Source organism: Gossypium arboreum, chromosome 12 (assembly GCF_025698485.1).
Source record: "Gossypium arboreum isolate Shixiya-1 chromosome 12, ASM2569848v2, whole genome shotgun sequence".
NCBI classification, from domain to species: Eukaryota; Viridiplantae; Streptophyta; class Magnoliopsida; order Malvales; family Malvaceae; genus Gossypium; species Gossypium arboreum.
The window spans coordinates 4024000-4096088 of record NC_069081.1 but is presented as its reverse complement, the minus strand read 5'-3'; the positions used below and the strand labels follow the sequence as shown (position 1 = coordinate 4096088).

General features: G+C 32.6%; 5 protein-coding genes, 1 long non-coding RNA gene and 1 other non-coding gene across 7 annotated transcripts; 5 read left to right on the top strand and 2 right to left on the bottom strand.

Annotated features, from left to right (window-relative positions):
• Positions 1-1276: 1276 nt before the first annotated feature.
• LOC108476895 (probable receptor-like serine/threonine-protein kinase At4g34500) lies at positions 1277-4617 on the top strand. The gene is made up of 7 exons (XM_017779261.2): positions 1277-2149; positions 2612-2716; positions 2807-2929; positions 3271-3441; positions 3540-3669; positions 3742-3951; positions 4286-4617. Exons 1-7 carry the CDS (start codon positions 1614-1616, stop codon positions 4391-4393), a joined length of 1383 nt encoding a protein of 460 aa, XP_017634750.1. The 5' UTR covers positions 1277-1613; the 3' UTR covers positions 4394-4617.
• An 8082-nt stretch (positions 4618-12699) lies between these two features.
• LOC108479490 (coatomer subunit gamma-like) lies at positions 12700-18620 on the bottom strand. The gene is made up of 18 exons (XM_017782128.2): positions 18379-18620; positions 17794-17891; positions 17651-17701; positions 17367-17480; positions 17063-17263; positions 16860-16961; positions 16324-16431; positions 16009-16242; positions 15463-15713; positions 15195-15366; positions 14926-15081; positions 14795-14845; positions 14454-14594; positions 14175-14372; positions 13953-14084; positions 13691-13864; positions 13199-13438; positions 12700-13065 (listed from the first exon to the last, which is right to left on the bottom strand). The coding sequence occupies exons 1-18, from the start codon at positions 18422-18424 to the stop codon at positions 12871-12873; spliced, it is 2664 nt and encodes an 887-aa protein (XP_017637617.1). The 5' UTR covers positions 18425-18620; the 3' UTR covers positions 12700-12870.
• A 5901-nt stretch (positions 18621-24521) lies between these two features.
• LOC128285274 (uncharacterized) lies at positions 24522-25499 on the top strand. Its single transcript, XR_008275740.1, has 2 exons — positions 24522-24653; positions 25292-25499. It is a non-coding gene; the product is annotated as an uncharacterized LOC128285274 (long non-coding RNA).
• A 4071-nt stretch (positions 25500-29570) lies between these two features.
• LOC108476904 (ras-related protein Rab7) lies at positions 29571-32446 on the top strand. The gene is made up of 7 exons (XM_017779272.2): positions 29571-29800; positions 29943-29969; positions 30084-30183; positions 31113-31259; positions 31359-31439; positions 31541-31686; positions 32118-32446. The coding sequence occupies exons 1-7, from the start codon at positions 29748-29750 to the stop codon at positions 32182-32184; spliced, it is 621 nt and encodes a 206-aa protein (XP_017634761.1). The 5' UTR covers positions 29571-29747; the 3' UTR covers positions 32185-32446.
• A 24015-nt stretch (positions 32447-56461) lies between these two features.
• On the top strand, positions 56462-59702 carry LOC108478447 (pentatricopeptide repeat-containing protein At3g62890-like). Its single transcript, XM_017780906.2, has one exon. The coding sequence runs from the start codon at positions 57352-57354 to the stop codon at positions 59371-59373; it is 2022 nt and encodes a 673-aa protein (XP_017636395.1). The 5' UTR covers positions 56462-57351; the 3' UTR covers positions 59374-59702.
• A 152-nt stretch (positions 59703-59854) lies between these two features.
• TRNAM-CAU (transfer RNA methionine (anticodon CAU)) lies at positions 59855-59939 on the bottom strand. The gene is given in 2 exon segments: positions 59855-59890; positions 59902-59939. It is a non-coding gene; the product is annotated as a tRNA-Met (tRNA).
• A 2638-nt stretch (positions 59940-62577) lies between these two features.
• Positions 62578-65105, top strand: LOC108479028 (probable receptor-like protein kinase At1g11050). Its single transcript, XM_017781460.2, has one exon. The coding sequence runs from the start codon at positions 62823-62825 to the stop codon at positions 64773-64775; it is 1953 nt and encodes a 650-aa protein (XP_017636949.2). The 5' UTR covers positions 62578-62822; the 3' UTR covers positions 64776-65105.
• Positions 65106-72089: the final 6984 nt, after the last annotated feature.

The following is a 72089-nucleotide window of genomic DNA, read 5'->3' as shown; positions in this document are numbered from 1 at the left end:
ATATATATTTGTTATGTATTTGTTTATTTGTGTATTGTAATGATTAACTCTAATTAATTTAGATTAAATTACATCTATGCAAATATATTATACATTTATCCAACTACTTTCATATTAAATAAATATAACATAATGATTAATGTTAGTCGCAGTTATATGGAGTGTTTATTATAATTATGATTTCATGTGTGGATTGTAATTATACAAACATATTATAAGTATATCCAACTATTTTTATGCTAAATAAATATGTAATAAGTAGACATATCTAAATGATGCTGCATAGGTAATCTATTAGGTAGCAAGTTTACGTTAAGACATTCACTTTCAATCTGGTCAAGTGTTTTAAAGAAATGGTTATTGTTCAAATCTCCAAAGAATTTTGGTCGGCTTATTTGTGATTTACGTAAAACCCTAATTGGCCATTGCCCCAGGAAATCAAATCTTCTTGTTTTCTTTGATTTCTGTTTCCAAATTAATCACAAACACACCTTTGTATTTATTTCTCATTTTAACATCCTTGGATTTTAACTATAAGAATAAAATATTAGTTTTATGAGTGAAAAAATTTATATAAAAATTATATATTAAAATCAAGTGAGAAATTTGATAAAATGATTTAAGTTAAAAATTTAAGAAAATAAGTGTAATAAGTTGAAATCCTATTATCATTAAAAAAATTTGAATTTTATGATAGTTTTGTTTTGCTTAAATTATGTATTTTTGAATTTTTGATTAAAATAGTAGCAATTAAATCCTTTTGATTAAACTTAATTATTGGTCTTGTACTATGTATATAGTTATAGATTTAATCTACATTCTCTAATTAGATTATTTTAGACTCTATACTTTTAAAAATTTGAAATTTCAGTTTTAATGCAAATGATGACGTTAATCTATTAATTGAATTTTTAGTGAGTATACATATGATAATATGTTTACCATATCAGATTTTGAAAATAACAAAACATAACTTAATAAATTTAATAATTATCTTTGCTAAAGACTTAAATTTTAAAATTTAAAAATACAAAGACTAAAAATAACTAAATTAAAAGAACACGGACTAAATTCATGACTTTTGGTAAAGTAGAGAGACTAATCGAAAATTTTAACCTATTATTTTACTAAGAAAATATGAAAAACAAAAATACACTTGTATTAATGTTTACTTATTTATAAAAATAAAATTATAATTTTTAAAAGAATTGAAGAGATTAATATAATTATAGATATAGATAAATTGAGAAAATGTTGATTCCAAATTCTGGAACTTTAGGCGTTCGATGCCATTTCCAGTCAAGTAGAAGTAAATAGATAGAAAGTCTACAGTGGCATTACCGTAATAAACCCGCATAAGCAAACCCAATTTGGTTACATCTCAACATCTCTCATGTCTACTTCACTCTTTTCCTTTTTCTTTTGTTTTTCTTTTTATCCGTTGAAGCTTGAAAACTCCTCTCTCTGTGTTTGGTTTTTTTTTTTTTTCCTTTCATTTCTCTTTAAAGCACAAAAACCCCTTAGTTCCCTAACTTTTCCCTTCTCTCTGATCTCTATTTCTGCTAACATTTCCTTCAACTTTCCCTAGAGAATTCCATCCCTCGCCGGAACCAATGCCAGTCACCGGCGAAACCGATGATGGCAACAATAACAACTCTATATCTCACATTCTTTCATACAAAACGCCCCTGTTCAACCTTAAGCTCTACTTAGTAATCTCAATCTTCCTGGTCTTTTTTCTTCTTCTATTCTCTTTTACGATCTTCCTCTGTTGCCGTTTAAACAGAAATGCCCGGAAACGGAAAGTGAAGCATAGCTCAGGTCTGATTCCGTTGGTCTCCAAAGAGATTGTGGAGATCAAGGCGTTGGATCAACATGCCGATTGCTTTAGAGACGAGGGCAAGATCGGAATCCTGGTTCCCAATAAGAGTAACGAAGGTGTCAGCGACGATGCCTCCGGAGCTAGTGACGTGTCGGCGGATGCTCAGAATATCGGGTGGGGTCGATGGTATAGCATGAGGGAGCTGGAGATGGCGACTCGTGGATTCGCCGAAGAGAATGTGATCGGTGAAGGTGGTTACGGTATCGTTTTCAAAGGCATTTTGCAAGATGGTTCGGTCGTTGCTGTAAAAAATCTGCTTAATAACAAGTACGTAAAAAGAGCTTCCTTAAGTTATTCTTCTCTCTGTTTGTTTCTGGGGAAAAGACAAAAGCAGTTTCCTGGTAAACTCATTATTTGTTTATTCTTTTTTTTTTTTTTTTATACCTTCTAGATCCAAGACAGACTGTTAAAAGATCATGCTTTTGATTTTTTAAATTGCTGTTTTGACTTTAATCTACCTCTTTCAATCTACTTTTTAAAATTGTTAAGTAAAATTAACTACATCTCTTTGTTGCGTGGCGCAGTATTAGGAAAAGTAAAAAAAGAAATGGCTACTTTGTTCTTTATTGCTTTAAAATAAAATAATCAAACTGTTTTTCGTTTTCTTTGCTTTTACTTTGCCTCTCATTTCTTTTAATGTTGACTAGGAAACGGTAAGTAATATAAGATTTGTTTATTAATTTTATTTTAGTTATTGTTTAAGCGAAATCGCTGTTGCATTGTTAACAGGGGCCAAGCAGAAAAGGAGTTCACCGTAGAAGTTGAAGCCATTGGCAAAGTGAGGCATAAGAACTTGGTAGGATTAGTTGGGTACTGCGCTGAAGGTGCTCGAAGGTAAATTTTTTATATGCAACTTGACATAGACAAACCTTTGTATGTTTAAGTGAAAATGAACTGTAAAATACTAAATTACTATTTCTTCAGGATGCTTGTGTATGAATACGTCGACAATGGGAACTTGGAGCAGTGGTTACATGGCGATGTAGGTCCTGTTAGTCCACTTACCTGGGATATAAGAATGAAGATTGCGATAGGAACGGCAAAAGGGTTCGGAGTTCCCTCCTTTTTTTACCTTGCCCAGGACATTATTTCTATTGCATCTGCCTGGAAAAATAAAAACTTTTACATGTGCAGTTGGATATCATCTTATGTGGGCATTACTTGCGTCCTTTGTGTCTGCTTAGTATCATATTGATTGAGAAGAAAAAGAAGCTAAAAGCTAAAAGCAGGAGAGGTTTCATCAAAACCTCCTATGCCCTGATTTTGTATCTTCATATTGTAAACTTTCATTAGTCTCTAATCTCAAAGTGGCATCTAGTTTTTGTCGTACTTGCATCCTTTTTCAGGTTTACCCTCCACTAATTATTATGTTATTGGTTACTTTGCAGGTTAGCCTATCTACATGAAGGGCTGGAACCTAAAGTTGTGCATCGGGATGTAAAATCAAGTAATATTCTTCTTGACAAAAAGTGGAACCCAAAAGTATCAGATTTTGGACTAGCCAAGCTCTTAGGATCTGAAGCTAGCTATGTGACGACTCGTGTTATGGGAACATTTGGGTTTGTTCTCTTTTTGTCTATATTTTTGCCAGATGGGAACATAATCATACCCTACTCCATTAGTTCTTATTGTGTTGTATATTGGGTTTTCTTTGCAGTTATGTATCTCCGGAATATGCAAGCACAGGTATGCTTAACGAGGGAAGTGATGTCTATAGTTTTGGAGTTCTACTCATGGAGATAATTACAGGGAGAAGCCCAATTGATTATTCTAGGCCACCTGGAGAGGTAAGAGTGTTTCTCCTGCAATAATACCACTAAAACACCACAATAACACCATCTTTGTCTGATGTATTTCAGATGAACTTAGTTGATTGGTTCAAAGGTATGGTAGCGAGTCGTCATGGAGAAGAGATTGTGGACCCATTGATTGAAGTTCAACCCTCACCTAGAGCTTTGAAACGAGCATTGCTTGTTTGTCTCCGCTGTATAGATATGGATGCCAATAAGCGCCCAAAAATGGGGCAGATTGTTCATATGCTTGAGGCAGATGATTTTCCCTTCCGCACTGTAAGTCCCATCGCATGCTTTCTTCACAACCTTGTATAATTCATCCCTGAGTACTGAAATTCTGAAAACATACTGAGTCCTTAATATATGATACCTTTTGATTACACTGAGTGAATGATTTCATGCTGAATTTTATGCACACCGAGCATTTAGGGACATCAGGTGTGCCAGAGGCCAACAGTTGCTGATGGCTGACATGTTTATAAAAACCTTTAAACAGGCTGATGAAGTAATCTAATTGTCTATTACCTTTGGACATGAGATCCCGGTTCCGTTTTCCCCTGATTTCAGCTGTTTTCAGTTAGTTACCTGTTTCCTTTTATTTTGTCTGCAGGAGCACCGACAGGCACGGGAGAGAGATACTGTTCCACCCTCTGTGCCGAAAGTTGGTCATCCGAAGCGTTTCGAGAATGTTGACATAGAGAAATCAAGATGGAGATAAAGTTATTGTTTGTTAAAAGGCATTATGATTGATGGTTCCTGAGGTCAGCTTATGTTGTAGAATAAGTTTTATATGAAAAGATCTTACACACCTGGGATGTGCATACGCATATACATATATATTATTTTTCTTACTGCAGCATTTTAGAATTCAAGGAGCCTTGTAAATATGTAGTTGCCATTTTTAATATTTGACATTATAGATTATACCAGTCTGTTTAAGTACATCGATCCTCTCCATTCCTACATGGATGAAAAGCATGATATTGTGTCTGTCAAAAACATGTTACATAAAAAAAAAATAAAAAATAAAAACAAAAAAAGCCTGATATCTTAGGTTAAGGGGGTGTTCAAAAATGGTAGCAGAAGTTAGAACATTATATTATATAAAATTGAATTTTATGTTGATTTGATTAAAAAAAAAAGTTAGATTTAAGATAGTTAATCTGATATGAGTCAGAGTCAGTTTTGAAGAAATTTAAAATATAGCCATGTGGAAATGAGGTTGAGATGGTTGGGTCGTGTTACATCATTTTTGGATAAACAGTCATTGTTGAGTGTCATGTAAAGGAACCGAAAACATGTTGAATCAAAGACAGAAGCGAATGCTTATTGCCAAAGGCCTGCCAGCCGTCTGATTTTCTTTATTTATTTATTAAAATTATATATAACTTCAAAATGAGGATTTTGAAATTTTAATTTATACAATGCACTTTAGGTATGATCTCATCACCCGTTTAAAATCTAAAATACAATAATAAATTTGAAATTCTCGACTTACGAAATTGGCTCATATAATTAATCTCGTCGTTCATTCAATGTTAAAAAGATCTTTCTATTTATTTTTCAATCGTCCAACTACCTGAATTAAATTGATGAACCAAGCTTGCCGCTTATAGGTAAATGACAAGGGTGAATGTAAAGGGGCATGCAGAGGACTACCCCAAATTATAAATTTATATATGGTAAAATTGCTTCTTGACCCTCAAAATGAGAAAAAAAATTATTTAATTCTTTTCGAAAATGATGAAATCATAAACTAATATATGATAAAATTATATTTTGACCTTTAGAATAGTCTTCAGACTTCCTAATTAATCCAATTTGAATTCTGATTAATCTAAACTTTTTACCAAATACTTTTCTTCACTATTCTTAAACTCAGATATTTGGGAAGTGGACTCCAAACTAAAACTATGAACACAAGGTAACTAATAGATCTAAAAACTAGGTTTTTCAATTTTGCTTCTCTTCTAGTTGGCCACCACCTCAAAATTATAGATCTCATATTATAATTGCTTTGATTAGCAACAAGTATAATCACTACTTAAATATAGAATTTAAAACTTAGAAAATTTTAAATTATTTTAAGTACAAAAAAATTGCACAAAATAGATCTTTCTATAAAAGAGTTTCTCCCTTATGCATCTGGAATGGCCAGCCAACCTCTATATTTATGAAGAAAACATATTGAAGAGTTTAATATTAATTCGAAATTTAAAAATAATGAAAACACAAGAATCCTTGTACAAGTAGTACACTAATCAGCTACTGAGGGGCTAAGAAACCCCTTAGCCGACTTTGCCTTGGTCAAATAGGGCTGTATTGTAATGAATCTTGATCCTGATCGAGCTGTAGCAAGCTTCTGACTATGAGAATTTGCGATATAATTTCACTTAGATATGCCTAAATTATTGAGTTGATCAGGTACGTATCATGTACTCGTATTTGAATTTCGATTTGGATTGAATTAAGAGTATAAGTGATGCAATTTTGAAAGAGTGTTATGACTATAAATGTGATTTTGTATATGGCTATGGGGCTGGAAGTTGAATGGTCGATAAGTATGTTGTGTTGTATTCAAGTAATGTAAATGATATACTAATGTGTATTGCTATATGTGTATATGTACATGAGAATTGAGAGTGATGTATCAGGGCTAAGTTAGAAGAGCATTCGTGCTAGTGATGTATCCATTTGAGTTAGAAGAGCATTCGTGCTAGTGATGTATCCATTTGAGTTTGAAGAGCATTCGTGCTAGTGATGTATCCGGGCTAAGTTCCGAAGAGCATTCGTGCTAGTGATGTATCCGGGCTAAGTTCCGAAGAGCATTCTTGCTAGTGATGTATCCGAGCTAAGTTCCGAAAAGCATTCGTGCTAGGGATGTATCCGGGCTAGGTCCCGAAGAGCAATCATGCTGGTGACGTGTATTCGGGCCTTCTTGCCTAGTAGGCTTCGTGCCGGTAATTTGAGCAAAGTTTAAGTGTTCATTACTATACGAATTCAAACTTGAATGAGATGATATGTTTAAAAGTGTACATACATGATGTTTATAGACTTGGTTAAGTCATTTCGATGTGTAATAACAAATGAATAAGAGCACTATGTGTGTGAATGACTAGAGGCACTGTGTGTGTGCGAATTCCTTTAACCGAGCACTATGAGTGCGAGATCGGTCAGTAGGCACTAAGTGTGTGAAGTGGAATTCATGTAAGACCTCGTCTGGGACGAAGGCATTGATTTAAGATAGTGTGTAAGACCATGTCTGAGACATGACATCGGCTCGATATGTGAGAATATGTAAGACCATATCTAGGATATGGCATTGTAAGAGCTATATGTGCTTAATGAGTATCCGTAGTGATTTCGAATGATTCAACGGGTATATTTAAGATGATAAATAAAGTAAGATCAGAATAAGCGATACGGGCATGAACGGAAGGTATGTGAAAATCAAATGAAAGTAAAAATTTGTGAGTTCATATTATATTATGTTATGTATACTAAGTAAGTGAATACGTAAAAAGATGGTGGATATGTTGTTAAGAAATGAATTCATGTTATAAATGTGTTACGGATGTAGTCTATGGGATGTTTGAGTATATATGTACTTTCGGTCAGGTTACAACTTATACATGGATGAAAATGTGGGTTACAAATATGTGGGTTGATGATGTGAATTATACATGTTAATATGTGCTTGATATGTGTTTGAAATGCAACTGTGAATTAAATTAAGTGATTATTACTTATGAAATCAAGGAAATGAGACATATGTGCATACTTGTAGAAATGTTTATGTATTTGTTTTAAGATAAGAAAATGATTTTATAGATCAATGTGAAATCAATAATGAATTACAATTGCTATCGATGAGCTAATGTTTATATGAATATAATTCAATGAAAGGACGTTATCCTAAACTATGCATCGGTAGAAATTTTTCGGGGACGAAAATTTCTTAAGTGGGGGAGAGTTGTGACAGCCCTAAAGTGACCCTAGTCGGAAAGCGGTTTCGGGACCGCTAAACCGAGTCACCGAAGTATTTGAATATGATATTTATTGTCTAAAGTATGTGAATAAGAATGTGTGAAAGTTTTAGGCGTCGATTTAGTCGATTGCATGTGAATTTAGTTAATAGGACTTATGTGTGACACTTTTGAAAGGTGACAGGTTAATCTATAAGGACCTATTAAAGCATGTAGTGAAAACAATGGTTTTGCATGTCAAATACTCCTTTTTATACATGGTGGCCGGCCATGATGGAGCATATATTAGAAAATGTGGTGAATCTCCATGAAATGGCCATTATTTTATGCAAAAAAAAAGGAAATAAAATAAAAGAAATACTAAGTATAATAAAAGAAAAAGAAGAATGAAAGTGGGATGAAAAAAAAAAAAGAGGAAATCGGTTCTCCTTGGCCGAATGGAAAAGAGGAAGAAGGAGATGAAGCAATTTGTCATCTTAGGTCAAAATTAAGGTAAGAAAGTTTATGCTAGTTCTTGAAATTTTAGTGGATATTGAGTGAGATATCAAGTTATTTATTGGTAACCCATGTTGAAATTTTGATTTTGGATTGAGTAAGGTTTTCGGCTATGGAGATTAATAAGGGTGATGGTTATGTTTCATGCTAAATCTAGATGAACAATAGTAGTTGCTTACACCTTGATATTTATGAGTTCCTTTCTTGGTTCCACCTTAGATCCATGGAGTATATTTTTTTTATTTTGTGTTGATGGAGGTTTCGGCAATGGGTAGAAAAAAAAAACTATAGATTTTGAGATTTATGTTAGAAGCTAATGAGTGAGAGTTGGATGAATATTATGAGGTTAAAATTCATGGGATTATAAGCTTGTAAGCTTGAGGATGAAATTTATGCTTTGTGAGGGTAAATGGTTTAAAAGGAGCATCCAGCCATGATGTAAGAATATGATGAAGTGATGTTAAATGCTTTGAATATTGAGTATGTATCGTTATAAATTGAATTTAAGGTTTGATAAGTTGTCCTTGTTATTGCCGAATGTGTGTATAGATAAAGAAAACTTGTTAAAGTGCTTAGTTAAGTGATATTAGGTTAATGATAGGTGTGTCCGGTCACAAAGGTGTACATGAGGAAATGTTAGATTAATTGTGTTAAATTGCTCAATGTGATTAAAAATGCGTATGACCATTTTGTATTTGAGCTAAAGGTGGCCATATGACCTATCAAACTCCTTGTCATATTCGGCCATAAGCTAGCATAATGAGACTTTAATAAGTTAAATTTGTTTGAATTTAGCTCAAGAGCTTAGAGGACCAAAGTTGGATAAGGGAAGGGAAAAAGTGATCGAATAGCCGCCGAAATCGTTCGACCACATCCGAGGTAAGTTTTAAGCGATTAATCGTTGAGTAAATTCAATCATAATAGGACATAATGAGTTGATTTAATAAGATATGATGTGGCCATGATATGTCTTAAACCCAAATGGTAAGTCATAAGTGTTTGGACTTGGAAATTTAAGAGCAAATTGTGATAATTTGCTTGGACAGCAGCAGTAATGTGATTTTAGAAAATCACAATAAATTGTTGGCGTGGAATTATAGGCTGAATAGAATATGTAATCAAAGCTTAGTTGGTCTAGTTTCTTATAAAAGAGACCGTGGAAGCAAAGAAATTTCCTATAAAGAGATATTTAAAGTTGTGTGGGACAGTGTCAGAATGACTCCGAAATCCCCTGTTCTATTTTTGGAAAATCATTATAATTTGTACAAAAATGGTTATAAGATAAGATTTATATTCTTAGACTCCTTAATGAGTCTAGTTTTAAATGAAATTAAATAGAACACATTTCGAATTCTGTACAATGAGAAATTTGATTTGTAGTGAAGAGTGGTCAGATTAGTCAAACAGTGAAACAGGGGAAACTTTAAGAAAAATATGGTATTGATTGGCCACACCTAAAATTCTGAAAATTTTATGGATGAAAGATACGTGAGTCTACATTCGGGGAAAATTAACGGCAATTGATTTTGAGTTTTGTAGCTCCAGTTATAAACAATTTAGTGACTGTTGCTCAGGAAAACTGCATGTAGTGAATATGTGATTTTGTTGTAAACTTTGATGAAACTATTTGAGTTGCTTATAAGCTATTGCTGAAATTGATGTACAAGAAAAATATGAAATATGTATGAGATATATATATGTGATAAGGCCTAATGGCCGATGTGATGAATGTGAAAGTGTGTATATATGTAATAAGGCCTAATGGCCGATGTGATGAATGTGAAAGTGTGTATATGTGTGATAAGGCCTAATGGCCGATGTGATGAATGTGAAAGTGTGTATATGTGTGATAAGGCCTAATGGCCGATGTGATGAATGTGAAAGGGTGTATATATGTGATAGTGTGTATATGTGTGATAAGGCCTAATGGCCGATGTGATGAATGTGAAAGTGTGTATATATGTGATGAGGCCTAATGGCCGATGTGATGAATGTGAAAGTGTATATATATGTGATAAGGCCTAATGGCCGATGTGATGAATGTGAAAATGTATATATATATGTGATAAGGCCTAATGGCCGACGTGATGAATGTGAAAGTGTATATATATATGTGGCAAAGCCGAATGGCTAATGTGAATGTTGTAACATGTGATTAAGTGTACATGAAACTTGAAATATGTTCGGGTGAGACCCGATGACTACGTGTGGAGATTATGTCCGGTGCGACCCGATGACTACGTGTGGAGATTATGTCCGGGTAAGACTTGCAATAAGAATTGCTTATAAATATACATAATGCGAAAGGTTAAACAGTATGTACTCCAAGTTTATATGTGAGCTTGATTTGAACTAAATCATAAGGTAGTTATGTGATGCATACGAGAGCAATCCATGAGACTATTCCTATGAGTATGTGACATCGGATCGGTGTGAGAGGTTATGTGAAATCATACAATATATCTATGTCCCATGAGCTCACTTTTATGTGAAAGTTTATCGCCTATTGTATATGATGAGATGTGCATATTCGGTAAAGGGATGGTATGCAGAAGGAAGAGTGAGATAAAAATACGAACAACTATGTTATAATTTGATTGTTATCTGTTGACACTTGCTTAAAACTTACTAAGCATTGAAATGCTTACTCCGTTTACTTTGTTTTCTCTGTTTTATAGATCTCATTTGGAAGCTACAGGGCTCGGGGATCGTCGACAACTAGTCACACTATCACTATCCTTTGTTTGGTCTTGTTATGTTTTGGAATATCTTATGGCATGTATAGAATAGACTAGTAGTGAGAGGATATTTGGTCATGTACCTATGGATTTTGTGTAAATTTGGATAGCCATGCGAAAATGGCTATATATCGTTTTAGCATAGTACTATAATCGTGTTGTATGTTGATCATTAAGAGGTATGGAAGTGTTTGGAAGCGATTAGCCATTGGAATGGTTAATCATGATCATGCTTTGTCTTGTGTATGCAAAAGGACTAATGGAATCATGGAATTATGAAATAGGTAAAGTCTACCTCAAAGGCGATCTTTGTCATTTGCAGTGGCGTGGATATGAAAACTCACTAAAAATAGTAGGAATGGAATTAAGCAGTGAATAAATTATGTAGCGAACCTTAATGAGTCTATTTTCATAGGAGAGTGTAAACGATCATATGAACAGTATGTTAAGAGATATTTAAGTTTTAGTGAGACAGGGCGAAGCGGTTTCGGAGTCCCTGTTCGACTTTGAAACTCATTGTAAATTAACCGAGATAATTAGGTGTCATGCCATATATGTATAGATTCCTCTTTGAGTCTAGTTTCTATAGAAACAAATGGCTTCAATATTGGCGACAAGCTATTGGTTATGAGCCTTGGACCTTAACTATTTGACATTGTAAAACTTCATCAATTCAGCTCCTTAGTTAACGAAAGCCATTGTGGAACTTGCTTATTTGTTAGATTTTTAAAAGATTAAAAATTAGTAAAAGTGAATGGATTTCAAACTAAAAAAGAAAATTAATGAAACTAAAAAAAAAAAAACAAAAGCACAACGAACCCAAAATAAAAAGATTCTGAAGTATCATCCAATCCAATTATTCACAATGATTTTTAGATTTCTTTTCGTACAATTTATTTTTAAAGTTAAAGTTGGTGAAAATAATTATGTAGTAAATTTAGAAAAGATAAACATAAAAGCCAAATATGGTTGTGCTTTAAATGATAAAATTAGAGTCAGCTTAATAATTTAAGTTTTAATTTCATTATATGAATGTACTTTCTGAATTTTATATAAGATAAAATACCATAAAAATATTTATTACTTTATCAAAATAATAATTTAATAATTTAATAATTAAGGTGAAACCCAATTCAGAGGTGACACTTAGTCAAAATCTTTATACATAGATATATTTTAGAATACAAATAAATGTTATAATTTGAATAGCACAATATATAAAAATAAAAAACTATATTAGTTAATAAAATTTAAATTAATTTATTATGAATTAACTGAAAGTTATAAATAATTTATAAACAACCCCTTTTAGTTTGTGATAATATCTAACACGTATAACAGCTATCGCCTAGAAACCACAACTCTTGCAAAATCCTTTTCAAGAACCATTTTCACCCCCATATAATTTCCTGTATTCACTTATCATCCCAAGGAATCGATTAGAACCAGATTTTTAACAGGCCACAACTAGCATTAGAAAAAAAGTCGGTTCTTCTATAAACTATTCTTTAAAAAAAAAAAAAAAAAAGAAAGCCGACTTTTTTTGAAATCACATTTTCCAATGAATACTCCCGGGTGATTTCAAAATTACCAAACGTTCCTTAAAACAAGACCAAAAGAAAAAAAGCCGCACTTCAAAATTCATGACATTGAATTATGATGTATCCTATTCTTAATCCCATATAAGAAAATCTATATCTAAAAAATAGAACAGTAAAATCCTTCCCATGAGCGTCACTGGCATCATAGAGTACTAATGCAAGATTAACATATAGCGACCTGGTAAATGCAAGTGAAAACCAAGATTAAGAAGCAATCAATCCTTCCTACTAGCTTATATTTTTCATTTTTAACGTGTTGTGTAGCCATAAGCCTCCCGTGTCTCATATAAAGCCACAAATAGTATAAAAGCCGGACTATATGCAAAAAAAAATTAATTAAAAAAAGTACAAACAAACAAAAAATGGACAACCTACCTAGCCGCTAGCTACAATCTCATGAATGACATCACTAACAGCTTCGTCCTCGGATCTAACAGCAAGTTTCATAGCTACATCCTTTGGACCGTCAATTCCAAATTGCAAACGCACTAGCACCTTCACATTCCCTATGTATACTCCTGATAGTAGACATGTGTGTGACCTTGAATTGCTTGGTACAACCTCCGTCCCCTAGACTCCCCACACCAAAAAGAAAATCATAAAATTAGAGTGGAAACTTGACAGTGCAATGTAAGGTAATCAAGGTAAAACACACTGCATATCCTTCACAACAGCATATAGCAGAAAAACACTGTGCAGTTACCTCACAGGGTTGCATGCCAAGAAGATTTATGACAGCATTAACAGCTTCAGCCAGGTTTTCCCTTGGGCCAAGGCCGTATTCATCTACACGCTCACAGTCTGGACCCATGCTTTCCCATGCATTCCTGAAATTTGAGACACCCACTTTCAACATGTAATCAGCGGCAACAACTTCAAGCTCCTCTAGTTGGTACTCATCCTCTACTCCATCATCCTCAGCCTCACCAGTACTTGGATCAACCTAGAAGAATATCAGTGCAAGCATGACACATGGAAAACAAACTCCTTCAATTCATGCCAAAAGGCTATATAGATAGATATATGCACAGAAGGTTTCTTCACAAACGTGTGATCATTCAGAACCAATTTAAATGTGTAGGCTTCACAAAATGGGTTGTCATTCAGAACAAATTCAAAGCTGATGCATGGCCATGAAACAATCCAAATAAAGGAACACTATTGAAGGCCATAAATTCTGCCAAAGCCGTCATACCTCTTTTACAATGAACCTCAGCATATTTGAGAATTTTCCAACAGCAGGGACCCCCTCTGGCTTCTCAAATGCCACAAAAGTCTGTCCAGGTGAATCATATGGAAGTGATCTTAAAGGCTTTGAAGCTACTTCAGCAAATTCCTCAGCCTCTGAAGCATCCACAATAACAGTGACCTGGAAACGAGCAGATTAAGATCTCAACATAGAGTCTATCATAGGTTTTGAGTAATTTATAGATGCTTTGTGTAATTTGATCATTTACATTCTCCAATAATTGCTCTGGAATAGTATTGGTGCAGTTGTACTGAAACACAACATGGCCATCAAGAATATGTTTGACGACATTAACTGCATATTCTGTTTCTGCTTCTGTCAGCTCCACGGGTGCAGAGGACTGGCCAATAAGAATTAGAAAAGATGTAAGCTTAAAATAATGCCTAAAACACTATACACATGGAACACAAGTCAAAGTCAAATGAAGTACTTTGAAAAGTTTGCCAAAGTTTGCGAACTCGGGAATTGACGAAAGAAGCTTCTCATAAGCATCAATAGTTGAGGGGGGGCCGGGAGGAGGACCACCAAGACCAGTTGGCTTTTTGCCAGGAGCTTTCTTCTCAGCAAGTGGCTGAATCTTGACCTCCTTTGGTACAGAATTAATGTCAAAAGACTCTTCAGATGGCTCCTACACCCAAACAACCAAATTAAAAACACGTGAGATGATCAGAAAAGAAGGAATAAGTGTAACAGAAATTTAGAAACTTACATAATTTTTTAGACTTCTCTCGAGGTTCACTAGAGGGATATCTAGGGAGCCAAAGAGAAACTCCTTCACATCTTCACCAGTTTCAACAACTGCACCATCGGCGCCAAGTGTATTAAGATAAAGCGTAGCCCTGTCACGAACCTACAGAAAAATTTTAAAATGCTCAGATTGTTTGAATATGAAGGAAAAGGCATCAAATTTGACTTCCTAAAGCTGGGGTTAAGCATGCATCAATAACAAAGGAAAGGACAATAATGCATGCATCCACATATACTAAAACTGTCCAAACACAAACAAAAACTACAAGTGCAAACAGTAAAAAAGGGGATTATTTGACTCACCTCATCATCAGTGTCAAAGAGACATCGTCTTAAGAGAACAAATATGCGAGGCTGCAAAAGAATGCATGGCCAATAAGTCACAGGTTAAGTTTACTACAGAAATGCAAAAGAGAAAATTTAAGATTTCACACCTTCAATGAATCAACCATAGCACCAAATTTTGCAAGGGTGCTGACTGCACCTGCCCGGACAGTAGCATTCTCAAGATGTACACGGTTATAAATGTATCGTATATATTTACTTGGATCTGAGGTTTTCGGGCCTTCAATCCCCAGAAAATGAAGTATCTATAATACAGTGTTGAGAAAATTTTAATATAAGTCAAAAATGGGAGAAAATGGGAACAAAATGCATAAAGAGCATGACAGAGATGATGAAAAGTAATAGATGAAAATGCTACCTGTGTGGAAAGATATGTGAATTCACAATCTTCGATGAACTCACACAAATGGAGCAATCCACTCTCCTTTGCTTCAGGTATATCTCTAATGAGAATCACAATTGAATCTACAATGGCCTTTTTATACTCAAACCCACCTTCTTCCCTAAGAATATTGCTTAAGAAGTTCATCCTGAAGACAAAAGAGGATAAAGAGAACTCAAGGCACTAGAAAAGAAATATCTAGTAAAGCCTACTGACCAATAATACAGAGCCAAGTATCCCTTACAAAGATCTGTGCTTCAATGGGAACTTTAAGCATAATGATCTTATGGCTTCAATGACAACAATTTTGAACTCATCAGCAATATCCGACATAAAGGTAGTTATCTGCTTCATTAGGCGATCCACACTAGACTCATTTCCAGTCTTGAGAAGGGTAGTGATTGCAAGTGTGGCAATGCTTCTATTTTGGTCAGAAATTAAACTCTCCATGTCAATATTGCAGTTAGTGACAGCAATGGGATGAGTCATTGCAACCTGAAGAAATTTAGTCACATAGTCAGAAATCAGAATGCACACAAAATGCATGCACTCAACCTAGAAAGAAACAACAATCATTTATGATCGAAACGTGTGTATATGCTTTATAGACAATATAGCAACAAATTTCCAACAGGCTCCATAAGTGCGTTTGAACTTCTGAAATTTGCAGAAGAAACCATCTCAGCCCCTTCACTAGAGTGTTCAGTTTGCATTTTCGTAGAACCAACAAAATAGATGTCTGTATAATAGCATAACATACTACTTACTGAGAAAAGGAAAATAAATCAACCTTGTTCAAAGTACGAACTGCAGCAAATCTCAGCACTGGCTTAGTAGAGCTCAAAAAGAGCTGAAGAACTGTAATTGCTGGTGTCAGTTCTCGGCTTGTCACACCATTGAGCTCTGTGATTGCTCTAGCAGCCTCAAAAATTACCATCTCAGCCTTATGGCGCAGGCAACCCTCAAGGAAGTCATAGAAAGGACGATCCCCTGTTTGAGTATTACTAGCTGACTCACGAATAACCTGCAGTTTCACAAATTACTCCATAATGTTTATGAACAAAAACCTTGGAACAATGACAGATATATTAGAGAAGGTGAGTACCTGACTAGTATAACGTATCAACAGGCATTGAGCTAAAGGTGAGCGAACACTTCCCTTAGTCAAACTACTAACCAGCTTATTAACAGCTAGTCGATCGTTTTGTCGTATCTGCAAGTATGAAATCACATACATTCATCACAGATGCGAATCGATTTCACAGAGTGAAAGTTCAATTTAATGATCACTATCCCCCAAATCCAACCATGCATATAAACATACAAGCAAGGATGCAAAAGTACCTTGGTTCTACTGCATCAGAATACTTTTATTACATACAGTTTTTCTACCACTTGCAGCAGAAACCTATAAATACTGTTCTAACTTGGATAATGATCCAAGCATGCAATGTCTTAAAATCCCATAAAAACAAAATCAACAAGGCTGCTAAAATCAATCAGAAGATATGAGAAACTATGACCGCAAATTATTTTCAAGGAAGACTCTTATCTTCATAGACATGAGGCAATCAGTTGGACCTGAATCTACCAAAATGATTTCCACAAGCAAATAATTTCCAACCAAGACATGTAACATACCTGGTGGAGCAATGCCAGAGCATGAAACTGTACAAGGGCTGCCCTTGATTGAACAGCTTCTTGAACCTCATTACTCCATCGTTTCACAATCTCAGGATTTGTCTGGAAGAATATTTATGGTATGTTAACAAGTCATCAGAGATTTGATGACTAATCTAAAAACTATATGAAAACAATACAAAATCCTAAGAAAAGAGTAACACCTGAAGCAAGTGTATACCACTGACTAAGGCTGCACTTGCAACAACAGGATTTTTGTCAACGATTGCTTGTTTCAAGTATCGCTCAATCTGGGTTAGAAGAGTCCCATCTGTTATCCAGCAAAGCACACGAATAGCATTTGCTCGATACATATCAGTCTTGCTAGTCATGTCCTTCATAAGAGAGCTTGTGACAATAATAACCTATACTCAATGGGAACAATAATTAATTAGTATGTAAATTTGCACGAATGCGTGCACAATCAAAACTTTATTCAAGAAACATGGAAGTTCAAAAGATATATACCTCATCTGCTGATGGAGATAGCTCCTTTATTATCACGTAGACCATTCTCCTCAAACCTAAATCTCTCGATTGGAAGAGCTTTGTCACAGCAAAGAAAACTTCTGTAGCTTCTACCTGCTCAAATAACAGGAGAAAATAGTCATTACTCATTCACAATGGAAAATTTCATGACAATGCAGCAGTTCCTTCAACATAGAAACTTACTACAGTAGAAATCCATACAACATGGTCAAATGTTTGTAAACTAACATTTTAGTCTTTCTGGCACAATTAAAAAGACAGACCTTAGTAAATGTTTCTCCTTGGTTCAACAGATAGAGAAGCTTTGTGATAACCTACATAGAAACATCTAGAAAGATTCAGTCACTACAAAATGCAAAAGCAAACACACCAAATAGAATAAGAAGATTGATTAAAATGCAGTAACCTGAGAGCATCTTCGAGGGTCAAGCTGAGGATCATTGAAAACCCTAGCTTCTTGAAGAACCGCACCCTTCTCAATCCCCAAAAACGGAGAGTAGTCCGCTGCTCATAAAACAAAATTACAAAATTAACAATAAAATACTTATCAGATCACCTAAAATGCCATGAGAACTCAAGAACGATACAAACAGAACTCTAAATAATAGATAAAAACCGTGAGATCCACATCAAATCAACAAACGTTAACGCATCAATTGAAATTAACAAGCTAAAATGCCCTTTTTGGAATTCAAATCTAGTGGAGCAAGAGTATAGATCAGATCAACTAGAAGCTAACCAAATTCAGCTAAAACTATAGCGTAACTCCTGGAAATTAGATAAATTAGGCAATGCATCTTTAAATCAATCGAAATGAATCAAAACCGTACAGATCTAGAAGCTAAAAACTGCCAAATCTAGTACTTGCATTAATTAAACACGAAGCGGACAATCATTTCCAAATTAGCAGAGAGAGAAAATAAATGAATGAATGGAAAAAAAAAAACCAAAGGAGTGAAGAGGAATCGAAGAAGAAGAAGTTTGAACTTACCTTCATCGTCGTGATCGTCGTCTTTCTTCAGAAAAGGCTGCGCCATAGTTAATTGAAAATTTGAATCTTTGAGATCTACAGCGAGTGATATAGTTTCTCCTCTTATATATCTGCAGGGGTGAATATTTCCCTCCTCTCGCTCACTTCTGTGCTGTGGTTTTTTTAACGCATTGGTACTTTTCAAGAGAACTTAAGAAATGTTAGAAAAGGGGTGGAGATCTGGTGGATCTGGTCATATTTACACAATTACTGTTGATTTCTTTTACTAATAGAACTATGCCACGTCAATGAAAGTAATTTAATTACGAAGTGACTTTTTTTAAATAAAAACAATATTACTTAGGTGCCATCCGTACTAGTAATTAGATTAAAGTGTAATTATTTATAATTATGTAAATACAAAAAGTCTTTTTGCACTATTTAAGAGAATAGAATCGCAGACACAAATGCACAATAATCGTATACTTTTTAATTTGAGATATTTAAAGTTTCAAATAGTAGTTGAAAGGATATTTATTGTTTTAAAAAGAAATTTTCTCATATAAACAATATAACATTAGTATAATATAAAAAATGGTTGAATTGTATTAATATGTTGCATATTTCATAATTTTATTTGTTGGTGGAATTATTCATATTTTAAAAAGTATATAGGAGAAAGAGATCTTAATAATATTAGTGATAAATATTAGGATGATAATGATAAGGATAATATGTTAAGCGTTAAAGAGAATAACTCAACAAATACGAAATGCTAGAACAATTAGATAAAAATGCATATGATGTTTATTTTTCTTGTTATTTTATTAGTAATCGTATTATCAACTATTTTTTGGACTAATATATTACATATGGTTATTTGATTTTAATTTTTGTTACTCGTTTAGAAATTTTGTATCGTATTGATAATTTCTATAGTAATTAATATTTATTATGTAAGCTGGAAATTATAGTTTGTACTACCAAACATGACATAGGGAATTATTATATAATTACACTTTATCAACCAAACATATCTAATTACTCTATGATGTCCAAACTGACCTTAAAATATTAGTACTTTAAAATATATTATTTCAGAATGTTAGTGTATCATGTGTTTGTGTTTTCGATTTAGAGACCACTCTCCAAGCATTTGTGAGTTTGAGAATAACAAAAAAATATTTAGTGAAAAGCTTGGATTAGTCAGAGATTAAAATTAGATTGATCGAAAAGCTCAGAGACATCTCAAGAGGATCAATACGACATAACTTATCTCCCTTAGCATTGGACATATTTGTACATAAATGCTTTGATTAACTTTTGTTATTGTAATAGATATAACGAGAAATTCCTATTTATTAAAATTTTTAGAATTCTATTGCACAAATATTTTATATATTTTGAAAATCAAATCTAACCCTAACATGTTGAGCAATAAGTTGTACAATCAATTTATCAAACTAACCATGAATATTCTTTACAACCATATCATTGTCACCTAAATGCCATTTATATCCTTCCCGTCCTTAAAGAGCATGTCAAATAATGCAAGCAATATTTCCACCATACAATACTACTTACCGTAAGGTGTAGTCAAGGTAAAATCGAGTCAAAGTATTATTATGTTATCATTTAAAGACCATTAATGGAGGTCAAAGGTATTGTTTATGGATCTTCTCTCATTCAATCATTTAAAAACATACAAGGTTTTAAATTCCAATTTCATGGATTAATTATTATATGTGCAGATAAGATCAAATGACATTATTTCCTAATTTATATGACTTGCTTCATCATACATGCATGATATGTTTATCGATTTTATCATCATTCAATCAAACGTAATATAATAATTATCTAATCCATAATTGAAAGATAAACCGACTTTGACTAGCCAAAAATTTCCATGGTTTCATCTTAGAAAAAGGAAATAAATAATTAAATTAAAAAATACAGGTTTTTTTTTTCCAAAGCATTCTTTGGGCTTTCAACTTTTCTAATTTTTGAATCCTTGAAAAAGTAAATTCTCAAAAGTGCTCCAAAACTAGGAGAATCGAGGTCGTTGCACGTGAAGCCCGTAACAAGTTGCCAACACAGTGTGCTCCCAACACCCTCTCGTATGCATCATCCGCATTAGGGTGCAATACTTGTGTGTCATGGTTCTATCACTTCTATTATGGCATCATCCCCGCGCCTCCTGTGTATTGCCGCTAGGTGGGGGCGCAATGCCTCAACCCTTTTTAACTAGCACTGATCATGTAATGAACCGAAAGTTACGGTATCGAAAATTGAGTCTTGAGTACTGTTTCCGTGAAATTTATTCATGAATATTTATTAGAAATATTTATGAATTATAGTTGAATGGTTATTTAGTGTTTAATTAAGTGAAGTAGATTGAATTTAGTTTAAAGGGCTAAATTGCATAAGGAATAAAAGTTTAATTATAGATTAAAGAAGTAAAAGGGACTAATCTAGTAATTAGATTTACCATGTGTGTGTCAATATTGAATAACGTGTGTAATAGTTGGTATATATGTGTAATAGCTATAAGATATTTTATGTTATGGCTATTACACATGTTAGTTTTATATTTATTATAGGTTAATAATAGTATAATAAGTAAAATTGATAAAATAGAAAAAGAAGATAGAAAGACTAACAGAGAGCAAACGTGAAAGAAAGAAGAAAGAAAGAAAGAAATAAAAAAGGGAAATTTGAGGATTAAGGCCCTAAAGTTTGATTGGTAAGTTGTTTTAGCTCATTTTCTTATGATTTTTATGTTTATGGATGCCTAATTCAAAGTTTTACATGTATGAGGTTAAAATGAAGAAAAATAGAGAATTTTTAGATATTGATTTAGTTGAATAAATTGAGGTTTTATGGGTTAAATTGATAGAAATTGAAGTTAGAAGTGATTAGTTAAAGGAATTTCTAAGTTAGGTTTAAATAGGGACTAAGTTGAATAGAGCTCAAAATTTATGTTTTATAATGAATTTTATGAGTTAGAAATTGTTAATGAGTTGATTAAAAGAGAATATGAAGCTTAAGTTAAAGAAAAAAAGATTAGTAATGGAAAAAGGACGAAATTGGAATTTTTGTAAAAGTTTGGTAGAAAGTGAAAATGTGTTTTATGAATTAATATATTGATGATTTTAATTGTATGATTGTTAGTAGCAAACGTAGCACGGATCGTCATCAAAGAAGGGAAAGAGAAAGTGAGCGAAGATATCGATTAAATTCGATAAATAGTGGTTTGGATTTCTATAAACCGAGCTTAATCGTTATTGCTATATTTGATATTTATATTGTATGAAAATGTGAATGAGGTAAGTATTTTTACCATATTGAAATGAATGTGATTTTGAATACCCTATTAACGATTGTCGGGCTAGTCGGATATAGTTGACATGTCATAGGAATTGAAAGTATTGGGATATTCCGACATTGAGTCGATGAGACACTATGTGTCGACTCTTGTTAAAGTTTGATTTGTTCGATGAAGTACTTTGTGTACTATAATGTTAAAGTTCGGATTTATTCGATGAAGCACTATGTGCTTATCCCGGAGTGTGGGTTGGATCCGTGTATCCGTCGATGTCCGAGTTATGTTAATAAGGGTAAATAAAGTAAAGGTTATTAAAGTCTTGATTGATATTGAATAATAGCAATAATATGTTTGAATTACCATGTTTTAAAGTTGATTAAGCTATTGTTTATAGAAATACCATGAGAGTATTCTCAGCGACGGTTTGTTTCGTCTTGCAGGCTAGGTCTGAAAGTATAAGGACTCAAGATACAAGCCGATCCCCAAACTCAAATTGGTGAAGTTTCTATCTTTTGGAAAATGGCATTGTACCTAGGATGTCTTTTGGTCATTTTGAAAGTATCTAAGTTGTTAAGTGATATTTTGGTATGTTTTATAAATGTTACCAAAACCTTAAGTATGGTATGTTTTGATATGTTAGTGAAGAGTAATAAGAGGAAGTGTTGGTAAATATTGTAGAGAGAAGAAATGAAGATGTTATAAACTTAGTTATCGACATTTTATACTAAAACAGATTTGGACGATGGCGGTAGTCCAAATTTGAAATTATACCAAAAATAGTATAAAGTGAATTAGATAATGAATAAAATTTGTAATTGAAGCTTAATGAATCTATTTTTATATGGAAGAAATAAAATAGGTAAAAGAGTTGTATTTTATGAGCTATTTACGTTTTGGTGAAGCAGGGTTAGAACAATTTCGAATTCCTATTCGACTTTAGAAATTCACCATAAATTGTGTATTAAGAATTAGGACTCAAACTTTATTTGTATAGATTCCTTATTGAGTCTATTTTAATTGAAACAAATGGCATAGTCATTGGATTTAATTGAAACAAATGGCATAGTCATTGGATTTACATGCAGGAAGAAATTTGATTAAGTAGTGCACAAGGGTCGAGTAGCGAACCACGAAACAGGGAGACTTTTTCTAATAAACTGTACTAATTGGCCTGACCAAAATTCTAGAAAACAATTAGTAAGTAGATATATGAGTCTAGTTTCAGGAAAATTTACGAATTAGATTTGAGTTTAAGTAACTCGAGATATGATTTTTAGCGGCAAGTGACGCAGATGGATAGTTTACTACGAAAACTGTTTAAGTGCTAAGATAAGTTTTGTAATGTCTCCTGCTCGACTCAGACAACGGTCTCGGGTAGGGGGACGTTATAGATCAGCTGGGCCATGATTCCCTATCCATTCCTCGTCTAGCGTGCCTGCTGAGGCATGATGCCCTAATGATCTGATGCCAAATGTAGTGGTTATTTTAGGTCATTTCTACACTTGATGAGCTTGGTTATTTTAGCACGTTTATAATTAATCATTGCATTTTCACTATTAGTAGGTTAGAAATAAAATATTAATAAAATAATTATTTCTATGTATTTTCTGTTGTTTCGATGACCGGTAACGCCGACTCGGACCTCGTGAGTGACTAATGGTCTATTTAAGTGTGTAGAATGTCAGTTTAGGTCCAAGAATACGAGGAATGATGATTGAGCCGTGAGATAAGGAGCCCGACAAGGCAACAATGTAACATCCCGAAAGAGGGCCTAAACGGAACAGTGGTTGCGAAACCACAAATCCGAGGTAGAATGTAACGGCCTAATTTTCAGTGGTGTCGGAAATGGTGATTTGAGATCACTAAATCGGACAAATAAGATTGAACAAGATAGTAACTTAATATTTATGAGTCAAGTAAGAATTTAGAAGAATTTGTGAAATGGTGAAATTAGTGAATTAAAATAATTTATTAGGTCAAACGGGTCAAAAATGAGATATCGAGACCTCGAATTTGAAAATCGAGCTATAAATATTTTTATAAATATTTATAGAGTGTCATTGAGTTAGTATTAAAGTTTCGTTAGAAAATTTTGATGTTTGGATAGCTAATTAATTAAAAAGGACTAAACTAAAAATAGCTCAAAATTTGTTAAATTGTGAGTAAATAGCTTAAGTATTTAAAAATATGGATTTAAAGAACAATTAGACCCAAAGGTTAATGGCTGGACGGTTTGGGTATGAAATAAGCAAGAAAACAATGTGAACAAGGAACAAAATTGGAATTAGCATAAAAGTTAATAGTTAAAAAAAATGATGTAATTGAAAATCTAGACATTTCTTCATCTTTCTCAGCCAGAAACGCCGTAGCAGGTCTCCTATGCTGGTTTTTCATATTTTTTGCACCATGTAAGTTCAATTTTTACTATTTCTTAGTAATTTTTATGTTTTGTGACTTTTACAATTAGGTCCAATCATCTAATTCATTAGTTTTTGATTTGGTGGGTGAAATTAGAAGTTACCCTGCCTGAGTAAGGGCAGTTTATGATGAATTATTATGAAATTAAAGTTCTAATTTCCTATTAAGGTTGTTTTATTAAGTCATTTTGATAGAAAATGGTATTTAGGACCTAATTGTAAGCAAAATTGTGAATTAGATGTTGGTGTTGAAATTCAGAATATCAAAGGTTTTGAAATAGTTTATAATGATAAAATAAAAGTTTTAATTGAAAAAAAATTAGTTCAATTGATGGGTGAATTGAGCAGGGACTAAATTGTAAAAACTGTAAATTTTGGGGTAAAAGTACAATTTCAAAATTTGAACAGCATAAATTGTGAAGTGAAATAGAAATCAAATAAATGCTAATGAGTAGAAATATTTTATATTATAGATCAAGAATCCAAAGAAGAACGAGGAAAAGAAAAAGTAAAGGACTAAATTGTAAGGTTTAGTCACATTTTGTATCAAGGTAAGTTTACAGTAAATAAATGCAATATTATTTTATTTACATTATTATTTTCAATTTCCAACATTTATATACTTATTTTTTTTTGAGAATATTTAAAGTCTAATTAAAAGTAAGTGATGAGAGAAAAAGCATCGAAGCCCCGTTTGAACCTTAGGAATGTTAGGATGTTGGGGTTGACAGACGGAGACGGAGATGAAATGAGCCATGTAAGTCCATATCAAATATATGGCTTTGGAGACAGGAATGAGCCATGTAAGCCCATATTGGATATATATATGGCATTGGAGACATGAATAATTCATGTAAGTCCATGTCGAAGACATGGCATTGGCGAGATATTGATGAGTGAGCGACCTAGTATTCTTAGTATTACGAGTGGTTCAACGGGTCATTGTACACGTTAAATTACAGTGAATTATCAGCAAAAAGGAAAGCTAGATTATATTTATGAATAGTGAAAGGTCAGGTAAGAAAGAAGGTAAGTGAGTAAAGAAGAAGGTAGAAAATGAGAAGTAAAGGAAGTTTATGAGGCTAGGTGACATTATGTATATTTATTCAACATGTTGAATGTTGTAATTTATTTACTTGTAAGCTTACTAAGCCTAGTGCTTACTCTCTTTATTTTCTTTTTCTTATAGTTTTTATCAAGCCACTCGGGGATCGAAGGAAATGTCGGAGACCGATCACACTATCGAAGAAACCACATTGGTATAGTTAAACGTTTCGTTTTGTGTATGGCATGTATAGGAACTTGGTTTCTTTTAATATGATATGATCAATGAATGATGTGTAAATACTTTCTAGTGATTAACTAATAGAATGACTGATGATATACATGTTTAATAATATGAATGATTAAGTAGAGGTGTGCATGGTAGGGCGCCTGCCTACAAGGCCCGCCTAGAAAAATGGGAGGGTTTGGGTAAAATATAGGCCCAAAAGCGGGCTTGGACAAAAACGTGGCCTGTTTAGAAAGCGGGCCGGGCCTCAGTAAGATTTTTTGGCCTGCCCTGGCTGACCTACCGATTTTAATATTAAATTATTTTAAAATTTTTTATTTTTAATTTTAAATAACTTTAGTACTTTTACTTTACTTTTTTGTTGTTTTGATGTTATTTTGATATTGTAAAACTTTTGTTATTAATATAATTTAATTCTTAATTTAGTTTTAATTTGTTTCAATTTTTCAATTTTAATATAATTACTTTTTATTATATTTTTAATTTATGTATTATTTTAATAATTATTTTAGTCCCATTATTTATTTATTTTTGTTTTAATATTTGTTTTATGTTTTAAATGTATTTGATTTATTATATTTTAAAGTTTTTATTTAATAAAAAAGCAAAAAAATTTAATATGATCGGTGGTAGGGTTCAGACCTACCATTTTTTCTCGGGCGGGCTTGGACAAATTTTCAGGCCCATATTTTGGGCGGGCAGACTCGGGCCTTGAAAACGGGCCGAATTTTTTTATGGGCCTGGCCCGGCCCGGCCCATGCACGCCTCTATGATTAAGTAGTAACTATCACATGAAAACTATGAAAAATGTGAAAGTAACTTAAAAACAGATTCAAGTATCGGAAATAATGTGATTTTGAAAAATCACAAGAAATTGTAGAGACATGGGTTGATGGTGAATAATATATGAAATTAAAGCTCATTGTGTCTATTTTCATATGGAATAAGAAAAACAGGTAAAGGTTTTGTATTTTATAAGATATCTGGGTTTTAGTGAAATAGGGCCAGAGCGATTTCTAGATCCCCTGTTCCAACTTTAGAAATTCACCATAAATTTTAAAAAAATAATTAGGTGGTGTACTTTATATGTTTAGAATCCTTACTGAATCTAGTTTTAATAGAAACAAACGGTATAGTCATATAAATTTTGTACAGAGAGAAAAGTGGTTCGTAGTAAGTAGAGGCCAGTGTAGTCGAATTCTGAAACAGGGATAACTTTAACTAATAAACTGTATTAATAGATAGATATATGAGTCTAGTTTCAGGAAAAATTTACGGATCTTAATTTCGAGTTTTGAAACTCGAGAAATGAATTTTTAAGCAACCATGACGCAGAAAACAGTTTATTCCGAAAATTAAAATAAGTGATTTAGAGTTGTTTAAAAGGTAAGATAAGTTTAGTAACACCTCAAGCTTGACTCCGGTGACGGTTTCGGGCGTGGGGGCATTACAAACAAAGCTGTTAAGGCCTAGAACACACTTGACATCGTGGCGAGGAGCTTTCTCTCGTCATGACGACATGATGATCATAGGAGGAACTTCACGATAGCGACGTTGTGACGAGGAGCATTCCCACATCCTGACGATACAACGATTGCAGGTCAAGAAATTGATGATTCCTTAGACAACACTTTTAGGATATTTCCATTTTTGGACCCTAACTTTTAGCAAAATATTTTATTTTTTTTGTATCTAAGTGTATCTAGTTTTAAGTGATCACCAAGTAGCCCGTTTCTTATATAAGCAACCTTATGGTCATTGGAATTGTGTGTAGACTTAGACAGATAATTTTTCTATTCAATTTTTCTTTGTATTTTCTTTTTATGTTCGTTTAGTCGGAATTTTTCTATTCTGATGTGAAGATAATTGTGAGCAAAGATTGCTCCAGGATCGCGTTTCAATATATTTATTCATGAGCATTCTCTTATCTCTTATCTTTTATTCTTTTATTTAACTTTCATTAAGTTGGTTGGTTAATCATTGTATGAATAAATGAATAGATTATTGTGCTTTATTTATATTTTGCATGTACCGATTAATAAACTAAATTATTTGTTAAGTGATTTATTTATTCAAAATTGGTTGTTTATTCAAGGGTAGTTATTATATTAGAGAGTGGCGCCCCTGATAGAATATCGAGATAGGTGAGATCAGAAGGGTATCGTATCGTGTATAACTTTTTCCAAGCTGTGAGACCTGGAAAGGTATCCATATGCCTATGAAGAGACCGAAAGGGTGACCTAGGTGGTAACCTTTAGTGAAAATGAACCTGGAGGATAGTCTTAGCTAAGTGTGATAAACAACTCAATTTAGGATAATTAATTATTTAATTAGATAATTAGGGATTTAATCGATCATAGGCTAAAAGCTCACATTTTCAACATTAGGAATAGGAAAGTCCATTAGGTTAATTTAGGTTAGTTAAATTAATTAGTTTAATTAAATATTAATTTTGATTCGCACTACTAATTCGTGACTCGGTTAGATTAGTAATTATTTTTTCTAATTAATTTAATAGCAATTTCTCCAATCTACAATCCCTTGGGTATGATTATCGGAATACTTTTCAGTGTTTCGTTGTAAACTTTATTATATTACAATTTGACCCATACACTTGTGGAAACCGCTAGTCTAATTTATATATTTTTAGTGTGATATTTAACTATAAACGATAACATATTTAACTTTATAGTCACAACTCCATTGGTTTGTAAAATCTCCATACAACTAACTCAATTTGGATTGTTCGTACACCGACCTCTAAAAACGAATATTCATAATTAAATCTGATAATCGACAAGGTAAATAAAAAATATTAAAATAAAAATATTTACTTAACTAAAAAAATTAAAAATAAATTTTTATACTAAAATAAAATTAATTAATAAAAGTTATAACACTATCTAGCTCGTTTGTCTTTCGATTAATATTGTTTTAGCAACTTAAGTGTTCGAATGGACTCCCACATAAGCTGAGCAAGCATACATCCGAGAGGTATGGAGATTCGATGAACGAATGGGATGACGACGAAGTATATGAGGATGGAGTATATGAACAATGAGAGATCCTGGAGAACCAAAGATTGCTCATGCTAGAATTTCTTCAACGAAGAAATGAATGATAGAAGAGATAAATGAACGACCTTTAGGGACATCCAAGTATTTAGCCAAAACTCCTTGTGATTCGTATGACTATACGTCCTAGAAGGAAAGGTGTAAGCAAGAATTCCAAGCTAAATCAAAGAAAATCCAATAATAGTTAGATCAATAAGAGGAATTTTTCTGGCAAAAATCCCAAGTGAGCAATCCATTAGAAAAGGTCGTGCATGATGTTCCTAATTTCTCATATAATTCGCATGAAATATTGTTGTGCGAAGAAATGGAGCAACCTTTTTCCACATGTTTCGAACAATTAGATAAGAAAGCCGAACAATTGGAGGATATGATGTCGTTCATGATCAAGGAACTCCAACAAACTTACAAAGTAAAGACTCCATTAAAAGAGGTCGTACATTATGTCTCCAATTTCGACCCGAAGGACCAATGTATCATCGACAACAATCCGAAATTAAATCTTGAAAGTCAACAAGAAGAATTGAATTTGGGTAAACTATAAATTTGGGTAAACTACCAAAATAGTCTTTTTTGTTTTCCTCAGGTTACATTTTAGTCACTTATGTTTGAAATGTTACGTTTTGGTCACTTACGTTATTGTGTTGTCATTAATGTTGTAATGATATGCTGACGTGGCACATTAAATCATCGTTTCAAACAAAAATTTAGGTTAAATTATAAAATTGGTCCCCATGTTTTTTCATTTTAAACAATTTAATTTTTTTCTTTCACATTAAAAGAGATGGGGAAGGGAGGAAAATAAAGGGAGAAGCAGAAGAGAATATAAAATAAAGAGAAAAAAGAAAAGTTAAAAGAATATAAAAGAAAAAATTGCTCAAAACGAAAAAATATGGGGACCAATTATACAATTTAATCTAAAATTTTTATTTGAAATGATGATTTAACTTAGCACCTAAGTTAACAGCTCAATGACTAAAATGTTACAACATATTAATGTAAGTGACTAAAACGTAACATTTCAAACATAAATGACTAAAATATAACCTGAGAGAAATAAAAATGACTATTTTAATAGTTTACCCATTTAATTTTTATTTTCCTACAGAACTGCAGAAATGAGAAATGCTAGACAGTGCAGCCAATTTTCCTTGTGAAATTTCCCTTTCAGACAAACAATTCCACGAGCCCCTTATTCACTCTCTCTCTTTCTAGATATAAAAATATTTAGCTTTCTTTTTCCTTTACATCTATAGATCCGTCGGTTCCTTACCTTTCCTACGATGCCATCTCGCCGTAGAACCCTTTTGAAGGTCATTATCCTCGGCGATAGCGGGTTAGTATGTTTCTAGGGTTTCCAGAACGGATCTTTTGATTCAAATCATAACTTGTTGTTTGTTTCGCCTGCGATTTTCTTTAGTTTTTCTTTTTGGTTTTCAAATTAATGTTTATGACTGTGATTGATCTGTGATTTGCAGGGTAGGGAAGACGTCTTTGATGAATCAGTATCCTGCAGCAGCCGTTGCTTAATTAAAAATTAACAAGTATTTAATTATTAATTAATAATAGTAATTATGATCTGAGTTAGGGTATTGTTTGCCTTTACATTTTGCTTTTAGATATGTTAATAAGAAGTTTAGCAATCAGTATAAGGCAACAATTGGGGCTGATTTTTTGACAAAGGAAGTGCAGTTTGAGGATAGGCTTTTCACCTTACAGGTTAGTTTTTGTTGCTGAGCTCTCTATTTGATTTGGTATAAAGTTAATATCCTTTTCCTTGTGCTTGGAAACTAGCATTTATCAGTTATCTTATGAGCTTGCTTCAGATGTATGCATTTGTTTTTTGGGATCTTAATTTCATGCCGATTATGGTGTCTTTTTTTTACTGAGAAAGGTTTGGTTTTGATCTCTATCTCGTGAATCAAGCTTAGGTTTGAACTATCATGAAATAGAGTTTAACGAGGGGTTCTTAATTACATTTCCATGTTCAGAACCATGATTTAAAAATTTGGATTTGGGTTTCATTTACTATATAAATTACAAGAATCAAATGCTTATCTTATTTATATGTTAGTGAAGGTTCAACATGGTTATTTATTGGAAAGGTATAAAAACATGAATTTTTCAATTTCACCATGAATTGGTCATTCAATAATCCATGAATTTGAAAAATAATCATTATTGTTGCATTTACATGTGTTATTCCACAATTTATTTTACTTTGAAATCGAAGTTTCCAAACACGATTTTAAGATCTCAAGTAAATGCATCTTACTTTGCACTTTTCTCATTAATTCAAAACTGCCAGTGCACTCCCCGTTTTCGTTTATTGGCAATCTTGTCAAAATTTTCTTTTTTCCTGGTTATAGAGTTGAGGAGCAGCTAGTTTGCAATGATTTAGAATGTGATAATTAACTAGGTTATGATGTTGTCCCACACGTACAAAGACCTAGGTGGATCACTTGATGAATTTTGTCTCATCAAGGTCCTATGATTTAGCATTTGACAACTTTATGGAGCAGGACCACCATTGAGTACTATCTAGTAATTTGCAGCATTACATTCTATTATAGGTTTATATTAGCTTTTATATGTCATTTTGAGCTGGCACCATGTTAAAAGTTCATCGTGTTATTATCTTTTCCCAGATCTGGGATACTGCTGGCCAGGAAAGATTCCAGAGCTTAGGTGTTGCTTTCTACCGTGGTGCTGATTGCTGTGTTCTTGTATACGATGTCAACTCAATGAAATCATTCGACAACCTTAACAACTGGAGAGAAGAGTTTCTTATTCAGGTATACATTCTAAACTCATGTGAATGCTACTGTAAATAATTAAACCAAGTCTCCGAAATTTATTGAGTAGAGAAATTATGATTTGAAAACCTCTTGCAGGCAAGCCCTTCAGATCCTGAGAATTTCCCTTTTGTTGTTTTGGGAAACAAAGTTGACGTGGATGGTGGAAACAGTAGAGTGGTATATATTTTTGTTAATTTTTTCTTCTTCTAGTGGCATTATAATTATATGTACTCTCTCCCCCCAAAAATGCAATTATCTCCTTCTTGTGGACTCTCTAGGTGTCCGAGAAAAAGGCTCGAGCATGGTGTGCCTCAAAAGGAAATATCCCATATTTTGAGACCTCTGCTAAGGAGGGAGTTAATGTGGAAGAAGCTTTCCAGTGCATAGCAAAGAACGCCCTGAAGAGCGGTGAAGAGGAAGAAATGTAAGTTAATGAGCTTTATCCATGCGCTCATTTTCATTCCTATTTAATTTTGAATAATGTGAAAACTGTTAGGCTTTAATTTAGTACCGTCCTCTTCTGAAAAAAACAATTTCGTACCGTCAGCTATAGGTTGCTTGCATATAGATATGCAACACCATTTTGATGGACAAATTTGAGTAGCAGCAGCTAAAATTACTACTCTCAATTTTAACTTATTCCATGTTCAATTGTCTGTCTATGTATATTTCATCGCAAATCATATCCATTTTGAGGACCCATTTCTGCTGACGGAAAGTTGTTAACAACTTAGATTCTGGAATTATTTTTCAATATCTTTATTTCATTCACTTTGTATTTATTTGATTAATACCTTAATTTCTTTCTTATATATTTTCTTTCATGTTCCTCTTGTGGATATTCCATCCGTAAAGATACTTGCCTGACACCATTGACGTCGCCAGCAGTAGCCAACCAAGGTCAACTGGATGTGACTGTTGAAGCATATGATGTGATAATTTTTTTCCCTGTCGGTAAGCATTATGAATGATTTGGCCAAACCAACCATTGTCATGGATTCACGTGGGAGATATACTGTACATTAGTGTATGTTTGAGGAACAAAATAGTCTGTTAATTCTCTTTTGGTGCCCTTGTATTTGTAACGTCTTAATTTGTTTAGTTTTCTTGTTTTTTAGTCAGCAGCACCCAAAGTATGGTTATTTCAAAATATCAATCCAGGGAGCAACTTTGCTTTCTTGCTAGACCTGTCCATGCGCTGGACAACTTGATCCGGCCCAAAAGCCTACTCAAAATATGGAATTTGGAAATATTTTATTACATAAAATAAATTTAAAATGAACAGTATATGGAATTTTGTTATATTGATATCAAATATGTAATAAAATTCTGGTCCATTACAATTGAATTTTAACAGTGTTAACAAATAGATTTATATTTTAAACTCGAAAAATAGATAGATTAAATTTTAAAAATAAAAGTATAAAGATTAAATTTCAAATATATGAATAGTATAAGAATATAGAGTATATTGCAATCTTTAAAATTTTACCCTTTATGTTTAGTTAAAAAATAAGTATTTAACCCAACAAGAAGCATGAGTAGAAATCATACTAGTAAATAAATAATTTAACGTTGCAAGAATTTGAATAATTTTTATATTTTTAATAATTACTTTTATATCTTTTAATTTTAAAAGTTTATGATTAGGTTTTATTTTACATGTTTACAGATTAGTTTTAAATGATTTTTTTATATAATATTAAGAATGACAAGGAAGAAGGAAGCCAACAGAACTCTTGTCAAATGAGTTTTGAACAAGAGTTTTAATTTATTTAATTTTAAAAGTTTATGAATAGGTTTTATTTATATATATTTTGGTTCTTAATTGGTTTTAATTTATTTAATTTAGTCATTGCCTTTAATTTAATTTGTTATATTATTGAACTTGATTTATACTTATGAATGTAGGTTTAAATGAAAACATCATAATGCTTTTTTTCTAAAGTACTTTTTATCTAATCATTTACTCCGGTTAAAAGAAATTCTTAGTTAATCTTATTATCTCACATGATATTTTTAACTAAAATAAAAAAATTATATTTATATTAAATAAAAATTAAATCAAACCATCATATTTAATACTTCCTTTTTCATCCTATTTTGGATTTTGAGATTAATTAATAGATTATTTTATTCTTTGGAGCATATGTGTATATATATATATATATATACTTCAAAATTCGATAAAAGCATCACAATTTTACGAATTTAGTATCAGTTCCAAAAAGCTAGTTTTGAATAAGAGATTTAGATTTTTTTTTTTAAATAGTAAAGAGTACCAATAACTACTGTTTTTTTCTCTAATTGAGTAAACGGTCCAAATTATATTTTTCCCAATCTTCCAGACCTCAAACTTGACAAAATGCCGCTACTGCTATTGTGACTACAAGTAGTATTATCCAGTCCAATCTTGCTTCTCAACTGCCCATTAAACTCAATGTTAGTGCTAACTTTCCAAATTGGAAAAAGCAAATGATCATGTTACTTGATAGTCGTGGTCTAACGGATCATCTAACAGGTGTTACATCTCCTCCTCTAGTGAAAATTTCAACAAATAATGTTAACCAAGAGGATCCTACTTATGTAAAATGATTTTGCTAAGATCGTCTTATCCAACAGGCTATGCTTGCATCGTGAAAAACTCCTTGATCATGAAACGTTTTTCCAACATGAAGGTAAACCTCACTCATCCACTATTACAGTAGTTGTGGCTACAAAAACTCCATTCAAAAATCCTCTCCATCGTCAAAACATTCGTCATAGTCCTCCAAATACATCATGACCACCCTCTAACTAATGATGCACTCCCATGGGACAATAGCAAGGTTTCAATGTCAACTTTGTTATTATTTTAGTCATACAATAACTTGAAATAGTCTCATTAGAAGTTATTGCTAGCTATACCTCACAATCCAATCAATCATCTCTCACCTAGATTCTCGACATAGGTGTATCTTATCATATAACTGATGACTCCAATAATTTACAAAATATCGAGACATCCATTGATATGGAAGAAATAGCTATAGGTGACAATAATTTGATTCCTTTAAATACATCAAACTCTAAATATACACTTTCCAATACACTTTATATTCCTTATATCAAACAAAATTTAATTTGTGTTTCTAAATATTGTCAAAACAACTTGACATCTTATGAATTTTTATGTTTTCATTTTTTTTTTTTGAAAGATCTTATTACGGGAGCTCTATTGGTGTGTGACAGGACTAATAACAGATTGTATGAATGGTCAGAGCCTCAAGCACTATAATGTTTTCTACATCCATCCAAGCTTCTTTCCAAGTTTGGCATAGACAGTTAAGTCATCCAAGTAGTCGCTTCTTAGTTTTATTTTAAATAAATTTGCATTAATAGTTTTAGATAAAGACCATTTCTCTTATTTTAATGCATGTTCCTGCAATAAAATGCATTGACTACTTTTTTGTCATACTACGTTGTCAAGTAACACACCACTTAAAAGAATTTATAATGATATTGGGAGACCTTCATTAGTCTTATCAGTAGACAAGATATTGTATTACTACATTTTGTGGATTAGTATACCAAATATACTTGATTGTACAGACTCCGAACAAAAGATATGTCCAATCAATTTTTAAAAATTTTCAACCATTAGTAGAAAAACTATTTTAACAAGAAAATTGTGTCATTTTACATTGATAGTGGCGGTGAATTTTCAGGTCTGGATCTTTATCTCCAATCCCAAGGTATAGAGCATCTTCTTTCCCTACCTTTTACCCCCACAATGGGTTGCCCTTGTCGAAAGAAGACATAGTCACATTGTTGAAAAAACCAAACACTTCTCCATCAAGCATCTATAACTTTAGATTTTTGGGATTTTTACTTATCTGCATGCCATTTATTTCATTAATAAGCTAGCCACATAAACTCTCCAAAAAAATGAATCTTCCTACAGAAAGCGGTTTGGAAAAGATCCTAGTTACTTAGATATAAAAACTTTTGATTGCTTGTGTTACTCTTTGATTCGACCCTATACTAAAAATAAGCTCGAACCTATATTCAAACCATGTGTTTATTTGGATTTTCCCTTAATTCATCACTGCCATCAGTGTTATTACCCACATACTTCAAAACTATTTCTTTCTAGAGATGTCAATTTTACTGAAGAAAAATTTCCCTTATTTTTCTTTTCTAGCGTAAATTTTTTTTCAAAAATTGATTAGGTTTATCCATTTTATAGCAAAAATCTAGTGAAAAATCCTTATACAATGCTACTTCCTCAAGTATCTCTCAAGATACTTCCAAATTTGAACTTCTTTCTATAATTTTGATTGAGTCTGTTACCACCCACCAAAATCAATTGAATAATTTGTCTACTCATACCACGCCTATAGGGTTTTTTTACTAAAAAAGTACAAAAAAATTACAAAATTTCAAAATAATACAGCATAAATTGTTTTTACTAAAATGGTATGTTTAGGGTGGTCACGCCACTCTGACAGGCGGCACCACCCTGAATTCTGACACTCAACAGTGACAAAAAAAATGCTGAAAACGAAAAAAAAGCTGAAAACGAAAAAAAATAAAAAAATAGGTGATGTGGGTGTGTTGCCTCTGGCAGAGGCGGCATTAGTTGTGTGGGTCCCACAAGCGGCACTTAAGCACTATAAAACCAAGTAGAACCAGCAACTCCGAGAGCAAGAATCAGTAGCAAGGAGAAGAAAGGGAAAGAAAGGAGAAGAGAAGAAAAAGAAGGAGAAGGAAGAAAGAAAGAAAAGAAAAAAAGAAAGTATAATCTTTTTTAAATAATGGATTTTTATATTGTTATTGTGTTTTTGCTATTATTATTATTGTTGATTTTTATTATTTTTTGTTGTTAGTTATTAATATTGTTAGTAAAAACCCTTATTAATATTGTTAGTAAAAACCCTAATTATTGTTAGTTATTATTATTGTTGATTTATATTAATTTTGTAAAAAAACCCTAAAAAGCTTATTTATGTTATGTAAAGAATGTATTATTATTTTATATAACTTATTTGTTATATGTATTTTAGGTAGGTTTTTACCTAATAGTATAAAAATAAAATAAAATAGCAAAATAAGTTGTTTGAAAGATTAAGTACCATTTTGGCACTTTTGGCTTAATCTTTCAAACAACCTATTTTGGTATTTTATTTTATTTTATATTATTAGGTAAAAAACTGTTTTAGGTTGATTAGATAATATTTATGAAATTTATTTGGCATGTTATAGATATTGTTAGAAATGATAACATATTTGGTATTACCTGATGAAATAACAACTTCAGCACAAAGGGAGAAAGTTTATAAGATAATGAAAGAAGTGCAAGATTACAGAATGAAACCAGAAAATGACATAGTTCAACATGTTATGACAGTAAATAAAAAGATGCAAGAAGTGTTGTGGAAAGGTCATGAAATGATTAGGAAGAATAAAGTTCAATACTTAACCATTAGAGGGACATTAATAGAACGGGAATATCAAATCATTTTAGACCAACTTTGGAAGACATTGGTACCACGAACCTATTGGAATCTAGTTATATTCTTCGTAAAGTTTATAATCTCTTATGGAGCAAGGAAAATAACGAGACAAAGTATAGGTTCACGAAAGTTGACTAGGAAGCAAAATGTGATTGACATACCATGGATGGATAAATTAGATGTTAGGAAATTACCAAGAGAATTACTAATTTCAATACCCATTATAAAAATTGAAGAGGAAGAAGATCCCGAGGAATTGCCAAATTGGATTGTAGAAGATGAATATGAAGAGAATCAAGAATATCTAAATTGGACTGTACAGTATTTCCCAGAAGAAGATACAGGGTCGGAGATGGAAGAAAACATAGAATTGAATTTAAATGGTTAAATGTAAAGATAAATATTGTTTATGTATAAAATGAGAACTGAAAAACTATGAGTTTATGAATGAAAAAAATTGCATATTGAGTAATTAAAATTTTTATTTAAGTAGTTTATTTGGTGTTCAAAATTATTTTGAGAAAGTTTGTTTATTTTTTAACAGATTGAGCATTGAAGATAGATAATTAGTTTTTCGTATGTGTTTATTTCGATGGAATTATCTTAACAACAACCGTTGGATGCATATTTGAATGTCGGCAACAAATAGCAATGAGATTTAATAGAAATGTCTCGTTGGATGATATGAAGGGAAGAATTAGCACAAAAATTGCTAGACGTTGTGGGAGAAGGATCTCGAAACTTTTCTACAAGTTTCCAGTTTCGACAGATCCTATCAAATTCACTGAAATAGAACTTGTAGACGACGAAGACGTGGAGACAATGATCCCTCTTTACTGTGGGAATGAGAGTGACACAAATGCACCGATTCATTTATTTGCTGAGTTAGCCGGTATGGAGGAAAATGAAGGTCTCACTGCATATGGTGAAGAACATAGAGCTCAAGAACCATGCATGGTGGCTCCAATATCGTACGTTGATAGTGAATCGACTATACGTGAGATCGATATCAATCTTAGTGTTACACCCGATATGGATGTGGTTGGTGATGATAGTTACGATAGTAGTGATCCTTGTTATCAAGAGGTCGATAGTGATAGTGATCCCGATATGAACGATGTCCCCGATGATGTTGATGATGAAGACATGAATGACGATGGAAACATTAACGCATCTTTGGTCGGGAACCAGATGCGACATGTTGTGATTCACAATAATCTTGGGCCACACATGTCGCTCATAGACCCCGCCACAACGCATGTAGCCGAGTTCCCAGAGTACCCTGAAATACTTCCTACTCACCGACTGGCCGTAAATTCTAATCCAGAGGAGTTATTCCTCGGCCAAAGATTTGAAAGTAAAGAAGAGTGCGTATTTGCTATTAAGCGGTATAGCATGAATATATCAGTAGATTATAAAGTTGCAGTGTCTAAACCGACATTATATATTGGGGAGTGTTGGAAGTCGGTGGAAGGCTATAATTGGCAGGTACGAGCTGCATTTATTCAAAATTCACAGATGTGGGAGATACGTAAATTTGTTGGGCCTTACACATGCACATCAACACGTATGACAGAAGATCATCGAAAACTTGATTATAAAACTATCTGTATGTGTATCATGTCAATGGTGAAGGACATGCCGACCATTAAAGTTTCGGTACTAATTGCCGAAATACAGGCACGATTTCAGTATCGAGTGTCATATCGAAAGGCATGGATAGCAAAACAGATGGCAATGGAGCAATTGTATGGGGATTTCGATGCATCGTATAACGAGCTACAGGGATGGATAGCCGCTATGCGGGAGTACATACCGGGGACCGCCATTGAGTTACAGACATGACCTTATTATGGCCCGGATGACCAACTACAGCCGGGAAAAAAGAATTATCCATCTGATGTTTTGGACGTTTGATCCATGTGTGCGCGCATTTCCCCACTGCAAGCCATTTGTGCAAGTGGATGGGACTTGGCTATACGGAAAATATACACAGATCTTACTTCTTGCGGTTATTCAAGACGGCAACAGGAACGTGCTCCCGACAGCATTTTCTATTGTAGATAAGGAGAACATGAAATCGTGAGAATTCTTCCTTACCAACCTGCGGGGGTATGTTATTAGCAACGATAATATGCATTATCTCTGATAGAGGGAAATGATTAATTGCCGCCATTAGACGTTCAGGTGTACCATGGAGATCCGTTTACTGCATCTGTCACATCGCAGCTAACTTCATTAGAGATTATAAAAATACAGACTGGAAGAGACAATTTATGAAAATGGGTAAATGATTGCCTTATCTTTTCAATATAAGTTTTTAGGGCAATACTGTAACTTATCTTTTCTTAATACATATACAGCGTACGAGCTAGAGCCACACATTTTTCGCCAAAGAATGACTCAACTTGAGAGTGACATGGAGGGTCAAATAAATACATCTTTTCGACAGTGGTTAGGTACTATGGAGCTGTGGCAATGGGCTCAAAGTTTTGACGAGGGCTTTCGTTATGGTCAAATGACCACAAAATTAGTGGAGGGGGTCAACGCTGTATTGCTGAAAACACAACATTTTCCGATTTCAACAGTCTTCTAGGCTACATTCTACAGGTTGGCTACCTTGATGCCAAGAATGGGTCAGCAACAAGTTAACCAGATTGAGGCAGGACACGTGTTTGTCAAAGATGTTAGGGATGCAATAGTTGCAAACTATCGGATGGCGAGGTCGATGAATGTAGAAATATATTCACGATGCCTTGAAACGTTTCGAATTACGGAGACCATTTGTCATCAACCCAGTATACCACCTAGGTCCTATGGAATTGATCTCCGGAATAGACAATGCGATTACAGGAGATTCTAAACACTTCATTATCCGTGTGCGCATGTCGTGGCAGCATGTGCTGAAGTGAACCTTAATGTTGAACAATTTGTCGATGTTGTGTACACACTCAATCGCACATTACGTGTATGGGAAAATGAGTTCCCTGGCCTTCCCAACCTATCTACGTGGGAAGTGCCTCCGATGACTTTCGAACTTGTCCCAGACAGAGGGCTACGCAGGAATCCGAAAGGTCGTCCGCAATCAACTAGAATCCGTAATGAAATGGACATTAAGGAGAAATCCGACGGTACGCGTTGTGGATTATGCAGGTTAGCTGGTCATAATCGGAGTAAATGCCCGCAGAGAAACTATCATGTCGGACAATTGTCACGATCAGGTAGGAATTGAACTTATGTTGTAATGTATTTATTTTATATGAAAAAAAATATATTGCAATATTCCTCTATTTGTTCAAAATCCAGTCAAGCTGTTTTCTGGAGTCGCAGTTATGAATTTATTTATATCTGGAGCTACGGAACTCCAAATTAAGATCTGCTAATTTCTCTAGAAACTAAGCTCACATATCTTCTTACCATAAAATTTTTAGAATTTTTTATTGAGCCAATTAGTACAGTTTATTCTTTAAAGTTACCTTTGTTTTGCTATTCTACAGCTCCGACCCTTATTCACTAAAAATAAATTATATTAAAGTACAGGATTTGAATAATGTTCTCGTTTATTTATCTTGAAAATATACTCATTAAAGATTCTAAGCGTATAAATTATAACTCATAAATATTTTTGTAAAATTTTTAATAATTTTCTGAAATCAGAACAGGGGATTCTGGAATCATTGTGGCTCTGTCTTATAATAATTCAAATATCTCATAATATGAAATTCTTTTACTTATACCGTTTCTTATATGTGAAACTAGACTCAATAAGCTTTAATTCCATATTTTATCCAGTCTTTAATTCAATTTCTACAATTTTATTGAATTTTCAAAGTTAAACTACTGCTACTGTCCAAACTATTTTTGTACAATATAATGATATTTATCATAATATCATTTTCAACTAATCATGAACTCACCATTTCATGGATCCCATGCTCAATTTCACAATAAAACTTAATATAATCATCATTCAATTCTCATGAAGCACACATAACCAAACATTCCATCGATCAAGGTAATTTTTACCAATTACCTACACTCAATCAACGAATTAGTCACATATACAAACAAGGTAATGGTTGAGTTTACATTTACTCAACTTGCACATATAACTACATATGTATCATCTATTTCATACGTCCATGAAATCTCTATATATACCAGTAATAGTATGTTCCAATTTAATTAATGTTCCAATTAGATTAATGTTGTAATGTATTTAAAGTTTGTTCCAATTTATATTACAAGACTAAGTTTGTTACAAGTTTTAGTGTTTTAATGTTCAAAAATGTCCAAATTAATCTAATTTACGTTATGGTCAAATTTTGTTCCACGTTTCAAAGTTCCAATTAATCTAATTAAATATATACAAAAAAATACAAACTTTTTAATATAAAAACCCAAGAAACCCCTAAAATTGATGGTTCGATGGTGTGGTCCTAGAGGTATATTTCTGCAGAGGTCGACATTCACGTTGTAGGTGATTGCGACGACCAACATCCTCTTCAGTCGCAGGTGAGGGTGTCTGATACATAGAAGAAAAATCATATGGCTCGAATGGCATCGATGAACTTGAGCCAGGAGGAGTGCCATGCTGCGGTCGATACAACCCAGTAGGAGTGGAGTACTGCAGCGGATACGGGCTGGAGGTAGTGCTATAATGCGGTGGATATGGGCCGAAAGAGGTGCTGTGCTGCGGTGAGTACAACCCAAACATATCAAACCCGTAATGGTATCTGCCCCTTGACGAGCCAGGGAAATAGTCATTGCCCGCCAAATCCCGTTGATAATCAGCCGAATGTGAATGCGATGAGGAGCCCAGGAAATAGTTATTGCCCGCCAAATTCGGATGATAAGAAGTATCAGTCGAATGTGAATGCGATCGCTTGGACTCGGCCTCCGGCTGTACCTCGAGCTCTGGCTCTGGGTCATGCTCGGCATCTGGCTATGGATCGGGCTCTATATCGGCCACTGGCTCATATGCCCTAGATCGCTGCACGTGCGGGGGGACTATAGTCGACTACCCACCAAGTAAATATGGTTTCCCCATACTAAAGTACCATTGTATGTACTCTAATGATGGTCGCAAATCGGAAGACATATCCATCTGAGGTCTTCGAGCCATCCGACTCTCCCACATCGCAATATATCTCCGGTGTATAACCCCCCAATGCTGTTCATGTCTCCCTCTCTTGTTCTTGCCGTGAACCTCTTCCCCCACCTGCATTGGCGGATCCGGGATGTACTGAATGCAACCAAACTGTCGTAGTACTCGATCCCCGTGGTACCACTCGACTACATTGAAACTGATAATTGGTGCGTTAGTGCACCACAAATGAGAATCAATGTAGGCAGACGAGGATATAATAGCTGCAATTTCTGGTCTACGGTATGACATCCATATAAACTGCACGATTAATACCATGATTAAAATTTAACACGGTTGGAGTAAGATATACAAAGCAATTACATATCACGAATATTTGAATAGTTTACCCCTTCCTCGGCATGTTGTTCAATCATCAGACGATATATCGGGACAGTGTACGACCTCCCGATACCCGGATAAATACTCCATCTATGAAAAAATTTTCAAGTAAATATAGTATCGTTAGAATAGTATCATTATAAAGAAATTGTCAATTAATAACAAGTTAAATTTTATCACCTGTTAACTAGCGGATATACGTATAGTTGGTGACTAACCGATGCCAAGAATGACATCCGATAAAGAGCCCATAATTGCAACAATATAAGGCATCCGCCCATGTCTACAGCATCAGGCTTTGTCGTCCGACAAAGCTTACGATACAACATAGCCAGAACTGCGGAACCCCAACTATAGGAGCGAACACTACGCAGATCAACTAACAGAGGTAAATACTGGAGATGAATCTTGTTGTTGTTCAAATTGGGCATCAGTACACCCCCTATGATATGCATAATGTACGCTCGAGCTGTGCACACCAACTCTTCTTCGGTGGCATTATCTGATAAATGCTGAAAATTGGCTTTTAGCCATGTAAATTTCAACTCCGAAAAAGTAGACTCAGCATCGCCGGGCGAGGCTCCTAGTAGGCTATAACAAAATGCAGCCGGCTCAGTTATCGTACTTAAGCTCGTGACGGAATCCCCGTCGATTGGGAGCCCAAACTGTAATGCAACATCCTCTAGAGTGATTGTGCACTCCCCACACGGCAAATGAAAAGTGTGGGTCTCCGGTCACCAACGCTCAACCAATGCGGATATTAAATCGTATCGCAAATCAAACGTCCGGGTCAATGCTGCTGACCCGAATCTAGCTAGCTCCAAGTAGGGCATCAGTCGTGCATCCGGGGAATATCCTACACCATTCACCGGCCCTTAATATCTTGATACGAGTCCCAAGCAGTGTTAAATTACGAAAATAGTTATAATAACATAATTTATTTCCTTAAATTACGTAGATTTTTTTTAATGGAACCTTTGGTTAACAAATAACAATATATTACCGTATTATTAACTGTGTCACATATGTGAGAAAGTTCCTTATTGATTAATGAAGCCATTGCGATGCTCGCAATTTCAAAATAAATTTAGGTTATTAATTTTAATGTTTGATAGATTTTAAATATTTATTAGAATAACTTACAAAAAAATAGCAAACAATTTTTTCGACAACATATTTTTTTGCTATACTACATTAAAAATTAAATATATCCAACTTAAAACAAATATTTTTATTATTATTTTAAAATGATAATAAGTAAAATATTTTCAGTATATTATTTTTAAAATATATTATTTTCAGTATTTTATTTTTTATATTATTTTAGCAAAAATGTTTCAAATGTATTATGTAAGTGTTTTTTATATTAATTTAATAAATAACCTGATTTTGGCACTTTTTTCGTATTTTTTATTTTCAGTATCTTATTTTTTAAAATATATTATTTTTGTATTTTATTTCTTTATATTATTTTAGTACATAATGTTTCAAATGTATTATTTAAGTGTTTTTATATTTTTTAATAAATAACCCTGATTTTAGCACTTTATTCGTATTTTTATTTTCAGTATATTATTTTTAAAATATATTATTTTCGTATTTTATTTTTTATATTATTTTAGCAAAAATGTTTCAAATGTATTATGTAAGTATTTTTATATTAATTTAATAAATAATCCTGATTTTGACATTTTCTTCGTATTTTTTATTTTTGTATCTTATTTTTAAAATATATTATTTTCCTATTTTATTTCTTTACATTATTTTAGTACATAATGTTTCAAATGTATTATTTAAGTGTTTTTTATATTTTCTTAATAAATAATCCTGATTTTAGCACTTTATTCTTATTTTTATTTTCGTATCTTATTTTTTAAAATATATTATTTTCAGTATTTTATTTCTTTATATTATTTTAGTACATAATGTTTCAAATGTATTATTTAAGTGTTTTTTATATTTTCTTAATAAATAATCCTGATTTTAGCACTTTATTCATATTTTTATTTTCAGTATATTATTTTTAAAATATATTATTTTCGTATTTTATTTTTATATTATTTTAGTAAAAATGTTTCAAATGTATTACTTAAGTGTTTTTATATTAATTTAATAAATAACCCGATTTTGGCACTTTCTTATTATTTTTTATTTTCATATCTTATTTTTAAAATATATTATTTTCAGTATTTTATTTCTTTATATTATTTTAGTACATAATATTTCAAATGTATTATTTAAGTGTTTTTATATTTTCTTAATAAATAACCTGATTTTAGCACTTTATTCGTATTTTTATTTTCATATATTATTTTTAAAATATTTTATTTTCGTATTTTATTTTTTATATTATTTTAGCAAAAATGTTTCAAATGTATTACTTAAGTGTTTTTTATATTAATTTAATAAATAACTCTGATTTTGGCACTTTCTTCGTATTTTTTTCAGTATCTTATTTTTAAAATATATTATTTTCGTATTTTATGTCTTTATATTATTTTAATACATAATGTTTCAAATGTATTATTTAAGTGTTTTTATATTTTTAATAAATAACCCTGATTTTAGCACTTTATTCGTATTTTTATTTTCAGTATATTATTTTTAAAATATATTATTTTTGTATTTTATTTTTATATTATTTTAGCAAAAATGTTTCAAATGTATTATTTAAGTTTTTTATATTAATTTAATAAATAACCCTGACTTTGGCACCTTGTTCGTATTTTTTATTTTCGGATTTTTTAAAATATACTATTTTCATATTTTATTTTTTATATTATTTTAGCAAAAACTCGTCAGCACCACTTTCCTAAAAAGTTTTTTTGTATTTTATTTTTCATTAATATATTTTTAGTATTTTATTTTTATACTATTTTTTTGTAAAAGGTTTAAAACCCACATCACATAAAAAATAAAAAAATTAAAATAATCAGAATATAATAAGTCAAATAAATTTAAAAATATATTTAATCAACCTAAAACACACATAACAAATAAATTACATAACATAATAACAATAAAACATTCTTTGCACATAACATGCGTATTACTTCAATGAAAATATAAAATAAATACGAACATATTTTAATATCTCTTCTTAACCAAATAACACCTTGCAAAGAAATAAAAATAAAAATTATATCGATTTAAATCTAAATCAATCAACAATAATAATAATAACTAAAATAAATAACTTAAACTACATTAATTACTCAAATTTATAAAAAAAATTTACCGTTTTTTTTCCTTTCTTTTTCCTTCCTTCTTCTTCTCCTTATCTTTTTCTTTTTCTTTTTTCTTCTCTCAAGTGCCGGCCTCCTTCTCCTCCTCTTCCCTTTCTTTTTCTTTCTTCTTCTGCTCTTCTTTCCTTCTTCTCCTTCTTTTCTTTTTCTTCTTCTCCTTCTTTGTTCTCGAAACTCAAGCCTTGGGGGACCATAACAAAAAAACAAAACCCCTATGCATGAGGGATCAAATCGGCCTGAAAAGGTCACCTGGGCACTGGTGCCGCCTCTGGCACCCATATCATCTATTTTTTTTATTTTTTTTTCGTTTTTAGCTTTTTTTTTTCGTTTTCAGTGTTTTTTTTTTTCACTGTTGAGTGTCAAAATTCAGGGTGGTGCCGCCTGTTAGAGTGGCGTGACCACCCTGAACATACCATTTTGGTAAAAACATTTTATGCTGTATTATTTCGGAATTTTTTTTAATTTTTTTGTAATTCTTTAGTAAAAAACCTCACGCCTACATTTCCCACATCTCCATTGGAACTCCCGCAATCAAAAACATCAAATTTTATGTTCCCTATTTTACGCTTCCATCCCCACCCCTTCCCTTCTTACTTTTACCCCTTTTTTTTATAAAAATAACCTAAAAGATAATTAATTATTTAAATAATTTATTTTTTTGGTAAAATAAGAAAATAACCTAAAATTTATAATAAAAGTTGGTGAAACCGAAATATTTGGTACCACTAACATGCCACGTCAGCAATTTGCATTAAAAAATTAATTTTTTTTGTGGAACCATGTAGAATGGTGTCACTTGTATAAATATTAGAGAAATACTATGATTTTTGAAAGTATGAAAGGGGTTTAAGCAATTTTACCTTTTTCTAACGGAGTCAAATAAATTGGCGCCACCAAATTTCAAGACAGTAGCCTGTCTATTTGCCTATTGAAACAGGTAAATTTTTTTTCATTCACGTTACTTTTTCGGTTCTTTGTAATTTTTTTACTTTTTAAGTTTTTTATTTATTTAATTTTTATGTTTTTATTTGTCCTTTATTTTATTTTATTTATTTTATTTATTATTGGTTTTATAAAATTTGAAATGTATATTTTAAATGTTTAATAATATTATTTTTAAAATTTTAAATATATTTTTAATCTTAAATATAATTTTTTAATATTATAAAACATTTAAAATATATTATTTTTAAAGATATGACCTTTCAAATTTGTTATTTGTTTTATAATATTTTAAATGTAAAATTTAAATATTTTTAATTTTAAATATAATTTTATAAAATATATTTTTAAGGTGTTTTTATCGTTTTATATTTTTATATAAAAATTTATAAAATATTTACACATAATTGAATTTAAACTTAAAACACTATTAATTTTATCATTTTAACTAATACCTTATTTGATTTTTATATAATTTTTTTCATTTATATTATAGATGTACTATATTCCAAAATTATTCTATGTTACTAATACGTGACACTTGTACAGGACAACCACTCTTTAGCCTTGAAAACAATGCCCATTTATTTTGGTGGTTCCACCACTTTATTAAAAGTGTAATTTTTTTAATATAAAAACTTAAAATTTTATTTTGGTGGAGTCATTCTTTATGGTTCCACCTCTTGGTTCTCGAGGATATATAGAATGGTGAAATTATTGCGTTTAGTAGGAGAATTCAAAATTTCTGTTGAGGATAGATAATAAGGTGTTTTTGATGTACATTCTTTTTTATGATAAAATTATAAAAGGTAATGTTGGTTGTGTATTTCAAGGTCGGCAAAGAGTAAGGTTGCGATTCAAAAAAAATGTGAAGCTAGCAGAAATGAAAAGGAAGATCAGTGCGAAAATAACTATTCGTTGTGAAAGGGCAATGTGCAGATTATTTTACAAGTTTTCAATTTTTACAGATCCATTTAAATTTTGTGAGATACAATTGTTAGATGATGACAACTTGGGTACTATGATGGAAATATGGAGGTCGACTGGAAGTGAAAACCCTTAACCAGTTGAGTTATTTGCTGAGTTAGCAGACTTAAAGCCTGTTGAGAATGTTAGTCCAATAAGTCAACATTGCGAATTTGACTTTGATCTTAATGTCGGATGGGCTGTAACGGCCAAATTCCAGTGGTGTCGAAAAAGTAATTCGAGATTACTAAATCTGAAAAATAAATGGAAAATATTGATAATTTAATGAAAATAAGTTAGATGTGAAGTTAGGAAAATGATTGAAATAGTGAATAGTATTTTATAATAAATATTAAATAATTTAAAAGTGAAAAACAAGGTATCGAGACCTCAAAATATTAAATCGAGCCATAAATATTTTTATAAATATTTATGGAGTGTTAGGAAGTTAGTATTAAAGTTTCGTCAAGAAATTTTAACGAAACTTTAAGGTTTCGATAGTCAATTGGGTAAAAATGACTAAATTGAATTAAGTACAAAATTGTGAAATGTGACTAAATAGCTCTAGTAATAATCAAAGGAGGACTAAATAGGCAATTAAACACCTATTATTGGGTTGGACGACATGTGTATGTAGGAAATATTGAAATTAGGTGTGAACAAGGGGTAAAATTGGAAAAGAAGTAAAATTGAATAGTTAAAAAATGGGATGTAATTGGAAATCTAGAGATTTCTTCAATTTTCTTCATCCTCTTCAGCTAAAAACAGTCATTGAAGAAACCTTAGAGCTAGTTTTTCATATTTTTACTGCAAGTAGGTTCAAATCTTGATTATTTCTTGAAATTTTTATGTTTTTGGGACTTTTATAACTAGGTCCTATTATCTAATTCATTAGTTTTTGATTTCATGGTTGATTTTGAAAGTTGCCATAAATAAGTGCTGGAATTTTATGATGATTTAATATGGAATTAAAGCTTTAATTTGTTATATGTTGATTTTATTGAAAGAATTATATGGAAAGTGAATATTTGGAGACCTAATTGTAAAAAAGCTTGAAATTATGGTTTTATGTGAAAATTATAAATTTCAATGGTTTCGAAGTAACTTAAAATGTCTAAGGAAATTGTTAATTGAGAATAAAAAGGTTCTATTGATGAGTTAATTGGTCAGGGACCAAATTGTAAAAATTGTGAAATTTGGGGTAAAGTGTAATTTTGTGAATTTAAAGGTATAAATTGTGAGATAAAAACAAACTTTAAATGAATGCTAACTAATGAATTATTTTGCAATTATAGATCAAGAAATTGAAGTGAATCGTGGAAAGGAGAAAATAGTCGAATAATTTTCTCAAACTTCTACAACTATTACGAATCAGCCCAGGTAAGTTCATGTGGCTAAATTTTAGTGATCATTGTTATTATTATGAATTTTATAATGAGTTATACTATATGATTATGATAAAACCATGAACAATGTAAAAATATGAAATTGAATAAATAATCAAATTGAATGAAACATCGAATTGAGTACTTCTGTCAAGTGACAAACGATGAATTGATGAAAAAAAAGACCATGGTTGGACCATGGCAACAAGTGATAAGCGATATCCGTATAATACCATAACTGGGTTATGGCATTGGAAAACAAAAGATAAGTGATTTCTGTATAAGACCAGAGCTGGGCTATGGCTTCGGATTAATGTGATACAAGTGATCCGTATAAGACCATAGCTGGGCTATGGCATCGGTGAATAATGATAAGTGCTCCCGTGTAAGACCATATCCGGGATATGGCATCGGTATGATATATGACTCGTGTAAGACTATGGCTGAGCCATAGCTTCGAAAAGTGAAACGTGATCATATGCAAGTCCATAGTTTTACTATGGCAAAGTGAAGACAAAGTACTCAATTCCGTATAGTTTCTTAATTTGAAAAAAGATGGTAAGCGATAAATGGGCCCATAAGAATGAAGCTTAAGCGTGAATAATATTAAATGAAATTAACTTGGTTTGTGAATGACAAGAGAAATTAGTAAATTATAAAATATACGAATGCTTTGCCATATTTGGTAAGTTTACGTTCTAAGCCTATGAACTTACTAAGCTTTCAAAAGCTTACTTGTATGTGTTTGACATGTCTTGTAGATTAACGTGGAGTCAGAGGATCGGATCATTACCAAGAATCACACTATCCAGACGTTCTCCGGTAATTTTTGGATTATTATCTTTTAATTTATATGGCATGTATAAGTATTTAGTTGGATAAAGTTATAGATGGTTAAAGCATACAAAAGGGATGGCATATGTGTATGAAACTTGTTTAATGGTTAAGTAGTAGTGTGTTAATACATAATGCATGTTTTAGGCATAAAATGATTGATTGGTTGGTTGGAATTAGTATAATTATGTTTAAATGCAGGTAATGGATGAAAGGGTGAGAAAAGTGGCCTAAAATGGCCTATTTCGGTCCACACGGGTAGACACACGGGTTGTGTCTAGGTCGTGTGTGACACACGGTAAACCCATGGGCGTGTGATATGACTGTGTGTCCCCTGTATCCTTAAATATAAAGTCAGGATAGTACATGGGCCAAAGACACGGCCGTGTGTCTTAGTCGTGGGAAGAACACGGGTTTCAAGCACCGTCATGTGTCAAAATTGTGTGAAAATGGCTTAAAATGGTGAAAAATCAGTTTACCACATGGCCTAGCCACATGGACATGTGCCCAGGCCGTGTGCCACTTTGATACTTAAGAAAATGCAAGTCAAAATTCCATACGAGTTGGCCATACGGCCATGGGATCCCCACGGGCTGGCCACATGGCCACGTTCTAGGCCACACGGGCGTGTGCCCTTATCTTCAAAGAAAAATTTCCAACATTGCCAGTTTAACCCCGAACCACTTCTAAAGCATGTATTGAGCCTCATAGGCCCATATCAGGGACTTTATGGTGAAATTTGAAAAGAATTAATGTGGAATGCAAAATTTATGACTCGATTTTGTATAAATGTTAGTGTATAAGTCCGGTAATACCTCGTAACCCTATTCCAATGACAGATACGGGTTAGGGGTGTTACATGGATAGACCAGTTAGAATGCAGAGAGACATCGTAAATATCCAAAAATTCAAATTATGGTGGGAATTTGTATAACAAACCTACCCTCGATCATCGTCTACAAATACATCCGAAGGTGATAATAAGCACAGAGGTAGATGTCAGAGAAATGACCAATAATGGTTAAGATTCTAATTAGAACGTTGAAGATTTTAATGACCCCGATGTTGATGAGGTTCCAGACGATATTAATGATGAAGGCCCAGAGAAGGTTGAAGATGTTCATGGCTCTTCATTTAATAACCCGAGTCGTGGCATTGTTTTACGAAATGAACCTGGGGGCGACATGTTGAACGTAAATCCAGATGCAACACATACATCTGAGTTTCCTAAGTACGTCGAAATAATACCTACTTGTAGATTGGCGTCAAATTCGTAGTTGAAGGAGTTGTTCATTGGGCAACGATTTGATAACAAAGCGGACTGTGTGTTTGCCATCAAACAATACAACATGAAGTTTTTGATTGATTACAATGTTGCCAAGTCTACACTGACATTATATATTGGGGAATGCTAGAAAGTCGGCGATGGGTGTGGTTGGCGGGTTTGGGCTGTACTTATACAGAGGACTCAACAGTGACAAATACGAAAATTAGAAGGGCATTATACATGCACTATCACACGTATGTCTAAAGACCATTGGAAGTTGGATGCAGAAAGTATTTGCAACTACATCATGCCACTAGTGAAAAATAGTCCAATCATTCTTGCGTTGACATTGATTGTAGACATGCAAGTTCGATTCCAGTACAGAGTGTCGTACAAGAAAGCGTGGTGGGCGAAACAAATGGCCATGCAACAATTGTATGGGGACTAGGATGAGTCATACAGTGAACTTTAGGGTTGGATTTTAGCGATAGTGGAGTATGTCCCAAGAACTATTGTGGACTTGCAAATGTTGCCTTATAGAGGCCCTAATGGACAATTGGAACTGGGGAGAAGAGTTTTCCGTTGGCTGTTCTGGACTTTTGATTCATGTGTTAAGGCCTTCTCCCACTGCAAACTGCTAGTGCAAGTTGATGGAACATGGCTTTATGGAAAATACACGCAAATACTTCTGATTGCGGTTGCACAAAACGGTAATGGAAATGTACTAGCTGGCTTTCGTCATCATGGATTAGGAGAACTTCAAATCGTGGGCATATTTCATTTGAAACTTGTGGATACATATTGTTTTTCTGGACAACATTTACATTATCTCTGACAAATCGAAGGGCCTTGTTGCTGCGATTCGGCAATTCGAGGTTCTGTGGAGGTTCATCTATTGTATTCGTCACATCGCTGTCAACTTCCACAATAAGTATAAGAACAAAGACTGGTATAAATGAATCATGAATATGAGTAAAAATATCGTATTTAAATTTGTATTTGTAAATATTTTGAGTCCATTTCCTAATTGAGATGATAACGTGTTTTATCGGAATACATACGTAGGATACGAGCTAGAAACACACTAATTCATACATAAGTTGGCGAGGTTAGAGACTAATATGGCGGGTCTAAACCTTCACTCAGACAGTGGTTAGGTAACACGGAGCCGTAGTAATGGGCTCAATGTTTTGATGAGGGGTACCGGTACAATCATATGACAACTAACCTCGTTGAGACCGTTAACTCCGTCTTAAGGCATACGCGTCACTTGCCAATTTCAGTGGTTTTTCAGCCACATTTTACAGGCTTGCAACCTTAATGTCAAAAATGAGGTTGAAACAAGTAAAACAGTTGGATGCAGGACAAATGTACGTCGAAAAAATCAAGGATGCCATGAAAGAGAATGCTCAAAAGGCTAGGTCGATGAATGCAGAAATATATTCTCGAAACTTGGAAACTTTACGAGTGACAGAGTACATCAGCTTTCGGTCGAGGATTTCGCCACGGTCTTACGGAGTTAATCTCCGAAACAGGCGGTGTGAGTGCGAGATGTTCCAAACACTACGGTACCTGTGTGCGCATGTGGTTACAACGTGTTCTACCTACAGTTTGAATGTCAAACAATGTATCGACGATGTGTACACACTTGAACGTACGTTGCGTATTTGGGGTAATGAGTTCCCCGTATTAAGGGATGTATCGACATGAGAAGTGAAATCGTCTGCGTTAAGTATGGCATGATTCGATCGTCCGGATCGTACTTGGGAAAATGAAACCACGACCTCAAAACCCATACCCATCCTGTATAGTAAAATTTTTATAAAAATATGATAAATCAATTATCTATATAATTTAAACATAAAAGTATATATTGAAGAGTAAAATTGGAAGGTTGAGAAAACAAAATATCACACTTATACTATACCAACGTAGCCATTCTAAGTATTTTTATTTAAGTTAAATTAAATAAGTAATAAAATATTAATAATAGAATTAAGATTTATCATAAAATATTACTAATAACACGTAGAAATCAAATGTGATTATTATGTCTTAATCATAGTTAAGCATTAAAACTGAAGGCAACTATATAACTACAAAAGGTACATGAAAAAAAAATAATAATGTCCTAAAAAACATAGGTGGTGTGGGTAAATATAAAAATAAGAAATACTTATTTTTATTGAATCGATATCTATAACAATGCATAGAGTTTTACATATAATATAAACTAGACATATTCAAACTCGAAAATTTATCTTACATATGGGAATCTTTATAAAAATATATATATTCACTCGTTAAAGACAAATATAACTTTTTTGTACCCTACAAATAGAATCAAGCATAGTAACAATGCAAAATTAAGGAGAAAGGTCGTTATATTAAAAAAATTAATATATAAATTTATGAATATGTCATAAATTAATAAAATTATAAATAACACGTAGAGATCAATTTCATGCAAAAAGAGTTAAAATGGATAATAACAACCAAATAGAGATCAATTTCATGCAACCAAAACACGTTGAGCAAAATAACACTTAGAAAAAACGAGAAACTAAAATGATTTTTTTATTTAATTTATAATTAATTTTCCTGTTTCGTTAATCCTCGATGAAGTGTGATCCATATTTGTGCTAAAAGACATTTTGATATCTGCATAATTTAAAAAACACATAAATTAAATATAATTAATTATTATATTACAATAACTATAAAATATAAAAATACAAAATAAAAATTATAAATAACTTACTTTTTTTTCTTTTCTTTCTTCCTTCTACAAATATTTGAAGGAGGACCAAACCCACCTTCTTAAAATAAGACGTTTATCTTTTTTTTTAAAACTAACAATTAGGCTAATAACTGGTCACATCGTTGATGTCATTGACACAATGAGACTAATTGTAATATATATTTTAATTTTCTAATATAAATTTTTACTTTTTAATATATATATTTAAAAAATCACAATTTTTAACAAATAAATCATTTTTCTTTTTTCCAATCAATTCAATTTTCACTTTTGAAATAAAATATTATTTTTAAAATTTTAAATAGTATTTTTAAAAAATTTAAATATCTTTAAAAATAATTAAAGAATCATAATTTAAAAATTATATTTAAAATTAAATAAATAAATTTCTAAAATTTTAAAATATACATTTAAAATATTATAAACTAAATAATAAATTTGAAAGGTCATATCTTTAAAAATAATATATTTTAAATGTTTTATATTATTAAAAATAATATTTAAAATTTTAAAATAATATTTAAATTTTAAAATATATATTTAAAATTAAAATATTATAAAACATTTAAAATATACATTTCAGATTTTATAAAACCAATAATAAACAAATAAATAAAATAAATAAATGACAAATAAAAAGAACTTAAAAAGCAAATAAATAAAAAAACTTTAAAAGAAAAAAGACAAAGAATCGTAAAAAGTAACGTGAATGAAAAAAGGTAAAAAATTTACTTGTTTCAATAGGTAAATATGTAGATAGGCTAATGTCTTGAAATTTAGTAAAGTTAATTAATTTGGCTCCACCAGAAAAAGGTAAAATTACTTAAACCCCCCATACTTTCAAAAATTACAGTATTCCTAGTATTTATACAAGTGGTGCTATTCTATATGACTTCACTAAAAAAATTGATTTTTAATACAGATTGCTGATGTGGCATGTTGGTGGCGCCAAACACTTCGGTTCCACTAATTTTTACTGTAGATTTTAGATTATTTTTATATTTCATCAAAAAAATAGGTCCATTAAGTAATTAAATTTTTTTGAGGTTATTTTTATAAAAAAAAACTTACTTATACTCATAAAAACCGACCACCACCTACCCAAAACCTAATGGTTACGTCCTCTCAAATCAACCTTCATTCATCTCCTCCAACTGAATCACCCATTGTGCCTCAATCTACTACTCCCTACCCTCCTTCGTCCCAAACACCCAAGCAAATCCAAACTCATCAAACATACTCCTTCCATCTCGCTTCGTCGCTAGATCCCAAAACAAGATATTCAAAATCAAAAAGCTTGTTCATTACATTGCAAATGTTACCTCCTCCGTCCCTCTTAGGACTTATAAACATGGTTCAAAGAATCCTCTTTGGAAAGCGACAATGCAAGTAGAGTTTGATGCACTAAAACAAAATCGAACTTGTGAATTAGTTTCACTTAATCTATAATGACTCGAAAGTTAGTAGAATCGAAAAATGTGATTTTGAAATCTCGTTTCCCTAAATCAGATCTGTAAATATTTTTATTAAATATTTATAGAGTTATATTAGAAGTGAGTTGAATTTCAATTAGGTAATTTCATTGAATTAATACTTAATTAGAGTATAGAAACTAAATCATAAAAATATCAAAATTCAATTTTTAAAGAATCTACATTTAGAATTTAATGTGAGGGTCTTGTATAGCAAATATACTCCCTTAGAGTTGTGTGGCCGGTTAGTAAACTTTTATATTCATAAAACGTTATAAAATTTATAATTTAAAAACTACTAATATATTAAAACATTAGTTAAATTAAGTAATAAGTGGGAGGAAAGAGAAAATAATTTTCTCTTAAAATCATCAAAATTTCGAAGCTAGGAGAAGAAGAAACTCACGAATGATGAAGGGTTTTAAGGTTTTAAAGCTTTAATTAGTTAGTTAATTTAGTCTTATTTTTTTTATAATTTTTATGTTTTAGAAAACTTGGTAGTTTAAGTTAGCATACTGATCATGTTATATTTTTCGGTATTGTTAAAGATTGTGAATCTTAGTATTGTTAAATAGTTGAAATTTTTGGTGGCAATTTGATAAATTTTAAGTTTAGAGTAAATTTTATTTAGCATAGTTATCATTTAAGAACAATTAATGTTCGAAACATCTTTTGTTTAGAAGGATAACATTTCAAGCATAGTTATGTTCGAAACAAATACGGTTTAACACTTTTATTTAGAATAATTGTGTTGTTTAAAAAAGAGACATTATTCAAAACAAGTTTTTTCAAGAAAAAACATCATCATAGAATAACCCTTGTTTGGAATAATCTCTACTAAGAATAACTACGTTGAGAATAGTTGATGTTTGAACATGTCAAAATAACTTTTATTCAAGAACAACTCTTATTAAAAAAGAAAACCCTTCTTTAAAAATAACTTGTATTTTAAAAGATGTTCCGCAAAAGATGTTTCATAATATACTACTATACCAAAGTAGAAAAAGTGAAAATAACCTTAGAATATAACAAAATTCTTAGACTATATTCACTATCAGGATGAATGGATCAGATATAGAAATAGTTTTAGAGTTTTTTTAACCTTTTCTTGTAATATTAAGTACTTCTCTCTTATTTCGAAAACAAATAGACTCCAATTCACTATTCACTATGTCCATTACCAACAATTTAAACTTTTTACTAACAAAAAAGAAAAAAAAATCATTAGTATCTTTGCAATAGAAAAAATTAGTCTCGTTACTCCTACTAAATGCTTGGTTTTGTAACTCTAATTCCTCCAACTTATAAATATAAATATGAGTTCTCACAACTTTTCCTAGGACTTTTGGTATTTTTACATTCTAAATCTCAAAGCTCTCTCTAAAATGCTTTCAAATTAACCTTTTGCTTGCTTGACTTTATTCTCGGTCACCTACAGTTTCTCTGTACCTTACAAACCATCAACTATTGTTACTCTCAGTGTTACAATATCTGCTGCAATTTTTTTCTCCGCTTTCTCTCTATTCATTCCATTCACTTGCTTGCAATGCTTCGTGTACATTCTTGACATGGTGTTGGCCATTTTGCAAGCCATTAAACTATACCAAGACTCTAAAAGGGCTCGTTGGGGGAGGCAGCAGGTAGTGGTTCGTGGGAATTGACAGCAAGGAAATCAACAGGAACAAACTTCTTCCCATAATGCGTACCAACTAATATTTAACTGGGCTTTATATGACAACTGGAGTGGCATAGCATGGCAAATAAAGCCTTGATATGGACATGATATCCTGTCAAGGAATTCTAAGATATATGCCAATGATAGAATTCTTGTTGAGCTCCATGTTAACAGGGAAATCCTTGTTGAATTGAATGCCAGGAGCCTGTCAAGTTGCAAGCTATGGGGAGGAAGCAAGCAGGTTCGAAGCATTTTAAAGCAGGAAACACCAAAGACCCATGAGAATAATTTAGACAGGATTCAAACTATGTAACTGTCACGCGGACACACCCTCATCATAGAACGCTTAATCGTTGCACACTAATGGATTGTTGGACCGGGTTTCTTGTTGTAGTCTCTTTGTTATCTTGTCTTTCTTTTGCTGGTTTATGTTTTGGTTTCTTTTATGATATGGACTGTTAACCTTGTCAACTTTTCGATTTATATATAAATACTTTATCCTACAAAACCTTTACCGGAGAACTCCTTGTGTGAGCTACCTAAGCGCCCTTCCCTTCCAATGCTTCGTGCTCTACGCTCTTCATCAGCAACTATACTTCCCAAGCCGCCTCAACCCCAAGCTTTTCTCTCTACAATTCATCCCCACGTTGATCCTTCCCAAACAAAATGCACAACACCAAAGCCCTTTCCCTACACTTCAACCTTACAAACTCTCTTGCAACCTATTTCAGATCAAAATGCGCCTCCTCATTTATCCTATGCACCCCTTTTCCAGTTCTTAACTGGCCAAAACTTCTTAAAATTAGGGCAACAAATCCATGCCCACATGACCCTTCACGGGCTTCAACCCAATGCTTTTCTTGGCGCCAAAATGGTTGCCATGTATGCAAGTTCAGGTGACCTTGAATCAGCTGTAACAGTTTTCCGTAAAATAAAATACCCAACTTCTTTATTGTATAATTCAATTATTAGAGCTTATACAAATAATGGATACCCTTTAAAAACTATAGATATTTATCATGAAATGCATTCTTTACGGCTTAAGGGTGATAATTTTACGTTTCCTTTTGTGCTTAAATCATGTGCTAATGTATTGGATGTTTGGATGGGAGAATGTGTTCATGGACAAAGCTTGAGATTTGGGTTGGAGTTGGATGCTTACGTCGGCACGTCTTTGATTGATTTTTATGTGAAGGTAGGTGAATTAAGGGATGCAAATAAGGTGTTCGATCTAATTACTGTTAGAGCCGTGTCCTCTTGGAATGCTTTGATTGCAGGGTATATGAAAGAAGGGGAGATACGGGTAGCTGAGGACTTATTTCGGGGGATGCCGTGTAGGAATATAGTTTCTTGGACATCTATGATTTCTGGCTACACGCAAAACGGGTTAGCTGAGGAGGCATTGAGTTTGTTTGATGAGATGTTGAAAGAAGATTCTGAGGTTAAGCCTAATTGGGTAACAATTATGAGTGTTTTACCTGCTTGTGCACATTCAGCTTCTTTTGAACGTGGGAGACGGATTAACGAATATGTGAATAGGATTGGTTTGGAATCAAATCCTTCGGTGCAGACTGCGCTTATTGCTATGTATGCTAAATGTGGTAGCCTTGTCAATGCTCGTTGTTGTTTCGATAGAATACTGGAAAATGAAAAGAATTTGTGTGCTTGGAATACAATGATCACCGCTTATGCTTCTCATGGTCAGGGTTTGGAATCGGTCTTGACTTTTGAGAACATGGTTAGAGCCGGGGTATACCCTGATGCAATCACATTCACAGGGTTGTTGTCCGGTTGCAGTCATTCTGGTCTTGTCGAGTTTGGATTAAGATACTTCAATTCTATGCAGACAAAGTACTCTGTCGAACCAAGACACGAGCATTATGCTTGTGTTGTAGATCTTTTGGCACGTGCTGGACGATTGGCAGAAGCTAAGGAGTTCATTAAGAAAATCCCAATGCAACCCGGACCTAGCATTTGGGGTGCATTGTTAGCTGCTTGCAGGAAAAGTAGAAATTTAGAGATTGCCGAGATGGCGGCGAAAGAGCTATTTGTTTTAGAGCCGGAGAATAGTTGTAACTATATTCTGCTTTCGAATATGTATGCTGAAGCTGGCATGTGGAAGGAGGTTGATAAATTGAGAGCTCGTTTAAAATGTGAAGGCATAAAAAAGAACCCTGGATGTAGTTGGATTGAGATCAAAAGTAAAGCGCACTTGTTCCTCAGTGGAGATTTATCTCATCCTCAGTCGAAGGAAATATATAACCTGTTGGAAGCATTGCCTGAGAAAATCAAGGCAGCTGGTTATATACCAAACACCAGTTTTGTGTTGCATGACATAAGTGAAGAAGAGAAAGAACAAAACCTCATTATTCACAGTGAAAAGTTGGCCATTGCATTCGGACTACTTAACACAAACCCTGAAGTAGTTATACGCATAACTAAAAACCTCCGGATCTGTGGGGATTGTCACACGGTTATCAAGTTCATATCGAACATCTATGAACGAGAAATAGTTGTGAGAGATGTGAATCGATTCCATCACTTTAGAGACGGAGCCTGTTCTTGTGGGGACTATTGGTAATTTTGTAACAAATTCAAGTGGCAGTGTGGCCTGCACTTGGAAAGCAATCAGTTTGTAGACGTTAGAGGTCGTAAAAGTTCAAAGACATGACTGCACTGGCATGGATGGTTTTATTTAAAATGCTTTAGTTCTGGACAAGTTCCTACAGGAAGTTTTCAAGTATGTGTGCTATTGTTCTTTTTACTTTTTATGTGCTGAGCTGAAAGCTTTGCTCTGGAAAAATAGCTTTACTTGCTGTCAGCATGGCTATCACAACTAAAGATGTCAAGCTACTAGAAAACGAAGTTGTATCTAATAACAGAGAAAAAAAAATAGATTTTCATTTTCCACTTCAGAAATTGTTATCTTATGCAACACCGCCTACTGAAGTTAAGGAGTTCCTACTGCTTGGTGATGCTGTAGGCAGAACCTACGAGCGAGCGAGCGAGCAAGCAAGTTATATCATATGTCCAATCCTAGATTTTGAAAAATGGAAAATGATTGGGGTGAGAGAGGCTCTAACTCTCGACCTCAGGATAACTCAGAAGCTATGAGACCTACGCGCTAGCCAACTGCGCCACCACCCCATGCTTTGAACGATATCTTTTAATATATATCACAAATTAAATAGACTAAACAACTAGTAAATAGAAGCCCATCGTTGCATAAGAAAGCATTTAGTTTTGTTATAAAAAAATACATAAAGATTACAATGGGTGAAATTCTGTTAAGTTGAACCATTGCCCATGTCTTCGACAACATCCATTCAGTGGAGACCAGCATTAGCATAGGCAGGGGGCTCCTTCAATTACTATTTCATCTCAAACATCAAACATCAAACATCTACTTTCTTTCTTTAATATTTTACAATTTCACCTCTTCCGTTATTAATTTTGTAATTTAATCTCAGTTATGGATAATCATTATAAACATAAATACATAATAAAGTTAACACAGTCGATGTAATCTATTTGCTTACAAAAGCCAAACAGCCTAATCACATATATTTAATTATGTTAAATTACAATAACCCACATAGAAGTCTAAATATAAAATTACCATTTAGTATCAAATTTTAAATATTTTGAATTTCAAATATCTAAAAAGAAAAACCACCTAGTTTCCATCTTTTGTATGGTAACATAGATTATGTTTGTTCATATCGTTTTTTCTTATATTTTTTTCCTAGTTATAAAATTACCATTTAGTCTTTTCCTAGTTTCCACCTAGTCTTCCTATATATATAATTATTAAGGAAGCATTAATCTACTCTTACCATTTTTTCTTTTGGAAAACAGTATTCAAAGTTAGTAAATATTTGTTCTTCTATAAATTATTAAAACTATATACATGGTTGAAAACTCACACGCTTATGTTTAGAGGTATTTATAGGTGAGGTGGGTTGGATTTAAGTATGATGTTAATAATTTTTATGTTTGTTTAAGTCCGATTCGGTTTGAAATATGAGTCTAAAATTTTACGCGAACCCACTCATATTTGCAAAAACTAATCCAAGCTCATTTTAAACTCGCTCATATTATATTTTAAAAACATTTATATTATTTTAATACTAATAGTTTTATTTTTTATTTATTAAAATTTTTATAGTAATTTTAACATTATTTTAATGTTTAAATTAGAGTAGTATTATATATTTAGTATAAACTTATTTTTTAATGTGTTACAAATTACATAATAAATAAAAATAATGTAATATAAAGTATTATAAACTTAAAAACGGGTCAGGTTGGGTTGGGTTGGGCTAAGTTCAGACCTTGATTGTTCAAATTCGAGCGGTTCATATTTTAAACAAGTCTAATTTTTTTGTCCAAACCCATTTTTCATGCCTAATATTTTTGTCTAAACTCTCTCAAATTTCAGATAAGCTTTCAGATCTAAAGCAGATAAATTGACACATGAACATATGTTTGTTGTACAAAAATTTCTAAACAAAATACCAATAATTTAGTCAAATTTTATTTAATTAATATCCATTTTCATATTATCGATGAATAGTAAATTATATAGTCAATTTTCTCCTTAAATCTATATAAAAGTATTTAAAGTAAAAACAAAAACCAAACTACCACATGCCGGCCTCTCAAATTAAAATAGTTTATTTGCTTAACCTCACCGAGTACTATATAATGAATGCATTTTTTTTTATTTAAGTAAAGAGTGTTAAAAAATATTTAAGTAAATAGCCAATTGGTATATTACTATTATAAAGAGACGTGTATTTAAGCGTTTAAATAAAACACTTTATTAAATACAAAATATTTTTATTTTTAATTGCTATTATGCTCATCAGTTGAAGAGTTGAATCATAGACAAAAATTGGTACATCCATTATTATTTAATATTAATACAAATAGGTTAAAATGTGTTTCAAGTCCTTGTACTTTTTACACATTTGAAATTTAATCTTTTATTATTATTTTCAAAATTTTATTCATTTTACTTGTCAAATTTTAAAATTTGGTGTAATTATTAACACCATTAATTTTTTTTTTAATCTTCCAAATCCCTTTAATAGTCTACATTCAAAGTTTTGTGGTTGTCTATTCGAATAACGTTGTCTCTAAGATTTAAACTTGTAGTCTGTTCTTGAGTGTGCAATTTACCTTACTACTGTACCCAACGCTTGTTCAACGCTTGTTGGTTAATTAAATTTTTATTATAGAATGTACATGATGAATATAAAAACGGGTTAAAATATGTTTCAAATCATTGTACCCTTTATATATTATAAATTTAATCTCTCTACTATTATTTTCAAGAATTTAGTCATTTTACTTATTAGATTTTAAAATTCAAATCCAATTGTTAACACCATTAAATTTCTTCATTAAATTTTCTTGTGCGACCTTTTGAAATTATAAAAAAATAATACTCATTTGATAGTCATGTGACAAAATATGACATTATAAAGAACTTGAATTTAATAGAACTTTAACAATGTTAATAATTGAACTTGTATTTTTGAAAACAAAAAAAGTAGAGGGCTGGATTCTTGAAATAAAAGTAAAAGGACTAAAATTCAAATATGAGAAAAATATAAGGACTTGAAGCGTATTTAATATTTTAACCATAAAAATAATATTTTAATTGCAAATGCCGACAATGATTTAGGAGTTGGACTTTTGTTTATAATAAAGATTTTCCCGAAATAACGAAACCCAACTACCCCCATTTAGCAACAAAGAAGCCCTTGGCAATCAGCATGCATGCATATATTCAACGCTCCAATCGTAAGTCCTTTTCTACTACTGCAGCAAATTGACGCGCGCTTTGGTAAAAAAAAAAAAAATAGAAACAAAGCAGCCAAATAAGATTTGAAATGGAGGATGAGTTCGTTTGACCCAGTGCTGATTCCCTCATTCTCTGCAACTTCCGTCCTGTTTGTCTTTGTCATCACCCTTATCTTCCCTTTTGCCTGAAAATCTACCAATCTTCAACGAAAAACAAAGATGCACAGACAGAACATGAAGATTTGTTTTGAGGTTGCTTGTTTTGTTTTCATGTCTGCCCTTCCCTTCATCTTAGCTGATTCGCCTCCTGCTTCCACCACCAACTCATCTGTAAACTGTCCAATGGACCTCAACTATGTGACAAGAATCCCATGGAACTCATCTCTTTGTCTTAACTTCCACCCTAACTCAACCTCCAAAGCTGAAACTGCACAAGAAAACTGCTGCATATCTGTCTTATCGGTCTTTGGTATTGGACTTGCCCAACATCTTAAACAAACCTCTCTCTTCGGGCTACCCAATTTGGCGGCTTCTCTTTCGTGCCTTGAAGATTACCAGTCAAAACTCAACTCACTTTCTCTTCCTAATAATCTTGTTTCCCTTTGTGTTGAGCCTGAGCAGTTTGTGGTTACACCTGAGCTTTGTGCCGGCATACAATCAACACAAGATTGGGTCGCAAAGCTTGGGGAATCCACTGAACTTGACCAGGGTTGCAGATCTGATCTCAGTGATCTCACTGCTTGTGATACTTGTCTTCGTGCAGGTAACCAAGTTCAGTCTGAATTGGTCTCCATTGATGGTAATACAACTCACAGTACCGATTGTTTTTATTTTACTGTTCTATATGCTGCTGGGATCGCTAATGAGTTTGGACCTGAAAGTAATGGAGCTTTGAAATGTGCTTTTTCGTTGGCTTTGAATGAACAATCTAGTTCATCCAGTAAAAGACATTCAGTCCTTGTTTTTGGCTTGACTGGTGCTGGGGTTGCTCTTCTTGTTGCCTTTTGTTTATTGGGGTTATACTTTTGGTATGAAAAAAGATTTACAAAGAAACGTGTTGGTGGCTCCGATTCTAATTTTGAAGAACAAAGGTTTAGGCCAAAATTGAGGCCTAATACAGGTTCGATTTGGTTCAAACTTGAGGATCTTGAGAAGGCGACTGATAATTTTGCAAACAAGAATTTTATAGGGAGAGGGGGGTTTGGTTTTGTTTACAAAGGGGTTTTACCAGATGGGAAAGTGGTGGCTGTAAAGAGGATTATAGAATCAGAGTTCCAAGGAGATGAAGAGTTTTGCAATGAAGTTGAGATTATTAGCAACTTGAAGCATAGAAATCTGGTGCCTCTTCGAGGTTGCTGTATGATGGAGGGTGATGAAAGCTACGATGACAAAGGGTGTCGAAGGTATCTTGTCTATGATTACATGCCGAATGGAAATCTCGATGATCATTTGTTCCATTCGAAACTGGCAAGTAAACCATTGAGTTGGCCTCAGAGGAAGAACATAATTGTGGATGTGGCAAAAGGGTTAGCTTATTTGCACTATGGAGTGAAGCCTGCAATATATCATAGGGACATTAAGGCTACGAATATACTGCTCGACGCTGAAATGCGAGCGAGAGTGGCTGATTTCGGGTTGGCAAAGCAGAGCCGAGAAGGCCAGTCTCACCTTACTACTAGAGTGGCAGGAACTCATGGATACTTGGCCCCTGAATATGCTCTCTACGGCCAACTGACCGAAAAGAGCGATGTTTATAGTTTCGGTGTGGTTGTTCTAGAGATAATGTGTGGGAGAAAAGCTCTGGATTTGTCATCATCGGGTTCACCGCGTGCGTTTTTGATAACAGATTGGGCTTGGTCACTGATAAAGGCAGGACAACTTGATGAGGCTTTGGATCGTTCGTTGATCGACAACGGGGATTCCGTAAATTCAAACCCAAAGGCTATAATGGAGAGATTTGTGCAGGTTGGGATTTTGTGTGCTCATGTAATGGTAGCTTTGAGGCCTACTATTTTGGATGCACTGAAAATGTTAGAAGGTGATATCGAAGTTCCTCGGATCCCAGATCGACCAATGCCTATCGGACACACTTCATTTTACGATGGCAATGCTTTCAGCATCTCACCAGCATTAAGTCAGCCACAAATGCATACAGAAGACATGCTTAGGTAGTCTCTAATTGTTTGTGGTTTGTCACACTGTTATAGTTAGGTTCTATAGGCTAACTGAAGTTGTTCTTACAAGCTCAAGCTATATTTTTCCATTCTTATGATGTCTTTAGTAAAACAATGAATTTTACATTCATGATCATGGAAAATAGAGTGGCAGTTACAATCGTGCTTCATGTTGATGCATTTGAATGTAAATATGTGGAGCTCATTTTGAGCTCAAACGTTCATTTTTTTGGGTGATGCGATACCTTATGTATGTAGGTTTTGTATAATTTATATACACTAGCTCCACCTTGTTGTACTAGTTTGTGCCATGGTGAATTTGGGTAAATATCAATTTATGAAGGTCTCAACATTTCTTTCATGTTTGTCTCAATTAAATTATACCATTATGTCTAACAGCTAACGTCTTACACATTTAAGTTTTGCATATATATATATTTATTTATTTATCTTTTCTCTTCTCAAATTACCATCCCTATATATGGTTAGAATTTTGAAACACATTGAATGGTAAAACCACATTAATATTTTAATCCGAGCAAAGTTTAAATTATTCTGTATTAATTTAAGATCAAAACCCCGCAATTTGATTCAAAATTATTTGCCCCCAAACTTGGCATCTCCTTCCATTTTAGTACTTTATGATTTTTAACGCAATGTCATACTAATGAACCTCGATTGGCAAAGAGAAAATGTATGGTTGATTTGTGAATTATTATTTCGCCTGTATGCCTTTGGTTTTTGCTTATAAGTATGGTTAGCAAACATTTTAAGGGTGTATAATATACATATAAATCTGGGGTAATTGGGTGATTACTGAACTTCAACATATAGCTCGGATTCTTCTGGTATTAGAAATGGATACTTCCATCTTCACTTTGCTGAAATCTTTATAGTGGAAAAAATAAATAAAAATAGAAGTCAATATGTTCATCAAACTGGTTAAAGAATATAAACAAAAACGGATGCTTCTGGTACAACCTTTATAAAGTTAGCTAGACATGATGTAATTCGACATCTTAATTGACCCTGAATCAACTCTTTTTGTATTGGCATAAACGTACACTAACTGACTTTTTTTAGGTTGGCACATGAGCCAACACTTTAAAAGTCAGGTTAAGTGCGACTTAACTGGCTTTTTTATAAAAATAACCATAAAAAATTAATTAATTACTTAAATAACCTACTTTTTGATAAAATACAAAAATAACTCAAAATTTACTGTAAAAAGTTAGTGGAGCCAAAGTGTTTGGCGCCACCAACATGCCACGTCAGCAATCTATATTAAAAAATTAATTTTTTGGTGGAGCCATGTAGAATGGCGTCACTTGCATAAATACTTAGAAAATACTGTGATTTTTAAAAATATAAGGGGGGACTTTAACAATTTTACCTTTTTCTGTGGAGCCAAATAAATTAGCGCAACCAGACTTCAAAAATTTGGCTCTTGACACCCTATTTCCCTATTCAAACAGTTTAAGGCCAATTTTTTTCCCCTTCACATCAGATTTTTTGAATTGTTTTATTACTCTTTTCTTTTTTAGGTTTATATTTATTTACTTTTTTGAAGTTTTTATTTATCCTTATTTATTTATTTTATGTATCTTTTATTATTGATTTAAAAAAAACTTGAAATGTATATTTGAAATGTTTTATAATATATATATATTTTAAAATTTTAAATATGTCTTTTAATAATATAAAATATTTAAATATTTTAAAGATATGAGCTTTCAAATTTATTATTAGTTTTATAATATTTTAAATGTATATTTTAAATATTTTTTAATTTTAAAGATAATTTTTAAATTATGATTTTTAATTATTTTAAAGATATTCAAACCTTTTTTAATTACATTTAAAATTTAAAAAATAATATTTTATTTAAAAAGTAAAATTTGAATTAATTTTAAAAATAAAAAAATATTTATTAAAAAAGGATTTATTTTTAAAAATATGACTTTATTTAAAATATATATATTAAAAAGTAAAAATTAAATTAAAATAAAAATATATATCATAACTAATCACTTCATGTCGTTGATATCAGCGATGTGATTAGTCATTAACTTAAATATTAATTAAAAAAGATGAATGTTATATAAGGTGGAGCTTGGCCCCTTGAGAAGGAAGGAAGAAAAGAAAAAAAAGTAAGTTATTTATAATTTATAATTTTATTTTGTATTTTTATATTTTATAGTTATTGTAATATAATAATTAATTATATTGTATTTATTTTTTTTATATTATGCAGATATCAAAATGTCTTCGGAGCAAATACAGATCATATTTCATCGATGATTAACGAAACAGTAAAATTAATTATAAATTAAATAAAAAAATCGTTTTAGTTTTTCATTTTTTCTTGCTAAGTGCTACTTTGTTCAACATGTTTTAATTGCATGAAACTGATCTCTATTTAGTTGTTATTATTCCTTTTAACTATTTTATTGCACGAAATTAATCTCAACGTGTTAGTTATAATTTTTTAATTTTAGTACACATTCATAAATTTATATATTAATTTTTAATATGACAACCTTTTTGCTTAATTTTCTTTTTTCGTGTTTGGTTTCATTTGTGGGGTACAAAAAGTTATATTTGTCTTTAACGAGTGAATTTTTTTATAAAAGTTCTCATATGTAAGATAAATTTTCGAGTTTGAATATGTCTAGTTTATATTATATGTAAAACTCTATGTATTATTATGGATATCAATTCAATAAAATAAATCTTTTTTATTTTTATATTTACCCATACCACCTATAGTTTTTAGGACATTATTATTATTTTTATGTACTTTTGTAGTTATATAGTTGCCTTTAGTTTTAATGCTTAACTATGATTAGGACATAATAATCATATTTGATTTCTATGTGTTTTATTAATATTTTATGGAAAATCTTCGTTCTATTATTAATATTTTATTACTTATTTAATTTAACTTAAGTAAAGAATACTTAGAATGGCTATGTTGGTATAGTATAAGTTTGATGTTTTGTTTTCTCAACCTTTCAATTTTACTCTTCATTATATAATTTTATGTTTAAATTATATAGATAATTGATTTATCATATTTTTATAAAAATTTATCATACAGGATGGGTATCGAGTTTTGATGTCGCGGTTTCATTTTCCCAAGTACGATTCAGACGAGCGGGTCATGCCATACTAATAGTTGGCGGGATTTGAGGATGTTGCATTGATCTGAAGGTTTGACCTAAGGGCGAACTTAATATCCGTCTTGGTTGAGCGGTGGTGTATGGTGACCCACACCTTCATTATGCTGTACAGGGAGTGCACTATCAAATTAGAAGATGTCGCTATGCAACTTGGGTTACGAGTTGGCGGTGTTGTGGTCACGGGTCGAAGCAAAATGTTGGAACCTCCAGTACTATGCCACTGATTGCTTGGATGGTCTCCTAGTGATGGGGAACAAAATTTTACATGCTTGACTTAACATGGTTGAGAGCAAATTTTAAAGAGTTATTGAGCACTGCCACTAAGCACGAGGTGATGTGTGCTGCTCGAGCCTATAGTATGTAGCTGATCGGGGGGTACTTATGCCAAACAACACGTCTAATAGGGTCCACTTAAAGTACTTGACTCTATTGGAGGATTTTTCTTGTGCCGGTAGTTACAGCGGGGGATCAGCAGTGTTGGTCGTATTGTACTATGAGCTTTGCTGAGCAACAAAACATGGAGTTAGTAACATGGCTAGTTGTATGGGTCTGCTGCAGTCTTGAGCTTTATACAGGATGTCGTTTCTAGCGGCTATTAGGCACCAACCATATTGTGGCCACTTATAAATAGGTAAAAACAAAATTATACTTAACATGTAACGACTCATAATGTGGATAATATTTTTAAAAGTTTAACTGCTAACGTGTTTGTTTTGGTTTCAGATGGGCCACGTCTCCGAGAATTGGTGCGAGCCAAACATTAATCATTTACAGCCAAATGATAGAGGCGTACGCCGGAGAGAAAGTAATATATATTAATATGGTTTAAGTAACGTTGATTTAACTTAACCACTTGCAGTATGTGATGTGACTTGACTCATTATGTTATATTGTGCAGTTCTTGTGGATGCTATATTCTACACTGAACATTGCAATCCTTATTCCTCAGTGGGTTCATGCTGAAGCCCATATGTGGTGCATTAACATGCCGGTCCTTAACTTTTCAACCACTGAATGGTACAATGGTGATTGAGTTATGCGACAATTTGGTGTAGACAATTTGTGCTAGTCGAGCCACAACAATTTACTAATGTCCACGGTAAGACCATGAGAGAGAAACATACAACAGATTAGAATATGGAACATCAATGTTATGTAACACTATGGAATGCCCGGTACGACAGGCGGCCTGAGATGCATTCCTGCATGTTTGATTTTAATCCATTGACTGAATACATGCAATGGTACATGACTCGATGGTGTGTTTATTTATATGGCGGACAACTTATGATAGTACTGGGTCATGGCTACAAACGTGGAAATCAACCTATGGGGGAGCTAGAGGATCAACATATGGTGGAGCCCAACTCAGAGGACCAACCTTTAAACACATCAGACCAATGGGTTGACTCTTTTTGTGATGAGTTGAAGAACAGTTCATATCACCCGAATATTGTCAGTTCGAGTTCATATCACTCGAACATAGGCGGTTCGAGTTCATATCACTCGAACATAGGCGGTTCGAGTTCATTTCACCTAGAGAAACCACTGATATCATTTGATATGTTTGGGAATAACATGTACTCCACCTCACTTCAGGCCACGTTCGATCCAGCTACTGATCCTCCTGATGTGTACAGTACGCCCCAACGTCCACCTCTTCAATGAAGGCCCGTAAAACATTATGCCCCGAACGACGATACTACTCTCGATTCTTTCCAATTTTGAGTTATGTAAATTTTAAGTGTTATGTAATATTTGCTGTATTGGTTTAGGGTTCCACAACTTATATATTAGTCTTTTTTGTATAATTTATAATATTTTTTAAAGTATTAAAACTTACGATTTTTAATTTTAAATAAAAGCTTAACACTAAATAATACAAACTTTATTTTTAAAAGATTATAAAATGCAAACATTAGGTACAACATTTAATTTCTTTCAGACCATGAAGATTGACCAGTGTAGACGTTTCCATGAGGACATTTGCTCCGATTGTGGCCAACTATTCTACATATGGTGCAACGCTTTGGATCGACTTGTTCTCTTATATTTATGTCGTTCCAAATCCTAATTGTTGTCGGTCAACCTTTGACTCACCTACGTAGTGACTGATCTGGCAACATCTCAAACGCAGGTGGTTGCATTTCCCATGTCGATACATCCTTTAACACTAGGAACTCGTTACCCCAAATACGTAACGTACGTTCAAGTGTGTACACATTGTCGATATATTGTTTGACATTGAAACTGTAGGTAGCACACTGCAACCACATGCGCATACGGGTATCGTAGTGTTTGGAACATCCCGCACTCATACTACCTATTTCAGAGATCAGGGATCCCCAGCCTACAACTGATATACTCTATCACTCGAAAAGTTTTCAAATTTTAGGAATATAGTTCTGCATTCATTTACCTAGCCTTTTGAGCGTTCTCTTCCATGGCATCCCTGATTTTTTCAACGTGCACGTGTCTTGCCTTTAATTATTTTGCTTGTTTCAACCCTATTTTTGGCATTAAAGTTGCTAGTATGTAAAATATAGCTGAAAAAACCACTGAAATTGGCAAGTGACGCGTATGCCTCAAGACGGAGTTAATGGCCTCAACAAGGTTAGTTGTCATATGACCATACGGTACCCCTCGTCAAAATATTGATCCCCTTGTTACGGCTCTATGTTACCCAACCATTTTTTAAGAGAAGGTTTGGACCCTGCCATATCAGCTCTAACCTCGCCAACTTATGTTTGAATCGATGTGCTTCCAGCTCGTATCCTACGTATGTATTCCAATAAAATGCGTTACCATCCCAATTAGGAAATGGACTCGAAATATTTACAAATATGAATTTAAATACGATATTTTTACCCATGTTCACAATTCTTTTGTGCCAGACTTTGTTCTTGTACTCATTGTGAAAGTTGATAGTGTAACACCCCAAAATTTTAATTTGAGTTTTTGATGAATTTGACATAAAATATGTATCTGCTTCAATGGTTAAGTGTTCTGAGTGTGTATGGGAGGTCCCAAGTTCAAGCCATGCCTTTGGTAAATTTTGAAATTTTTCTGAATAAAGCCCTAACCCTGTTCAGTAGGCTTAAGTTTAATTGTTGGCAAAAATATATCAAAATGGGCCTGCTGGTCTGGTGGTTAAGTAGAGTGTTAGTATGTTGGTAGTCTTGATTTTGAATCCCAGTGCATGCGATGGAGTTATTTTTGCTATTGGTGCCGTGTAAGAGTTTGAACTGAACTAAAATGCCGAGTAGTGGATGTGTAGTGGAAAGTGTAGGGAGCGGATTAAGGGATTTTAGTGGGTTATCAAATTATCTTGATATTATTTGTTTTTCTTCCAAATTTTGGTTTCTCCTTCTTGCAAAAAAATTGGCGTTTGCTTTTCTTTTCCCCTATTGCCGAATTTTTACTCTTTCTTCACCTTCTCTTCTCGTTTCCTTTCATTTTTTTTGTTTACTAATTGTTCTTTTTTTCAAACGTCTATTTTTGTGTAACATTAGGTACAAGTTTGGTAAGTTTTCGTCTCTGTTAAATCTTAACGTTTCTAGCTAAGTGGTTAAAGAGGGGTTTTACGCTTAGTGTTTATGAGTTAATTAAGGGGTTACTGGTTGTCCATTGACGTCTTAAGCATGCAGAGCTCTTGTTCTTGATCGAGGGTAAGATTTCTTACTACTAAAGGTTATATAACTCGTGGTAATTTCATTTTAGTTTCGTTAGTATCACTAAATCGGGCTTTGGTATGGCGATATTTAGGTCTTGGAACACTAGGAGGTGTTTTTACAGTAAATCAATAATAAGTGTGTACCCGAAAAGCAGAAAACGAGATTTGACGAAAAACCAAAATTTTTTGCTATCAATAAATAAGAGAAATAAGAGAAAATGATGTGAAAAATTGTAGAGAAAGGAAATAAGGGTGTTATAAACTTGGAAATCAACATTTTGCATTAAAATAGTTTTAGACAGCAGCAGTAGTCTAACTTTTAAAAATCATCAAAAATAATGGAAATTGAGTTAGAGGTTGAATAAAATATGAAATTAAATTTTATTGAGACTATTTTTTCATAGAAGAAACAGTGTAAGCAATGGAATTATAAATTATGAGATATAATAAATTTTGT

What these genes read in the sequence shown, in the direction of transcription:
- LOC108476895 (XM_017779261.2), top strand. Translation starts at nt 1,614, where the DNA reads ATGCCAGTCACCGGCGAAACCGATGATGGCAACAATAACAACTCTATA. An exon ending in TGCGCTGAAGGTGCTCGAAG is followed by an intron (nt 2,717 to 2,806) that starts GTAAATTTTTTA and finishes CTATTTCTTCAG; the next exon opens with GATGCTTGTGTATGAATACG. An exon ending in GCGATAGGAACGGCAAAAGG is followed by an intron (nt 2,930 to 3,270) that starts GTTCGGAGTTCC and finishes GTTACTTTGCAG; the next exon opens with GTTAGCCTATCTACATGAAG.
- LOC108479490 (XM_017782128.2), bottom strand. Translation starts at nt 18,424, where the DNA reads ATGGCGCAGCCTTTTCTGAAGAAAGACGACGATCACGACGATGAAG. An exon ending in CCATTGAAGCACAGATCTTT is followed by an intron (nt 15,367 to 15,462) that starts GTAAGGGATACT and finishes TTTTGTCTTCAG; the next exon opens with GATGAACTTCTTAAGCAATA. An exon ending in TCACATATCTTTCCACACAG is followed by an intron (nt 15,082 to 15,194) that starts GTAGCATTTTCA and finishes ACTGTATTATAG; the next exon opens with ATACTTCATTTTCTGGGGAT.
- LOC108476904 (XM_017779272.2), top strand. Translation starts at nt 29,748, where the DNA reads ATGCCATCTCGCCGTAGAACCCTTTTGAAGGTCATTATCCTCGGCGAT. An exon ending in AAGACGTCTTTGATGAATCA is followed by an intron (nt 29,970 to 30,083) that starts GTATCCTGCAGC and finishes TTTTGCTTTTAG; the next exon opens with ATATGTTAATAAGAAGTTTA. An exon ending in GAGAAGAGTTTCTTATTCAG is followed by an intron (nt 31,260 to 31,358) that starts GTATACATTCTA and finishes AACCTCTTGCAG; the next exon opens with GCAAGCCCTTCAGATCCTGA.
- LOC108478447 (XM_017780906.2), top strand. Translation starts at nt 57,352, where the DNA reads ATGCTTCGTGCTCTACGCTCTTCATCAGCAACTATACTTCCCAAGCCG.
- LOC108479028 (XM_017781460.2), top strand. Translation starts at nt 62,823, where the DNA reads ATGCACAGACAGAACATGAAGATTTGTTTTGAGGTTGCTTGTTTTGTT.